Source organism: Bubalus kerabau, chromosome 3, assembly GCF_029407905.1.
Source record: "Bubalus kerabau isolate K-KA32 ecotype Philippines breed swamp buffalo chromosome 3, PCC_UOA_SB_1v2, whole genome shotgun sequence".
NCBI classification, from domain to species: Eukaryota; Metazoa; Chordata; class Mammalia; order Artiodactyla; family Bovidae; genus Bubalus; species Bubalus kerabau.
Genome location: NC_073626.1, coordinates 124,739,948 through 124,812,036, shown reverse-complemented (window position 1 = coordinate 124,812,036; position 72,089 = coordinate 124,739,948). Strand labels below are relative to the sequence as shown.

The 72,089-nt window shown below is 46.5% G+C and overlaps 1 long non-coding RNA gene across 1 annotated transcript; it reads left to right on the top strand.

Moving 5' to 3' along the window:
* Nucleotides 1-15,071: 15,071 nt before the first annotated feature.
* LOC129647764 (uncharacterized) lies at nucleotides 15,072-29,792 on the top strand. The gene is made up of 4 exons (XR_008712493.1): nucleotides 15,072-15,292; nucleotides 15,455-15,502; nucleotides 27,288-27,407; nucleotides 29,442-29,792. It is a non-coding gene; the product is annotated as an uncharacterized LOC129647764 (long non-coding RNA).
* Nucleotides 29,793-72,089: the final 42,297 nt, after the last annotated feature.

Here is a 72,089-nt window from a genome sequence, read left to right as displayed (position 1 = left end):
GTCATGGTGGAGAGATCTGACAGAATGTGGTCCACTGGAGAAGGGAATGGCAAACCACTTCAGTACTCTTGCCTTGAGAACCCCATGAACATGGGTGGTTGGGGGGATTAAATGAGATAACTCAGTATGGGGCACAGAGTGAGTGCTTGAAACCTGGGGATGGTAGGTGGTATTGTTGAAATAATTATTAGGGACTGCTCTGTTTTCTCCTGAGGCTGGCACATCTCAGGAAACATCAAACCAAGATTGCCTAGAATGAAAAACAGCAGGATTTCAGTGACAACAGCTGGCATTTACAAGCATGCCAGTGGTACAGGAGGCACCAAGAGCATTTCCCAACATATCTACAGTCCATTCAGGGAGTCTGTGAGGTAAGCATAATTGCACCCATTTCACAGATGAGGAGGTGAAATGGCCATTTTCAATGCTTGTGCATCAGAGCCAGAATTCAAACCAGTATTTTTTTCACTGTTCAGTCCTTGGCTTCCCTGAGAGCCAGAGCCCACGTAGTGAGCATGGCCCCACCTGGTCCCTGTTTGCTGATGTGGATGCAATCATCCTGTGCACATCCGGGGAGGAGGACTCCCTTGTTGACTCCAGGCTAATAAGCCCCTATATAATTGGGCCTGGAGCTCTGACTAAATCTCAGGGCTCTGTTGCATGAATATGCAAACTCCCATTGATGGCCCAGCTCTATCACAGCCTGATTTCAAACTGATGGGTACAACCCAGTGGCTTGAGCCCTCTTCCCATGCATAGTAAGAACATTGACTAATCCCTGTCAAACCTCCTGCAGCTGGGTGGGGGGGAGTGTGGGCTCAGCCCACGGGAGAGGGCACATTGAGGGCACGTTGTCCAGGATGTGGCCTCCTTCAAAGCCTGCTCTGCCTCTGTGAGATCCACATGGCCCTCACGAATCTATGGAAGGCTGGTTTCTTCTTTCATTTCCTGGCTCCAGGTGCATGCTAGGGAGACCCAGGCCCTGCTTGAGGGCACAGAGTCTGATGGGAGAAGCGTGCTGATCTCTGGACTCTGAAAACCAGCTTTACCATGTGTTGCATTCCAGATCTGCTACCTGGGTGTCCACCGTGCAACTAGCACTGCTGCAGGGGACCTGACTGCTACCCTCTTTTTTTAAAAACTTAAAAAAATTTTTTTTTAACTTAAAAAATTTTTTTTAATTAATTTTAATTGGAAGCTAATTACTTTACAATATTATGGTGGTTTTTGCTATACATTGACATGAATCAACCATGGATGTACACGTGTCCCCCATCCTGATCCCTCCTCCCACCTCCCTCCCCATCCCATCCCTCTGGGTTGTCCCAGTGCATCAGCTTTGAGTGCTGTTTCATGCATCGAACTTGGACTGGTCATCTATTTCACATACGGTAATATACATGTTTCAATGCTATTCTCTCAAATCATCCCACCCTTGCCTTCTCCCACAGAGTCCAAAAGTCTGTTCTTTGTGTCTCTTTTGCCGTCTCACATATAGGGTCATTGTTACCATCTTTCTAAATTCCATATATATGTGTTAATATACTGGTGACAGGAAAAAGAATTATCAGTGATAACAGCAATGGCATTTCCTTCCATTGTTGAGTACCTGCTGGAAGGCAGGCATGACCTCATTTTAAACTTTCTGCAGCCCTGCAAGATGGGCATTATTTTTTCCATCTCACAGCTGAGGGTGCTGAGATTTGAGAAATTAACTGAATTGTGCTACAACCCTGCATATGAGAAGTGGTGGATTTCCAATTCAAGCCCAGATCTGTCTGCCTCCAACCCCCAACACTGCCCCGCACAACAGAAGTGCTACAGGGTGTGGGAAGGCTGCCCAGGTGGCTTTTCTGGGCATAGGGATCTCCATCTGGAAGTGAGAGGGCCTGGGAAGGGCTGGAATGATCAGGAGGACTTCCTGGAATTGGTGATCTCTTAAATCAGAGTTTGCCCTATAAGGTTTAGTCCTCATCCTTATGGAGCTTGCAATGAGGTTGAGCAGGAAAGACTAACACACCGAACATTTGCTGGTTATTTGTTCATTTTCCCAAGGTATATTGAGTGCTACCCGACTTCCCTGGTGGCTCAGACAGTAAAGAATTTGCCTGCAATGCTGGAGACCTGGGTTCAACCCCTGGGTTGGGAAGGTCGCCTGGAGGAGGAAATGGAAACCCACTCCAGTATTCTTGCTAGGAAGATTCCATGGACAGAGAAGAGACTGGCAGGCTGTAGTCTATGGGGTCGCAAAGAGTTGGACGTGATGGAGTGACTGAGAACACATGAATGCACCCTATGTATATATGGAGCTGGGCCTGGGGTGCAGATGTCCTGAGATGTGTCCCAGTCCTGCAGGAACTTTCGGTGGATGGGAGGAGCCACACCAGGGCCCAGGGCGAGGCATGTATCACCTGCAGCAGGGAAGAGGCAGCACCAAAAGGGACTTGCTAAGCCTAGGGTGGGGCCAGGACACAGGCAAAAACGAAACATGAAACTTCTGTCTCTTGGAAACCTGGGTGGGGGACAGCAGGAGGTTATGGTGTCATTCTTGTGGGGAGGGACCAGCATAGGTAAAGGTGTGGGGTGGGGCTTGCCTCTGTGAGAGGGGTCTCCTGGAACCTGTCTACCTGTGTGTGTGCATGTGTGTGTGTGAAGGTTTATAATGACTAGGACATTTGTGTGTATGATGGATGTGTCTGTATGTGAGTGCTGGTATATACTGGGCGGTGGGAGGGGGTGTGACTGTATCAGTTTTAATGGTGCCATATCTTAAGTTTAAGCCCTTTTTACTCAACACTGGAAAGATGGAATGATTTTATGCTCTAAGTTCACTCCCTCTGCCCTCAACACATTCAGTACATTGTGGCTGACTCTCCTTGAAACTGTTTGGAGTTTTGTATTTGGGTGGGTTGGAGCGTGGGCTATGGTCCTGGGCTGAGGCTGGATGATGGAGGAGTGAGTGGCTGGAGGTTAGGAGGGTCCCTGAATTGCCTAAAGTACCCAAATCCAGATGCCTTGGGAACACATATGCAGATACCTGACATGTAGCAGCAGCAACTTAACATTTTTATTGATTGGATTGGATTTGATAGATACTTTCTAAAGTGCATTGGCAGCTGTTCGCTGTCTCATTTGTACTGACACTTCAGTACCCATGGTCCCCAGCAAGTTGAGATTACAGAGAGCTCCTTTCCATTTGATTTCTGGATGACCTTAATCACTGGGTGTGTTAGTGATTACTTATCCGTTTACTCATAGAGGAAATCTAGGCTAAAATAAGTGAAGTGATTGGTTTGAGGCCACACAGCTGGTTACCAGTCATGTTGGGAATGGCCTCCTAGTCAGATTTTAAGGGCATTTGTTTGCTCAAAGTGGGGTCTGGATGTGTAAACATGAGGAGGTGGGAGTGAGCAGATAGATTCCCACCCCTATTCTAGGCTATTTGGAGCAGCCACTCTCCTGCATGTATCCCAGCCCTCCAATAGCCCCCTGTATATGTCAACTAAAGCATCTGTCTATCTGTCATCCATCCATCCATCCATCCATTACATACCCATCATTCATGAATTCAATGCATACCTGTGCACCAGGCCCTGTGTAGGTGCTAGGAAGATAGTCTTCACACAAAAAATTCTTGGTCTGTTGACAAAGCTTCTGGAAGCCTCCATCCACCACTTTCTCACTTTCTTCAAATAGCTCCATAGTGAGAGAAATAGAAGTAAGGAGCTCACCTATCAGTGAGCTCATCCAGCAAGGAACATAACAGCTTCTGACAAGCCCACTCCTAAGTGACTGGCATCAGAGAACACGGAATTCCCTATGGAAAAGGCAAAAATCATGAGGCCAAGCTCAGGATGTGTCCAATAAATATGTGAGGTGGTTGGAGATCTGGAGCCTCTCATAAGACAAAGCCCGAGGTTTTCCTTGCCACTGAGCAGGAAAATGGGAGTCTGGGGCACTGCAGGCTTCTTGCCTTGAGTTTGGTAGTACCATGTGCCTGGTGTGGGATTTGTCTGAGCCCTTGCTTGGACCTTGGCCACAGGCTCCACCATCCATTCCATTGGCGACTATAACCCTAACCCAATCCTAACCCTAACCCTATCCCAACCCTAACCCTGACCCTAACCTTAACCCTGACCCTGCTGGGAGTGTGCAGATAGTACCTTGCACGCTTGTGTCCCCATATCTGGAGGGTCCTTCCCAGCTCCTATGCTCTCATCAGCATTGTGTTGTGTCTGGCTGCACAGGGTAAAACTTAGGCTTGTGTCTTACTTCTGCTGTTAAGATAGTGATTGGAGAGGAAGACTTCTTATGGAAATAAAGGAGCAAGCCCTCCACCTAGTCTGGTACACACGTGGCTGAGGGACAGGAGGAGGCGCTTCCACTACCGAGCTCCAGGAGTTGAAGACCATGAGAGCTTGGTTTTAAGACATGTGTTCTGGAGCTTCCCTGGTGGTGCAGTGGATAAGAATCTGCCTGCCAATGCAAGGGACATGGGTTTGATCCCTGGTCTGGGAAGATCCCACATTTTATGAAGCAACTAAACCTGTGTGCCACAACTATTGAACCCACATGCCCAGGACCCATGCTCCGCAACAAGAGAAGCCGCTGCAATGAGAAGCCCCTGCTCACCCCAACTGGAGAAAGCCTGCATATAGCAACGAAGAATGTTCGCAACAACAACAACAACAACAAAAAAAAAAAAAAAAGAGTGTGTTCTGGAGAGCTGGCTAACTAGCCCTCACCACCCACTGCCAGCTGCCCCCTTTCATACTGCTGGATGAATGGGGCTGCCAAGTTAGGGATCCCGTGGCCCCAGCCCTCAAACACCAAGTAATTGTTTCCACCGTGTGAGCTGACAATGATCCATGGGTGTTTGTGGGCAGCTGCTAGGGGCCAGGGGCTCAGCCAGAGTTTTCCTAATTAACTCTCCATTATTCCCATCCCAGGAGGACAGGGCAAAGGAAGTCTGGGCACCATCAAACGGCAGACATCACTCTCAGCTCCTGATCTCTCATAAACCTCTTATGACTCCCGGCACTTACAGGGTGCCCTTTAAGTTCCAAACAAAGCTAGTGGTCTGGGAGGCTGTGAACAGGCCCCACTGCCTCCCAGCCCACCTCTCTCTCTCTGTCTCACTCCCTAGCCAAATGTAACTTCTTGCTTCCCTACATGGAGGTTTTAAGCAGGGCTGGGACCAGGATGAGGCACAAAATTTAAGGGAGTGCCAAAACTTCTCGGTAATCAAGATGAATAATCTTGATGCTACATTTAACACCTCAAAATCAATGCCATCCATGATAAACAAAGCATCACATTTTTAAATAAAGATGCTATCAGTTCAGTGAGTTGAGCATATCTTTCTCCTTCAGGGTGGGTTCCTGATTCTCGTTTTATCCCAGATAAGCACCAGGTTGTATGAGAGGAGGAAATGATGAAGGAGAAAGGAGTGCTGAGAATTTAGGGAAGGAATGAGAAACTGCATTAATTTTAGCCAGAGTAACCCTCTTGTTACTGACCATCCATTGTTTATTGAGCACTTGGTGCCAGTACCATGCAGTCCACTTTACAGTCACAATCTCATTTTTTTCCTGCAGAAGTAGGTGTGATTACACTCAGTTCATGGACTTGGAATCTGAGGAACAGAAAGGTCGAGTAGCTTGCCAAGAGTGACACAGCTGGATGGGGGTGAGAGTGGGGAGCTGGTGTTGAAATTCAGGTCTGACTTCAAGGCCTGTCCTTCTCCAAGCTGTTGCATGGCCTCTGTCTTGCCTTTCTCCCTGTCCCAACAATGATGACTATACAATAAGTAAAATTCCCTAGGCCCTGGCTATATGCCAAGCACTTTTCTAAGGATTTTAAACATTGTTATCTCATTAAATCTTCCCAACAACCCCGTGAGGGGTCTCTACCCCTAAAGAGGTAGCATTATCCCCATTTTATATATGAGGAAACTGAGGCACAGAAAGGGTAAGTAACTCGCCCAATATCCCAGAGATTGTAAGTGGCAGAACCACCACAGGCTGGTACCAGAGCCTGAACTTGCCATCTTAAGGACGGTTGGGATGCTCCAGGTGAGCTGAGCCAGACCATATGCCAGAGGTGGGAAAGATGTCGTCAATCCCCCCAGGCCTGGCCCAGGCCAGGACCCCAAGAGTTCCCAGGTGGGTACCCAGGCTGGTGCCTTTCCCGTCCATTCTCAGGCTGGTGCCTCGCACGGCGGCCCCTTCCACGGTTCGCTGCCACCCTCAGCAGAAGCCGTCATCCTTGTGGAAACCTGCCAGGGGGACAATGAAGGCATTCAGGAGCTGTTATTTATTTATTTCTCAATAAAGAAACTTCATGAATAGATGGATATTTATTCACCTAATTCACTTTTGCAAATGCAGTGTCCTTCAAAGGATGATTTGTTTGCTGAGTGGGGCTGAGGCGGGAGGTTAAAAATAGCTCCCGGCAGTACCGTATTTCTCAGTAAATCAGTGTTGATAATTTAATAATAAAATTAGTCTTACATCAGGTACCAGATATCGCTCCTCTGACATGCAAATTGAATTCAGCTTCCTACCCAATGTGGGCCGTTTGTGAGGCTACAAATTCACCAGCGTCCGTTTGGGGGGCACTAAATTTAGAGCCTTTCTTACATGGGTCAATATGAGTGCCTCTGAAAATGTCTGTCTCACTAATGTGGTCATTTGTAATATTCACTAAGTTCAGAATGTAGACGGCTGGCCTTCCTTTCACTTCAGAGCTGCCACCTACAACAGGATAGAAAAGATGGCCAGGCACACACTTGTCCAATCTGAGCAGATCACTACAAATTGCATTGAGTTTCAGGGCAGAGGGACTGTGTCCCTTAAAGTACATTTCATCTCTCAGTAAAAGTTCTGTGGCCACCTGCTGTGTACCAGGTCCTATGGCAGGTGCTGGGTTGACAGAGATGAGCTAGGTGCTCTCTCCTAGAAGTGCATGCGGACAGGATGGACACATCGAGAGCATCATGGTATAAGGACAATGTGGTCTAGGGGTGCACAGCCGAAGAAAGGGCTGACATCATCTGTGGAGGAGAGAGCACATGATTAAGGAAAGCTTACCCTCCCAAGAGACTTCTGCATGGGGTTTGCAGGATGAATAGGAGTTCTCCAGGCAGTTGGGTAGGAATTGGCGGCACTTGAGAGGATGTTCCAGGCAAAGGAAATGGTATATATGAATGTGTGGATGCCTGAGCCCGGGTACTGTCTAGAGCAATTAAAATCAGTTCATTGCAGCCAAACATTGGCAAGAGGGAGGTTCAAGAGTTTCGTGGGGGCCAGATGGCCTTGTATGACATGAGGGAGAGCTGAGATATTTGCCCACCGGCCTGGGGAACCAGAGGAGTGTTGGAAGCAGGGCGAGGTAGGGTCAGATGTCGATGTTGAAAGACACAGTACAGAGGAAGGGTTAGTGGAGGAGGGGAGGATGGTTCTCTCTCCCCCTAAGGACTGAGCACCACATTTTCTATAGGACAAATGGGAGACGCCAAATGATGCAGGACACAGGGGTCAAGGAACTAACAGACACTGGAGAACACTGAGGGCAAGAACTGAACAGGACGAGCTGCCCTAGGAGGAGCTGAGGGGGCAGTGAGACCTTCTGCACTGGGAATCTCAGGGCTCCTTTGCCATCGAGTATTAAAAAAACCCCTCTATTTATTTGACAGGGCCTCCCTGGTGGCTCAGGTGGTAAAGAATCTGCCTGCAGTGCAGGAGACCTGGATTCAATTCCTGGGGTTGGGACAATCCCCTGGGAATGGAATGGCAAACCACTCCAGTATTCTTGCCTGGAGAATCCCATGGACAGAGGAGCCTGGTGGGCTACAGTCCATGGGGTTGTAGAGTTCAGCACGACTGAGCGATTAACACACACTTGTCTGACATATGAGATTTACAAGCCCTTCTCACATGGACCATGTAATTTGATTCAGACCATAACAGTCTGAGTTTGGCAGGGTCATGATTCTCACTTTACAGAAGAGAAAAGTTGAGGCTCAAAGAGGTGAAATGATCCTTTCACTTACAAAGCAGAAGTGGGACTCCTGATGAAGTCCTCTTAATTCCTAGGCTGGGCTTTTTGGGCAGCATAATTCTCATTTCAATGAGTTGGGCACCTATGATGATTCTCTTTCTAATGTGGTGGGTGGGAGTCAGAGGGCTAGAGTGGCCTGCTTAAGATCATATAGGTGACCCAAGGCCCATATTTAGATTCTGTTCTCTTGAGCCTCATTCATTCTTTCATTCATGCTGTTATCATTGTCATCCCACTGCCCCTCTGTGGTCCCCTGTTCTCATTCACTGTTCCTGGGATCACTGGTCTCCCTGGCATGTTGTAGTTTGCGAGCATTCTCCTATTGGTGACCTTTGCCCTTGCTGCTTCTCTGTCTGGACTACATTTCCCCGGGTATTATCACAGCTCCCTTCCTGACTTTGCTAAGATCTCCACTGAAATGTCACCTCTTTGGAAAGAACTTCCTAAGCTCCCCATCTACCGCAGCTCAGCCCATGGCCCCACTCCCTCTCCAGCCTGAGTTTTCTTGATAGCACTTGCCCCTTCACTACCATTTCGTCACTTGTTTATGGCTGCCTCTCTCTCTAAAAAATAAGTTCCAGGAGGGCAGCGACTTTGTTTGCTTCTGCTTCTTATTTGCTCTCTTGTTGCCAGGAGGCACTTGATAAATGTTTGTTGAGTGAATGCGTGTTGAGTGCTACCAATGCAAGGCACTGTCCTTGGATCCAAGGTGAGCCCTGCCCACAGCAACTAGTGCACAATGTGCCGGGAGATAGGTTCGCAGGCCTTACCCCAGCAGTGTGACAAAGGCTGTGTCAACATATGCGAGAGCTTTTCTCATAGATCATGAACTGTCTGGGCTCTTCTCGCTGAACAATAGTTGGAGTTGTTGTTGTTCAGTCATTAAGTCATATCTGACTCTTTGTGACCCCATGGATGGCAGCACACCACGCTTCCCTGTCCTTCACGATCTCCTGGAGTTTGCTCAAACTCATGTCCATTGAGTCAGTGATGCCATCCAGCTATCTCGTATTCTGTTGCCCCCTTCTCCTCCTGCCTTCAATCTTTCCCAGCATCAAGGTCTTTTCCAGTGAATCAGCTCTTCGCATCAGATGACCAAAGTACTGGAGCTTCAGTTTCAGCCTCAGTCCTTCCAATGAATATTCAGGGTTGATTTCCTTTAAGATCGACTGGTTTGATCTCCTTGCTGTCCAAGGGACTCTCAAGGGTCTTCTACAGAAGCACAATTTGGAAGCACCAATTCTTCCATGCTCAGCCTTCTTTAGGGTCCACTTCACATCTGTACATGACTACGGAAGGGTAGTGTGCGGAGAAACTGTCCTGAGGCAGGCTGACTTGTGCACGCTGAGGACTATTTTAGGATGAATGCAGGGCATAGACAAATGTAGAGAAGACATCAGATCGCACCTAAAATGGCCCAGAAGATGAATGTTCATTTTCAACACTTTGGTATTTAGTCATGTCCACATCTCAGTGTCATGTGTGTATGCTTAGTCATGTCAGACTCTTCATGACCCTGTGGACTGTAGCCCACCAGGCTTCTCTGTGCATGGGGTTTTCCATGCAAGAATACTGGAGTGGGTTGCCATTTCCACTTCCAGGGGATATTCCCCACCCAGGGCTCGAACACAAGTCTCCTGCACCTACTGCATTGCAGGTGGATTTTTTACCACTGAGTCATCAGGAAAGCCCAGGATCTCAGTTTACTTAGCAACACAGTGGGTGGAAACTTCCTTCTTTTACTTAGCTCACCAAGCTTGCCATTTCTGTCCCTCCTTCCAAGGGAATCAGCTGGAATTTCATTTCCTTTCTTTTGTCTGAATCTTTATCACCTGCTGAACATTCAGCTAGGTGCTGGAATGGAAGATGGTGGGAACCTCTCCCTCCCCTTACACCCAGAGTGACTGAAGCCTGCAGCCCCAAGGTCCCCTCCAGCCCTAGAGAGTCTCAGGGAGAGAACAAAGGAGTCAGCCCAGGAACAGATCTGCAGCCTTGTGAGCTGGCTCTGGCAAACATAGTTAGATGAAGGGTACATTTTATTCTGTAATAAGAGGGCTTTTAAGAAAAATACAGAAATGCTTAGGGAAAAGTTAAGGGGAAAAAAGAAGGTGATAGTATTGTTCACACTCCTTCAATGCCTAAGAAGAGCCAGTTTCAATGATGATTTCTTCCAGGTATTAGGATTGGGGTGGTCGGGATGCCAGCCCCTCCACTGTGCACACACACCCCTCCCTAGTTCTAGAAACCTCTGTTCCCAGACCCCTGCCCAATGGCCACATCAATTTCAACAAATTTGAAATGAACTCCTGAATGTCCCCACCCAGAGCAGAGAGCCTGGTGGTAGATACTAGATACCAGAAAGGCCATATTAGTGGGTTAAGCTATTTGCATATAAGCTTCAATACTTTGGCCACCTGATGTGAAGAGCTGACTCATTGGAAAAGACCCTGATGCTGGGAAAGATTGAAGGCAAAGGGTGAAGGGGGGTGACAGAGGATGAGATGGTTGAATGGTATCATCGACACAGTGAACATGAGTCTGAGCAAACTCCAGGAGATAGTGAAGGACAGGGAAGCATCATGTGCTGTAGTCCATGGGGTTGCAAAGAGTTGGACACGACTGAGTGAACAACATCTAAATATTTCCCTATTAGTTAATGAATAGCCACTGGACTAAGCCACCCCAGCTACCCTGACCTCTCCTCTAGGACCTCTGGACCTCCCCATGCTGCAGCAACTGAAGGGTTAACCACTGGCACAGCTGGAGTCTGTGAGGACTCTGCTCCAGCCCCAAGTTTCTTCTGACTGATCAGTGTCAATGCCACAGATTTCAAAGTATATCAGGTCAACATTTCAAAGTATGTTGAATATACTCTCTACACCCAGCCCATCACTAATACTTGCTCTTACTGTCTATGTGAACACCTTGACAGTCAACCCAGGTGCTCAGAGAAACATCTAGAGGTGGTCATGGGTATCTCCCAGCTCCACACACAAGGCAGACTCAAGGCTCTGCATCAGTGCCAAGATTCCACGGGGGCAGGTACTGTATTTGCCTGTCCACCACTGAGTCCCCAGCCTGGAGCCTGGCACTCAGGTGCTTGATAAATGGCACACTATAATAGAAGGAATAACGCATCAAAGATGTCTATGTCCTAGTCTCTGGAGATGTACAGCCTGTGAATTTTTTTAAAAACTTTTTTTGTATTGGGTGGCTTCCCTGGTAGCTCAGATGGTAAAGAACCTACCTGCCTGCAATGTAGGAGATGTGGGTTTGATCCCTGGGTCAGGAAGATTCCCCTGGAGAAGAAATAGCAACCTGTTCCAGTATTCTTGCCTGGAGAATTCCATAGGCAGAGGAGCCTGGTGGGCTACAGTCCATGATGTTGAAAAGAGTTGGACACGACTGAGTGACTAACATTTTACACTTTTTTTTTATACCTGATATACAGTGTTCTGATAGTTTCAGGTGAACAGAGAAGGGACTCAGTCATACATAAACATGTATCCATTCTCTCCCAAACATTGAGGAGAGTTTCCTGTGTTATACAGTAGGCAATTTTTGGTTATCCATTTTAAATATAGCAGTGTATACATGTCCATACCAAACTCCCTAACTATCTCTTCCCCCCATTCTTCCCCCTGGCAACCATAAGTTCATTCTCTTCAGTCTGTGAGTGTGTTTTTGTTTTGTAAGTAAGAGAACCTGTGAGTGTTACTTTATACTGAAAAGGGGACTAGGCCAATGAAATTAAGTTAAGGACTTTGAGAGGGAGGATTATCTTGGATTATCTGGGTTGGCCCCCCTGTAACCATAACTGTCCTTAAAAGAGAGGCAGAGGAGATGTGTCACAGAAGAGGAGGAGTCCATTTGACCATGGAAACAGAGAAGAGAGTGATGCAGCCATAAACCAAGGAATGCAGGCAGCTGCTGGAAACTGGGGAGGCAAAGAACAGATACTCCACTGGAACTTTTAGAAGAGTCAGCCATGTGGAAACCTTGATTTCAGTCCCACTCCTGTCAGAACTCAGTTTAGATATCTGGCCTCCAGAACTATAACAAAATGAGTTTCTGTTGTTTTAAGCCATTGACTTTGTGGTAAGTTGTCGAAGCAGCAATAGAAAGCTAGTCCACACACCAAACTCATCTTCAGCCTCCTGGTAAGTCCTGGTAGGTCATGACATGTGGCCTAGAATACTGCTCAGGGCTCCCCTGGTGGCTCAGTGGTAAAGAATCCACCTGCCAAGGCAGGAGACACAGGTTTGACCCCTGATCATGGAAGATCCCAGAGCCATGGAGCAACTAAGCCTCTGTGCCTCAACTATTGAGCCTGTGCTCTAGAGCCCATGATCTATAACAGAAGTCACCACAGTGAGAAGCCTGTGCACTTTAACTAGAGAGTAGACCCCACTTGCCTCAACTAGAGAAAAGCCCACTCAGCAAAAATACCCAGCACAGACCAAAATAAATACATAAAATTAAAAAAAAAAGAAAAGAAAACTTCTCAGGACTGTGGCCTCTCGGAAATGGAAAATGAACCATGTTAGTCCCACTCGCTCACTGCCCATCAATCAAGAGCTCCCTATTACCCTGGTAGCCCAAAGTCTCTTGCCAGCATACAAGTTCTTATGATGGCCCCTACTGACGCCTTTAGTCATTCTCTTCACACACCCTATGTTCCAGTCAAACCAAAGCACTGACGTTTTCATTCTCTTTAGTCTCATGTCACACGCTCTCATGCCTCAGCACCTTTGTGCCAAACCAGTCACCAGACCTTCCCTTGGTCACTGTGTACTTGTCATTCAAGGCAGCCCAGGAGTCTGCTCTTTCAGAAAGCCTCCTCCGCCAGCCTTGGGGTTGGTTCCCTTCCTGCTCCCACCGCCCCTGGTGTTGGCCTGGCCTCAGTGCTGCTTGCACTGCCCCTACGGCCTACTTCTCCCGCCCTGAGGGAGGGGAGCCCCTGATGGGGGGGCAGAGGAAGGCTGTGACTGCCTCCCTCACTAAGTCTGGCCACCTTTGCTTGGCCCAGCCCGGCTGGCCATGGCCGGGACTCATTACTCATGACTTTGCTCTGTGAAGCAGAGCTTGGTGGTTTTGTCCAGGGCAGCAGAGCAGGTGTGGCCACCTGAGGCCCATCTGATCCAGCTGGGGGGCCCACCATGGTGAAAGGGGAGGCCTGGACCCCCAACTCTCCTTTCCATCTTTTTCAGGTGTTTACACTTTAGTTACAAATTAGATAGAAGACATTTTCATCTTGCCTTTTCTTCCATAATCCTATGGGGACTTTTTTTTTTTTTTTGGTAAGAAACAGATGTCCTGTAGATAATATGTAAGTAAACAAAGGGTGAGGATGCTTTTACTTTTCTTTACTAGAAATGACTTTGTTGATTTTCTTTTTTTCTGCTCATAAAAATCCTATCTGTTCACTAGAGAAAATCTGGATACTATGGGACTGATACTGCTTTGGAGAAGGTCAGAGAAGGCAATGGCACCCCACTCCAGTACTCTTGCCTGGAAAATCCCATGGATGGAAGAGCCTGGTAGGCTGCAGTCCATGGGGTCGCTAAGAGTCGGACATGACTGAGTGACTTCACTTTCACTTTCATGCATTGGAGAGGGAAATAGCAACCCACTCCAGTGTTCTTGCCTGGAGAATCCCAGGGACAGGGGAGCTTGGTGGGCTTCCATATATGGGGTCGCACAGAGTTGGACACGACTGAAGCAATTTAGCAGCAGCAACAGGGAGCCCAGCAGTGCTTACTTCCTTCACCCTTCTGGGGCTCCCACTCCTCATCTCCGTGCCCCCAGTGCCCAGCCATTGTAGCATTGAGCCTTCCCCTCCAGGATCCTCAGTACTGGATCTGCTCAAAGACCCTGCACAGCTCCAGCCCCACAGCCACTGCTGCCTACCAGGCCCCATCATCTCTCACTCAGACATCTGAGGTGGCTCCCACTTTCCTTCCCCTCTGGTCTCTCCCTCTCCCCTCCTGCAGCCTCCCACCACCACCTCATACAGACATAGTGCACCATAGGCCCATCTCACACTAGCTCCCACCCCCACTGGCCTAGCTATCTGACCACCACCTTCTCTAACCTGCTGGCTTCCCTGGTGGCTGCCATTGGCCCACTTGGGCTCTGCTGCACCTAAGCTCTACTTCCATGGATGCCTTTTGGATTTAAGAAACAATATTCACCCTGGAGGCTCAGACGGTAAAGCGTCTGTCTGCAATGCAGGAGACCCGGGTTTGATCCCTGGGTTGGGAAGATCCCCTGGAGAAGGAAATGGCAGCCCACTCCATTATTCTTGCCTGGAAAATCCCATGGATGGTGGAGCCTGGTAGGCTACTGTCCATGTGGTTGCAAAGAGTCGGACATGACTGAGTGACTTCATTCACTTCACTTCACTTCGTTCACCCCAGCAAGGAGATCAAGCCAGTCAATCTTAAAAGAAATCAAACATAAATATTCATTGGAAGGACTGATGCTGAACCTGAAACTCCAATACTTTGGCCACCTGGTGTGAAGAACCGACTCACTGGAAAAGACCCTGAAAGATTGAAGGTGAAAGGAGAAGGGAATGACAGAGGATGAGATGGTTGGATAGCATCATCAACTCAATGGACATGGACACGAACTTAAGCAAACTCTGGGAGAGAGTGAAAGACAGGGAAGCCTGGCATGCTACAGACCATGGGGTCACAAAGAGTTAGACATGATTTAGCAACTGAATAACAATGTTCACCCCACTTTTAGAAGGGGGGAAGCCATTCTGTAATTGGGAAGCAGAAGAGGAATGGGGTCAAAGCCTTAGGGAAGGGCGGGGCAGGGGGCTGAGAAGTTGAGGAGGAAGGAGGGCCTGCAGTGAAGAGTAAAGTCCCTCCCCCATCTCCTGGTGATTTTTGAGGACCACACACACACAATGACAGAGAAGGAGCAGGGAGGAGCTGAGCCCGGCGGGCCAGAAGTTGACCTGTGAGGAGAGTGCAGGCTCTGTCAGGCTGCCAGAGGCCCAGGGAAGAGGTGATGCCCTCACAGACTGTCCCAGGGGCTCTGAAGAGCTGGAGGTCTCCTGGAAGCATCTGCCTGAAGCCTTCTGAAGGCTCCTCCTCCAGCCAGCCTTTCCCAGCCTGGTGGGCCACTCAGTGACACCTGCCATCTGCCAGAACCTGCGGAGGGCCTGTGGGCCACCTACAGGAGGCTGAGAAAAGAACTCACGTGATCTGAACACTCGGTATGTACCCGTCCTGGTGCTGAGGGTTTTACATGGATTACGTCATCTAATACCCATAATGGCCTTATGAAGGGAGTAGCTACTATCTCATTGTCCAGGGCACAAAGAAATAAGGGCAGAGCAGGGGTTCAAATGCACGTCTTTCTTTCTCTTCCCCCACAGAAAGGCCTAAGTCCCAGGGACTGTTGGAGATGATGGCCGACCAAGGAGGTAGGCTCTGGGTGCTCCCGTCGTGAATCCCACCTGGGTTTTAGCTGTCACCCTGGAGTCACCAGCAAAGGCTGCCTGAGCAGGGAGAAGCGCTGACTGTGAGGAGCTTACACCTGGATGTGTGGAAGATGGTGGCAGTTTCAGCCAGGACCACTAAGAAACTACTTTGGGTGGGTGGGAGGGTCAAGGATCATGGCGTGGTAGTGGGTGTCCCCAGGGGATAAAGACAGGGTCCCAGGTCATTGTTGTCTCTCTTTCTGTAGGGGTAGGGGAAGGGGTTCTGGCCTAGGCCGTGGGTGAGTGATCTCTAGTTATGGGACAACAGCTGGGAGTAGGGTTGGGGAGCAGCCCTGCTCCGTAACCTCTGTAAAGTGAAGGTTGAGCTGGGTCAGTGGAAGGTCTCACCCAGCTCTGGCAGCCAAGGTCCTGGGACGCTGAACCAGTGTGGTCACAGAACAGAGTTCCTAGATGGCAGGGCCATGCCTGTCCTGCTCATCACTGCCTTCTCGAGGCCCAGTGCCTCACAGTTGGGGCTGACAGAGAGGATTGCAAGGGACACCCCAAAGGCTGGAGGCTCCAGCTCTGGGCAGGAGGAGGGAGAGGTGAGAAAAGCTGTGGGTCACATGTGAGACCTCCGTGTTCCTGCCCAGAGGACCAAAGCCTGAGTCAACTCTTGGGCGAAAGAAAGGGAGGAGGCTCTGTTTCCCCCACAAGTCTTAATCCTGTAAACTCAGGCAGGGAGGTTTCAATTACTCATCTTTGAGTGGTTTCACATTTCAATCAAAGTCATCAAGTAAACATCCAGAAGTTAGTGCCCTTGTTAGGAATTAGCAGCACAGTGGAACCTCCTCAAAATGCTAAACTGAAGTTGCCCAGGGAGGGAGGGTGGTGAGGGTGACTGGCACCTGGTCTATCACCCCCACCCATGGGCTGAGTTAATGCTCTGGGCCCTAGCAATAGGACAGGAGCTGGGGGCCTCTGGGAGTAGGGCAGGTGAGCCCTGAAGCATTTTACTTCTTCAGCAGTAGAGTCAGTCCAGGCTCAGGTGGGCAGGGGTGTCAGCTCAGACCACATCCAGGGACCAAAAATGATGGCAATCATGGCAGGTCTGTGCATACAGCAGGTGCTCAATTAGCACTTGTTATATTGGAATGTGAGTAGAGAGGGGTACTCCAGGACTCGGGACCTGGGGTGAGGGCTGTGGTCTAGGTTCTGACTCAGGAAGGAGTGCTCTGGGGTGACTCTGGTTTGCCCATGCTGGTCTTCCCAGGGTCTAAGCTGGGACTGGGGTGGTGGGGAGGGGGAAGAAGGGAGCTAGAGATGCCAGTCTGGGCCACAGTGGGTGCTCTATAGACATGAAGGAACCTCTTCAGGGCAAGTCATAGTCAGAGAACCAACAGCCATATCTGGCTCCATAAAGGATAACTCAGGTCACTGGCTACCTCTGGAAAAAGATGTTGTCCTCCTGGAGACGGAGGAGTCCTCATGGTTCTATCATCAGTGCTATAGACTGAACTGTGACCCCTCAAAATTCATAACTTGAAGCCCTAACCCCAAAAGGACTGCATTTGGAGCAGAACCTATACAGAGGTGTGTGTGTAGATGAGTTATGCCTGATTCTTTTGTGACTCTATGGACTGTAGCCTGCCAGTCTCCTTTGTCCATGGAATTCTCCAGGCAAGAATACTGAAGTGGGTTGCCATGCCCTCCTCCAGGGGATTTTCCTATCCAGGGGTTGAACCTGAGTCTCTTATGTCTCCTGCATTGGCAGGCAAGTTCTTTACCTGGGAAGTCCTTATATAGAGATAATTGACATTACATGAAGTCATAAGTGCATTTTCTTGGCAAAATTCTTAGTCTTTGCCCTGCTTCACTCCATATTCCAAGGCCAAATTTGCCTGTTACTCCAGGTGTTTCTTGACTTCCTACTTTTGCATTCCAGTCCCCTATAATGAAAAGGACATCTTTTTTTGGTGTTAGTTCTAAAAGGTCTCGTAGGTCTTCATAGAACCGTTCAACTTCAGCTTCTTCAGCATTACTGGTTGGGGCATAGACTTGGATTACTGGGATATTGAATGGTTTGCCTTGGAAATGAACAGAGATCATTCTGTCATTTTTGAGATTGCCTCCAAGTACTGCATTTCAGACTCTTTTGTTGGCCATGATGGCTACTCCATTTCTTCTGAGGGATTCCTGCCCACAGTAGTAGATATAATGGTCATCTGAGTTAAATTCACCCATTCCAGTCCATTTTAGTTCGCTGATTCCTAGAATGTCGACGTTCACTCTTGCCATCTCCTGTTTGACTGCTTCCAATTTGCCTTGATTCATGGACCTGACATTCCAGGTTCCTATGCAATATTGCTCTTTACAGCATCGGACCTTGCTTCTATCACCAGTCACAGCCACAGCTGGGTATTCTTATTGCTTTGGCTCCATCCGTTCATTCTTTCTCGAGTTATTTCTCCACTGATCTCCAGTAGCATATTGGGCACCTACTGACCTGGGGAGTTCCTCTTTCAGTATCCTAACATTTTGCCTTTTCATACTGTTCATGGGGTTCTCAAGGCAAGAATAATGAAGTGGTTTGCCATTCCCTTCTCCAGTGGACCATATTCTGTCAGAACCCTCTTCCAACAAAACAAGAGAAGACTCTACACATGGACATCACCAGATGGTCAACACCAAAATCAGACTGATTATATCCTTTGCAGCCAAAGATGGAGAAGCTCTATACAGTCAACAACAACAAAAAGACCAGGAGCTGACTGTGGCTCAGATCATGAACTCCGTATTACCAAATTCTTAAATTGAAGAAAGTAGGGAAAACCACTAGACCATTCAGGTATGACCTAAATCAAATCCCTTATGATTATACAGTGGAAGTGAGAAATAGATTTAAGGGCCTAGATCTGATAGATAGAGTGCCTGATGAACTATGGACTGGGGTTTGTGACATTGTACAGGAGACAGGGATCAAGACCATCCCCATGGAAAAGAAATGCAAAAAGGCAAAATGGCTGTCTGGGGAGGCCTTACAAATAGCTGTGAAAAGAAGAGAAGCAAAAAGCAGAGGAGAAAAGGAAAGAATGCAGAGTTCCAAAGATTAGCAAGAAGAGATAAGAAAGCCGTCCTCAGCGATCAATGCAAAGAAATAGAGGAAAACAACAGAATGGGAAAGACTAGAGATCTCTTCAAGAAAATTAGAGATACCAAAGGAACATTTCCTGCAAAGATGGGCTCGATAAAGGACAGAAATGGTATGGACCTAACAGAAGCAGAAGATATCAAGAAGAGGTGCCAAGAATACACAGAAGAACTGTACAAAAAAGATCTTCACGACCTAGATAATCACGATGGTGTGATCACTCATCTAGAGCCAGACATCCTGGAATGTGAAGTCAAGTGGGCCTTAGAAAGCATCACTAGGAACAAAGCTAGTGGAGGTGATGGAATTCCAGTGGAGCTATTTCAGATCCTGAAAGATGATGCTGTGAAAGTGCTGCACTCAATACGCCAGCCAATTTGGAAAACTCAGCAGTGGCCACAGGACTGGAAAAGGTCAGTTTTCATTCCAATCCCAAAGAAAGGCAATGCCAAAGAATGCTCAAACTACCACACAGTTGTACTCATCTCACACCCTCGTAAAGTAATGCTCAAAATTCTCCAAGCTGGGCTTCAGCAATATGTGAATCGTGAACTTCCTGATGTTCAAGCTGGTTTTAGAAAAGGCAGAGGAACCAGAGATCAAATTGCAAACATCCACTGGATCGTGGAAAAATCAAGAGAGTTCCAGAAAAACATCTATTTCTGCTTTATTGACTATGCCAAAGCCTTTGACTGTGTGGATCACAAAAAACTGTGGGAAATTCTGAAAGAGATAGGAATACCAGACCGCCTGACCTGCCTCTTGAGAAATATTTATGCAGGTCAGGAGGCAACAGTTAGAACTGGACATGGAACAACAGACTGGTTCCAAATAGGAAAAGGAGTACGTCAAGGCTGTATATTGTCACCCTGCTTTTTTAACTTATATGCAGAGTACATCATGAGAAACGCTGGACTGGAAGAAACACAAGCTGGAATCAAGATTGCTGGGAGAAATATCAGTAACCTCAGATATGCAGATGACACCACCCTCATGGCAGAAAGTGAAGAGGAACTCAAAAGCCTCTTGATGAAAGTGAAAGAGGAGAGTGAAAAAGTTGGCTTAAAGCTCAACATTCAGAAAACGAAGATCATGGCATCTGGTCCCATCACTTCATGGGAAATAGATGTGGAAATAGTGGAAACAGTGTCAGATTTTATTTTTGGGGGCTCCAAAATCACTGCAGATGGTGACTGCAGCCATGAAATTAAAAGACACTTACTCCTTGGAAGGAAATTTATGACCAACCTAGATAGCATATTCAAAAGCAGAGACATTACTTTGCCAACAAAGGTCCGTCTAGTCAAGGCTATGGTTTTTCCAGTGGTCATCTATGGATGTGAGAGTTGGACTGTGAAGAAGGCTGAGCACCGAAGAATTGATGCTTTTGAACTGTGGTGTTGGAGAAGACTCTTGAGAGTCCCTTGGACTGCAAGGAGATCCAACCAGTCCATTCTGAAGGAGATCAGCCCTGGGATTTCTTTAGAAGGAATGATGCTAAAGCTGAAACTCCAGTACTTTGGCCACCTCATGCGAAGAGTTGACTCATTGGAAAAGACTCTGATGCTGGGAGGGATTGGGGGTAGGAGGAGAAGGGGATGACAGAGGATGAGATGGCTGGATGGCATCACTGACTCGATGGATGTGAGTCTCAGTGAACTCTGGGAGTTGGTGATGGACAGGGAGGCCTGGCGTGCTGCAATTTATGGGGTCACAAAGAGTCGGACACAACTGAGCGACTGAACTGAGCTGAACTGTAGTCATAAGGGTGGGGCCCTGATCCTGTATGATTAGTATCCTTACAAGAAGAGACACAAGGAAACTCATTATCTTTCTCCCTGCCATGTGAGCACATGGTGGCCATCCACAAGCCAGGAGGAGAATTGTCACCAGAAACTCAGTTTGCTGACCCCTTCTTCTTGGACTTCTAGTCTTCACAACAGTGAGAAATGAATTTCTGTTGCTTAAGTTACCTGGTCTATGGTATTTTGTTCCGGTAGGCTGAGATGACTAATACAATCACTGACATTTTGTACAGTACTCTAGCTTCCAACAGCCCTGGGAAGAGGCTGAGCAATAAAGTGAAAGGGTCAAGGGTGCAGTCGGGCAGTGGTGGTCAGGGCCAGACCAGAACTTGCAGCTTCTAAGACCAGTGGCTTTAATGACTGGGCTGAAGATGCTGATGATAGTGACGATGGCAGCACAATTCATGTGGAACACAATAGAACAAATAAATAGAGCTAGTTATCGAATAAGGAGGTGACCAAGGGTCGAAACCAAAACAGGCCCAAAAGGGTTTAGGGGCGTTGGAGGATGGCAGCATCTCATAGGTTCCAGGGAACTAGTCCAACCTTTCCAACCGGGACTGACCTGGGGACCCACTCTGCTTCTTTATGCCCTTTAGGGCCTGGGCATTTAGAATCAGTGTTTGTGCTTGGATCCTGGAGGAAGAGGATCCAAACTCAAAGTGCCTCAACTAAGCCCAGCGCAGCCAAATAAATAAATATTTAAAAACAGACAAACAGGGCTTCCCTGGTGGCTCAGTGGTAGAGTCGGTCTGCCAATGCAGGAGTCACGGGTTCAATCTCTGATCCAGGAAGATCCCACAGGCCGCAGAACAACTAAGCCCACGTGCAACAACTGCTGAGCCTGTGCCCTAGAGCCCAGGAGCCGCAATTACTGAATCCCACGTGCCCTACAGCCAGTGCTCCACAACAAGAGAAGCCACTGCAATGAGAATCCATGTACTGCAACTGGAGAGTAGGTCTCCACTCGCTGCAACTAGAGAAAAGCTGACGCAGCAATGAAGACCCAGCATAGCCAAAAATAAAATAAATATTTAAAAACCTCCAAAAAATGAACCAAACAAAAAACACGAAGTGGGGACACCAAGATACTACCTATTCTAGACTCTGCTTCAGTTGATGATCTGAGCTGTCCTGCAGATACTTTGTTCTCCCAGTACTCAAAACACCCACACCACGTGGGCCATCTCTGCCCAGGCTGGCTGGTCTTCTTGTGGACAGAGCATCCACATGGCCCCTTCCATTATTGTACAGATACCAGCTGTGACTACCCGATACGCTAGCTATGGGAGGGAGGTGGGAGGAAGCCAAGGTGAACAGAAATATGTCCACAAGGTCCTGGGGCTCCTGCCAATATGTAAATAGTGCAATGCTAGGATAAATTTTTTTTTGAAAGTTCAGTTCAGTTCAATCACTCAGTCGTGTCCAACTCTTTGTGACCCCATGAATTGCAGCACGCCAGGCCTCCCTGTCCATCACCAACTCCCGGAGTTCACTCAGACTCACGTCCATCGAGTCAGTGATGTCATCCAGCCATCTCATCCTCTGTCGTCCCCTTCTCCTCCTGCCCCCAATCCCTCCCAGCATCAGAGTCTTTTCCAATGAGTCAACTCTTCGCATGAGGTGGCCAAAGTACTGGAGTTTCAGCTTTAGCATCATTCCTTCTAAAGAAATCCCAGGGCTGATCTCCTTCAGAATGGACTGGTTGGATCTCCTTGCAGTCCAAGGGACTCTCAAGAGTCTTCTCTAACACCACAGTTCAAAAGCATCAATTCTTCGGTGCTCAGCCTTCTTCACAGTCCAACTCTCACATCCATAGATGACCACTGGAAAAACCATAGCCTTGACTAGATGAACCTTTGTTGGCAAAGTAATGTCTCTGCTTTTGAATATGCTATCTAGGTTGGACATAACTTTCCTTCCAAGGAGTAAGTGTCTTTTAATTTCATGGCTGCAGTTACCATCTGCAGTGATTTTGGAGCCCCCAAAAATAAAGTCTGACACTGTTTCCACTGTTTCCCCATCTATTTCCCATGAAGTGGTGGGACCGGATGCCATGATCTTCGTTTTCTGAATGTTGAGCTTTAAGCCAACTTTTTCACTCTCCTCTTTCACTTTCATCAAGAGGCTTTTGAGTTCCTCTTCACTTTCTGCCATAAGGGTGGTGTCATCTGCATATCTGAGGTTACTGATATTTCTCCCAGCAATCTTGATTCCAGCTTGTGTTTCTTCCAGTCCAGCGTTTCTCATGATGTACTCTGCATATAAGTTAAACAAGCAGGGTGACAATATACAGCCTTGACGTACTCCTTTTCCTATTTGGAACCAGTCTGTTGTTCCATGTCCAGTTCTAACTGTTGCTTCCTGACCTGCATACAGATTTCTCAAGAGGCTGGTCAGGCGGTCTGGTATTCCCATCTCTTTCAGAATTTCCCACAGTTTTTTGTGATCCACACAGTCAAAGGCCTTGGCATAGTCAATAAAGCAGAAATAGATGTTTTTCTGGAACTCTTTTGCTTTTTCCACGATCCAGTGGATGTTGGCAATTTGATCTCTGGTTCCTCTGCCTAGGCCTTCCCTGGTGGCTCAGACGGTAAAGCGTCTGCCTGCAATGTGGGAGACCAGGGTTCAATCCCTGGGTCGGGAAGATCTTCTGGAGAAGGAAATGGCAACCCACTCCAATATTCTTGCCTGGGAAATCCCATGGACGGAGGAGCTTGGTTGGCTACTGTCCGTGGGGTCCCAAAGAGTAGGACATGACTGAGCAACTTCACTATCACTATCACTATCCTCTGCCTTTTCTAAAACCAGCTTGAACATCAGGAAGTTCACGGTTCACATATTGCTGAAGCCTGGCTTGGAGAATTTTGAGCATTACTTTACTAGCGTGTGAGATGAGTTCAACTGTGCGGTAGTTTGAGCATTCTTTGGCATTGCCTTTCTTTGGGATTGGAATGAAAACTGACCTTTTCCAGTCCTGTGGCCACTGCTGAGTTTTCCAAATTGGCTGGCATATTGAGTGCAGCACTTTCACAGCATCATCTTTCAGGATCTGAAATAGCTCAACTGGAATTCCATCACTTCCACTAGCTTTGTTCCTAGTGATGCTTTCTAAGGCCCACTTGACTTCACATTCCAGGATGTCTGGCTCTAGGTCAGGGATCACACCATTGTGATTATCTGGGACATGAAGATCTTTTTTGTACAGTTCTTCTGTGTATTCTTGGCACCTCTTCTTGATATCTTCTGCTTCTGTTAGGTCCATACATTTTCTGTCCTTTATTGAGCCCATCTTTGCATGAAATGTTCCCTTGGTATCTCTAATTTTCTTGAAGAGATCTCTAGTCTTTCCCATTCTGTTGTTTTCCTCTATTTCTTTGCATTGATCACTGAGGAAGGCTTTCTTATCTCTTCTTGCTATTCTTTGAAACTCTGCATTCAGATGCTTATATCTTTCCTTTTCTCCTTTGCTTTTCGCTTCTCTTCTTTTCACAGCTATTTGTAAGGCCTCCCCAGACAGTCACTTTGCCTTTTTGCATTTCTTTTCCATGGGGATAGTCTTTTTTGAAAGACATCACCTGAAAAAGTTTACATTAATGCAACATGTCATCCTTTCTGGGAACCACCTTTGAGATCAGAAGCTGCAGCTGGGCACCCACTCAACACCATGAGGATGATTAAGTAAAATGTCAAGCACTAAAATGATGTTATTAGGCCAGCGGGGACTCCAAAGTTGGGCTAATGAGGGGAAATTGGGGCATGTGAAGAGAGGGGGTCCCCTACTGCTTCCAGGCAGTCTGGTGGTGCGCCACATCCGTCAGAGGTCTGGAGGCTGGGTTCTGGTGCTAGATCTGCTACTGATTTGCTGTGTGGCTTGAATTAAACAGTTGCCCTCTCTGAGCCCAATCTCCTCACCTACAAAGAGGTGGTTGTCTCTAAGGTGTCTTTGAGGTTTGTGCTTCTCTGAATAATATTTAACATGATTATGCTGTATGGAGATTCGTTGCATGCTTCTTCTCAGATCATGTGTTTTGAAGTACGTATCTCTGCTTTCCACACATGCTCATGACCAATTATTTGCTGGTCTTTGGGGAAGATTTGGGACTTTGCTCTTGTTGTTTTAATTTTCCACTGACAAGTGTGATGCATCTCGCGGTGGGGACAGCCCTCGCCTTCTAGGCTGTGTGTACTGACCTGCTCCTAGTTAAGGGTCTAAAATAATCTTTGTAAAGAGATTGGGTTCTGGATTCCCACAGAGCTGTTCTGAATTCAGGTTGCTCTGTGTGACCATGGGCAGGGGTTCAAACTTACCAAGCCCCAAATTCCTTGTGTATAAAATAGAACAAATAGCAGTTACCTCGAGGGATTGTTAGAGGAGTAAAGGACACGCCGCAAGAGAAGCACCTGAGAGGGGACCCAGGTAAGTGATGACCAGAGTACTGAAGTGCACCTGTCACTTTTTTTTAAATTGTTTTACAATGTTGTGTTGGGCTGTTTTTTTTTTTTTCTTTTGATCTTTTATTTTGCTTTGGGATATAGCAGATTAACAATGCGATAATTTCAGTTGAATGGCGAACAGACTCAGCCATAAATACACATGGACCCATTCTCCCTCAAACCCCACTCCCATCCAGGCTGCCATACAGCACTGAGCAGAGTTCCCTGTGCTATACAGTAGGTCCTTGTTCCCTTGTCACTCTTGTCGCTCTGAGTCTTCTATTAGTAATGCACCTTTCTTTGTCTTGGCCTCCCAAATCGATTCTCAGTTCTAGGTGGACATGGGCTTCTTGTAGCCTCCCAGAGCCCAGCACAACTTGCAGGTAATGTTCCCTGGACCTTTGCCTATAAAATGGCACAAGGGGACCCTTTTGACATACCTGCCTACCTGTGAGCCATCATTCCCTTCATCCCTTCAGGGTTCATGGGACCCCCTCTCAGCAGCCACCTTTGTACTGGTGAATACTATATATCCTGAGTTCTAAGACTCATTTAAAAAAAATAAACAATGAGTACCTACTTGTACTTTTTGTCCATTGTTTGTTTACTTAATGAGAATAATACCAGGCTAATATAAATAGTTCAGATTGAGATGTATGTAGAATAAAATATGAAAGTCCTTCTTTACCCCTCCCAGTCCTTTTCTAGCCCCAGAAGTAGTCATAGTCAATAAAAAGGGCTTTAATTTCACCTGACCTTTCTTTTCTATATCACAAACTATCTGCATAACATATGTGAACTTATGCAACATAAAAGCTTTCAAAAAACATAAATGGGTCATTCCTGAGACTTTTTTTTTTTTACCTTTTTGTGTCAAGCATACTGCTCTTTTGAAAATTAGCCATATTCTTTAAATTATAATACAGTAAACTTGACTTTTGGGTATACAGCCTGTGAATTTTAACATATCCACAGATTGTGTAATCACCATCACAACCAGAATGCAAAACAGCTCCATGACCCCCTAAATTTCCTTGGTGCTGTTCTTTCATAATCAATCCCTACTTCCATCCCTAACTTCTGGAAATCACTGATCTGTTTCTCCATCACACACTTTTGTCTTTTCAAAGATGTTACATAAATAGACTCATACAGTTTGCAATCTATTGAGACTGGTTTCTTTCACTTGCCTAATGCCTTTGAGAGCCATCTAAGTTGTTGTATCAGTTTTTATTGTTGAGCAGTATTTCATTATGTGGATAGACCACATATTATTTATCCAATCATCAGTTGACAGACATTTGGGTTGTTTCCAGTTTTTGGTGATTATAAATAAAGCTACTATGAACATTCATGTGCAGATCTCTGTGTGGAGCATAGGTTTTCATTTCTTTGGGATAAATTCTTTAGTTAATCAATATGTACTTTTAATTTGCTGTTATTAATTAAGGCTGAGCCCAGTACTCTGTGGGAATAAGAAACTGAGGTGCTGTTGGTCTCCAGCCTTGGGCTGGTCCTTCTTGTACAGAGCAGGAACTGAGGTTTGGCCATGAAGATACCATGAACTGAGAGAGAGAGTCTCATGATAGTCAGTTCTCATTCCTGTTCTCTTCTTACTTTCTCAACAATAATAATAAAAAAAAAACCACAAATAAAAATAAGATAAAAACAGAAATATTTTCAGTTGTTTGATATTTGGAAATGGGTTGACCAACATCCAGATACTTGACTCCATGGCTGTTTTTATGTGTCCAATCTGATGTCACTTAGACAAAGGCTTGGGCTTCCCTGGTGGCTCAGATGGTAAAGAATCTGCCTTCAGTGCAGGAGACCCCGGTTTGATCTTTCGGTTGGGAAGATCCCCTGTAGAAGGGAATGGCAACCCACTCTAGTATTCTTTCCTGGAGAATTTCATAGACAGAGGAACCTGGTGGGCTAGAGTCCATGGGGTCACAAAGAGTGAGACATGACTGAGCAATTAACACACACACACACACACACACAGCTTAAACCACTCAGATCTTCTTTATTTAAGTATTAAGCATAATTGTCAGCACAGATTGATCAATTCCTCAATCTGAATGAGCTTTCAGGGATCATTCTCCATCCTGATTCAGACAATTGCTCTTCAACTTCCTCTGTCAGCATTATCTATCTGGTCTAGGTCGTAGGGAACTCAGTATAGTACATCCCCAGGTGACTTAATTTTTAGAATTTATTTTTTTTCTTGAGCTGAGAATTACCTTCTGACTTCTTCTGTTGGTCTCTGGTTTGTCCCCAGGAGCCAACAGAGCTTCTAAGTTTCCTGCACTCCCCCTTCCTTTTCACAACTCTTGATACAGTTTAAAAGAGCCATCGCATCTTCCCCTTGCTTCCTTAACTTTCTCATCCCCAGGCCAACAGCCCCAGTATCCTTTCGGTGTTCCACAGTTTAGAGCTTCCATCCCTGCTCCTCTCCTCTGGACGTGAGTCACTGACCTGCCTGCAGAAGAAGTCCTTTGTCCTTATCGCTCAGGTTTGTTCACTTTCTATGGGTGAGTTAGGAAATGAGAGCCGTCGATGCTAATGGTGGCTCCCTTCCTGCTCCAGGCAGGTAGTAGGAGGTGGTGGATGCGAAGCCAGGACCTGAGTTGGAAGCCAAATTTGACCCTTACTAGTTGTGTGACCTTGGGCAAGTTTCAACCTCTCTGTGCCTCAGTTTTTACATCCATCAAAGGAGTGTAACTTCCTTCTAGCAGGCCAGAGGTGGTCATCTACCCAAAGGCACATGATGGTTTATAGCCAGGGGTGGGAGGCATGTCCTAGGTGTACCCTCTACAGAAGGTGGAAACTTCCTTGGAACCCCTGCGGTCATCATACAGGAGAGCCTCAGAAGGACAAGCTGAGGGTGTGTGTGTTGGGGTCAGAGGCAAAGCACTTGCCTGGGCTGTCAGGAGGCATGGGTTTCAGTCTCACCCTGACCCTGAACAATTCATAGTGTCTGTAGGTCTCAGCTTCCTCTCATTGGGAAAGTTAACACCACCCATAGCCCTCGCCTCATTTTCTGGGGCAGCCCTGAGTCTCAAATGCTGAGTCATCCTGCTTTGGGGCCATACAGATCTTGACTTGAACTCTGTCTCTGGCACATAGAAGTTGAAAGACAAGGGCCAATGTCTGACCCCTTTGAGACCCTGGTTTTTTTTTGGACAATGGACATGGCGTTATGTGGTAAGTTTAGACATACTGCATGCCAAGTGCTTAGCATAGAACCTGGCACACAGTGGGGACTTAACTATGGTGTACATTGTTGTGAAATCTGAGCAGAGTGTTTGGTGCACAGCAAAATCTCAGGAAATGGTAATAACATTGGAGAGAGTGGAGGTAGCTGGAGTTGCCCCTGGAGCCTGAGACCTAGGGATGCTGGGGGTAGAACCCTGACCCGTGTTTCCCAGAGAGCCCTGAATTTGGCCCTCCCTATCTAGTGAACTCAAACATGGATTAAGGTCAAGACCTAGGACAGCTGGAGCCAAGGGACCTGGATGCAGAGACCTTGGTGTCTGTCTTTCTCACCCTTTGACCATTGCCAGGCAGTGTCCCAGGGCTCTGATGTTGGAATATGAGACTTCTACGGCTTTCTGATCACAACTGACTGTACCCTCTGAGCAGGCTAGTGGCTAAAACATTCCCCCTTCTGAGCAGCAGGTTGCCTAGCTTTTGGGGCATGGTGGCAGGTGTGGCCTCTTAAACATTGAATCACCCTTCCCTGTCCCCATTCCTGCTGATTTGACTAAAGGCTCCAAGCCTTAAGTTTGTTTAATAACCTCCTGACACTAAACAAACAACCTTGCAAAAGAAGTAATTTGCCAGTCAGAAAGAAAACAAGTCGCAAGGACATAGCACAGCCTCGGCCAGGCTGATTACATTCCAGGGGCCACCTACATCCGACATCAACTGAGAGCATATAGATCTTGGCTCTTTTCCACTCTGGGAAGTCTTCAAAAACATGGGCAGGGGAAACTTTGCATTAGGCCTCTGAAGACGGCACGTCATTAGAATTCTGGGGGCATATTAAATGCCATCTAGTTGCTAACACGATGCATCATTTTCTGCTAAATAATTGATCACGGTGCAGAGATTGTGTTTGTGAAGTTTAAAAAAGTGATTAGAGTAGGGAACATTTCTGGGAGGGAAGTTGCATCTGTAACCCGGAGCCTGCTCTGCACACCTTCCCAGGGGGCCACTGGGCTTCAGGGGATTCTTGCCACACAGGACCTGGGGTGCAGCACAGGAGCGCTGACTCAGCGGGACGAGGTGGTGGTGTGTGGCATGGACGGTGTCTTATAAGACTGACAAGGCAGGGGTGGTGGTGGTGGTAGCTGAGACTTTGCAACAGCCTCAGAGGCTGTGCCAACCCCTGACCTTGTCCAGGGAGAAAGCAATTGTTGCACTCCATGCCCCACCCAGACTCACTTTGAAATGGCATTGCCCAAGGCCATGAAGGCAGGTCTGGTCCTGAAAAGGTCTGGTCCCCTCCCCCAAAGACAATCTCTTTCTCCTTCTCTCCTCCTAGGAAAGAATTCAGGACCCTCCATCTTTACCTCTTACTAAGGGGTGTGTTGTTAGATTGAGGATGTGCAGGAAAGACTTTGGTTTTGGTAGACGGAGAGGCATTTCAGAATGTGTTGGTGGGGCAAAGCTTTCCTGATGATCCAGTGGTTGAGAATCCACCTTGCAACGCAGGGGACACAGGTTCAATTCCTGATCTGGGAAGGTCCCATATGCCTCCGGTCAACAGAGCCTGGGTGCCACAACTGCTGAGGCCAAGTGCAGCAACTTCTGAGCTTGTGCTCCACAACAAGAGAAAACAGCGGAATGAGAAGCCTGTGCCTGCAACTAGAGAGTAGCTCCCGCTTGCCGTGACTAGAGAAAGCCCGCACACAGCAACAAAGACTCAGTGTAGCCCCAAAATAAATAAAATAAATAAATGTTAAAGAAAAATAATGTGGTGGGGGAGAGAGACTGTGGGCTGCAGGTATATTTGGGAGGTGGTGAGATTTCGGCAGGTATTAAAATAGCTAAAAGGTAGAAGAATCTGGTGTACAGTAAAGTACAATGATATTTTTTTTTAAATGAAGGACACAGCCCTAAACAAGGAGTCAAAGTCTGCAGATTCCTGACTGTCTGTGTACACTTGAACAAACCACTGAGCCTCAGTTTCCCTATCTGAAAAACACACACATGCCTGTATATGTGTGTGTGCATGCAGTGATCTTTAAGGGCCCTCCGATACTGACACTCTGTGCTTCGAAATCAGCTGTTTTTCTCCCTGGCTTCACTCTGGAATCTCCTGGGGACCTTTAAAAATTACTGATGCTAAGTCCCAAGCCCCAGAGATTCTGATAGAACTGATCTAGATCAGAGCGTGGGGAGACCCCAGGAGTGGTTCTGACGTGCAGCCAGGGACAAAAACTCTTACCTCTGGAGGGTAAGAGTTCCCAGACTAGCTGCAGGGGTTCCTGGAAAGAAGGGCATCAACTGCAGATTCAGACAGACTTAGAATCTTGGCTCTGCTGCAGTCTAACTGTGTGACTTTGTGACCTTAGGAGCAGTAGGCGATGTGGGTAAAGCCGGCACAGGTCTGGGCCAGCTTGCTCTGGCCAGGTGCAAAAGTCCCCATTTCTGGAGCAAGAAGGAGAGGTTGAGTATTATAGAAATCGTTTCAGATATCCAGCAGCTATGGAGAACTGGGCAAATGTCATAGCTTGGAGCTCACCGGGCACTGCTCCAGGGAGGGTCGAGGGTCTTCAGAAAGAAAGCCTTCCATGCTCTTTGCAAAGGAAAAGCTTTCTTCATGGAGAGGCTTGGTTGAGGCTCTGGGAAGAAATCATTTTTTGTGCCTCAGTCCTACACGTTCTTAGAAGGAGTCTTTCTCTGTCTTGATGGCCCAGGGTAGAGGCTGAGGGCACTGAGATGGCCCCACAGGTGTTTGTCCCGGCTCTGCTACATTCTCTCCAAGTGGCCCCTCCTCTCTTGGACTGCTCAGGATTGCCCCAGCTCTTGGGTCCTAGTACCCACCAAGCTGAGTGCTCAGTCCTGGGAGGTGGGACTATGCACACACTCCCTCTCTCCAGCTGGAGAGCTCATTCCCTGAGGGTCCAGACCACTTCTCCCACCTTCCTGGTGAAGTAAAGCATTAGATGCTCCTGTTAGTTCATTCAGACTCACATTGCACTAACTAAACAGGCCATCACCCCTGCTCTGTATCCCCACCAAGTCCCCTTTCCTATTCTGGACCCCTATTTCCTGACCCGAAAAGAGTGAGTCAGGTACCTACAAACTGGTGGCAGTGGTTCTGTGGCTCTGAGGGGTAGACGGAGAGGGCCGCTACTCCTTCCATTTTATAGATGGAATATCTGAGGCTCAGGGATGACCTGACTTCACCAACGTCATTCAGCTAGAAGGAGGGAGAGCCAGAAACAGAACCCAGGGCTTCTGGATCCCTGTCCAAGACTGCTGGCAACTGAAGAACAGAGAACACAGTCCATAGTTGTGGGGACCCCCTCAAACCCCAAGTCTGAGGAGAAAACTAGTTTCTCTTAGGTGTCAAGCATCTTCTTTGAAATGACCCTTCTCACTTTGTCTCTCTGGGCAGGACCTAACTGATTCATTCCCTGCCTCCATCCGAGTACCTCTGGGCCTTTAGTTGTCTGCTGCCTACTCTTCCTTAGGGGCAGTGGCCTGGGCCACACCTCCAGGCCCACTTTGTCCTGTCAGTCTGCTGCCCTTGTCAGCCATGCTAGGCGACCCACGGAGTATCTGAGGGAGACTGGCAATCTTAAAGGCAAATTGTGGCAGGAATCCCTGGGGAGACTTCCTGGGGATGCTCATGCCAGCCCGGGCCAGCAGGGGGCGTGCAAGACCCTGCATCCCAAGGCACAAGGTAAGGATGGGAAACGGAGATTGGAGGCTGGATTGTGGGGTTGGGGGCGGGGGTGGGATAGAGGCAGGGTCAGAGTCCAAGCCCAGGTGGCCCGCTGAGCGTGCATATGATAATTTCCAGCTGCTGCCCCAATTGCTCCCATAGACTGGGGTGTTGGATAACCATTAAACCATCAGGCTCCCAGGTCCCACAGAGCACATCTGGGTGACTTTGGAGATTATTCTCTGAGTTGTTTCAGTTTGAGATACAGAATTGGGAACTGAATTTCATTCCTTCTCCCCACAGGAGCTGAAATGGTCTAACCTGGTCTTTTCTACATCGCTCATATTTCTATTCTTTTCCTCAAACACAACGTGGTCCAGCCCAGCACTCCTCCAGCTTCAGTGAGCATCAGCGTCACCAGCGACTTGCCAAAACACAAAATCCTGCCAAAATCAGGATTTTGATCTGGGAGATCTGGGGTCCAGCCTTCCACCTCAGTTCCCAAACTAGTTACAGGATTTATTGGAAGTAAGGGCTGTAGATTCAGACAGACGTTAGAATCTTGGCTGTGCTGCATTCTAGCTGTGTGACCCCAGGCAAGTCTCTCACCCTCTCTGAACCAAGTTTTCCTGAAATGTAGGGAAGGCAATGTCCACCTCACAGGCTCCAGGTGAGGTCTGAATGGGATGACTAAACATCTGTGAAGCCTCTTGTGTATCACAGGCAGGCACTCTAGAATATTCCTTTCTAGAAGGGGCGTTATGGCAGAGGTGGGGAAGGCAGAGGCCATGCAGCCAACCCTCCTCCTTGTGCCAGTAGAGAAAGTAAGGGTAGGAGCCCAGCCCAGGTCCCACTTGGGGGCCTGGCAGAGCTGGTGCAGGGTGGGCAATTCTGCTTGTTTGCTCTCCCTCCAGCTGAGAGGCTGTAGCTCACAAGCCCAGCAGGCAGCGTGTCTTCTTAGCTGTCTGAGCAAACATCAGTATTAGAAGCAGCCTAACCTCCAACCCTGCACCCTACGCAAGTCTGCTGAGTCACTACTTCACTGAGTTGCTGCCTCCTCCCTCCTTCCTCCAGCACCTCCCAGCCTCCATGGGCTCTGCCAGAGCTGGGAGCAGGTGAGTGAGGAGCTGGACTCCTCCCACCCCCACCCCCGCTTCCTCCAGGGCAGGAGGTACTGGGCAAGGAAGCTGTGCCAGGATGGACCCTCCTGGGTCTCTGCTCCCATACTCTACAGCACTCTCTTGCCTGTGTTTCATTAAATTGGAGTCTTCCCCTCCTGCTCCCCCTTATCCTCCAGCACCTAAAGTAGCACTGTTTGGGCTCATCTCAGGGTGCCCAGGACCAGGCCACCAGCAGCTTCTCTGTCTTTAGTTCCCATAGCTCTTTGTCAGGCGTTGGGCTCAAGCTGAGTTCTGGTCCCTTAGAAAGAGAAACCGTTGTCTGTCTCCTAACCTCAGTTTGCTCATCTGGGAAATGGGAGCCCACAGCAGCACTTACCTATTTCTCTTCTACAGAAATCTTGTCCCAAAGCTGCCCACATGTGCAGGAATAGGGCTTGAAGCCTAGGGCACGCCCCCCACCCCTCGACTTGGAGAGAAGGGAAATGGTTTCTTTTCTCAAAAATAATTGTATTCATTTATTTTGAGTGTGCTGGCTCTTTGTTGCTGCGCAGGCGTTTCTCTAGTTCTGACAAGCGGGGCTACTTCCTAGCTGTGGTGTGCAGGCTCCTTATTGCAGTAGCTTCTCTTGTAGCAGAGCATGGGCTCTAGGGTGTACAGTCTTTAGTAGTTGTGGCACAAGGGCTTAGTTACTTCTCAGCATGTGGGATCTTCCCAGATCATGGATTGAACCCATGTCTCCTGCACTGGCAGGCGGAATCATTACCACTGAGCCACCAGGGAAGCCCAGGAAGTGGCTTCTTGCAGGGCCATTTTAATCCCTATGGCACAGGGCAAGCAGACAGTGAGTCTGGAGCTGCCTTTTCTCTTTCTAGGGCTGTCCGTCTCAAAGATATGTCAGTGGGGTTTCTATGTGGGCTCAGTGGAGTGCAGTCTCTGTCCCAGGGTCCTCTTGCCTCTTTACCTTTCGTATTACTTGTTAAGGTGGAGAGAGGCTGGGGGTCCACTGGCCTCCAGATATAACTTTTGAAAGTAGAGGTTCCTGTTTGAGGAGTAAGCCAACGTGGAGAGATGATTTCTTATCCTCCCAGTGCTCCCCACCCATCCACCCACCCCCCCTCCCCTTCCCCCACGCACACCCTATATGTGAAAGGGGCTTCCCTGGTGGCTCAGACATTAAAGAATGCCTGCAATGTTGGAGACCCAGATTTGATCCCTGGGTTGGGAAGAGCCCCTGGAGAAGAGAATGGCTACCCACTGCAGTATTCTTGCCTGGAGAATTCTTTGGACAGAGGATATTGAGACCCTGGGCGTTCTCCATTTGTCCCTTAGGGGAAAGAGGCCTCGGGGCCCTGCGAGTTTCTTTGCCAGTTGCAGCCATCTCTATTCCAGACATGTGGAGCTCCTCCAGCTCTTTCGAATCCTCCAAAGACCCTCCGGTGTTTAGCTCAAAGGAACACTTTGATGTCCTAAATGACAAAGCCGGGCATCACGGAGACTGCGTGGAGATAGCTCCCTGCAGACATGCCGGGAGGGGCAGCTGCCTGGCTGTCAGCACTTCTGGCCATCTGAAGTGTTTTGTTTCAGCTCTATGTGGGCGTCTTTGTTGTCAGAGCCGCCCCTGCATGGCTTCTCTTGGGTTTCCTTGGAAAGTATGGAGTTGCTGGGCCAGCCTAGTACCTGTGGCAAGACAGGGCCTGGATCTGCCCCAGGAAGCGGGAGCCCTGTTTTGTCACCTGCCTGAGTCCTCTCCCCAACCCAGGCTACTCTGGACACCAAGGGGGTGGGGCTTTTGCATCCAGGAGCTTTACACACTCTGGTTCTAATCCCAGTTTTGGGGTAAGTATCAGTTTCCTCATCTGTTAAATAGGGATGATAATGATAATACCTACCCTAGAAGATGGGCTGGCACACATACACCCTGGAGAGTCCCTGACACAGGCCAGCTTTCAATAGTACCAGCTCCCATCCCCTTTCTTTCCCTTCTTCTTTATAACTTGATAGTCCTCGTTTGGGCCTGTTCATTAAAATTCCCTAAGGGCCATTTATGGTGTACCAATGCCCAGACTTCAGCCAGACTGATGACAGAGGAGCTCGGAGGGTGAGGTTTACTTCTGTGCTATTTTAAGGCTCCCCAGATGATGCTAAGATGCGGTTGAGAGACAGAACTCCTGATCCCGCTTTAACTGTGTCCCACGCAGCATGACTTGTGCTGTCCAAAATGGACGTCACTAGCACAGTAACTATTTAAGATTAAATTCACTTAAAACATTTATGTATTTATTTAGCTGCATTGGGTCTTCGTTGCAGCATGCAGGATTTGCATTGCATCACATGGGATTTTTCATTGCAGAGCATGGACTCTAGTAGCGGATCTTGGGCTTAGTTGCTCTGAGACTGGTGGGATCTTAGTTCCCCGACTAGGGATAGAACCCCTGTCCCCTGCATTGCAAGGTGGATTCTTAACCACTGGACCACCAGGGACGTCCCCTAAATTCACTTTAAATAAAATAAATTGAAACTTCCTGTTTGCGATCACAATACAACTTTTTAAGTGCTCAGTAGCCACGGCTGGTGGCTGCCGTATTGGACTGCGCAGCTCTCAAGCATTTCCAGTAGTTCAGAAAGCTCTTTTGGAGTGCACTTCAAGACCAGAGTTGTCCACGGGAAATATGACGCAGGCCATGTATGTAATTCATGTAATTAGAATTTTTCTAGGAGTCACATTAAGTAAAAAGCAGGTGAAATTAATTTGAATAATATATTTTATGTAATCCTATCCATACAAAAATGTGGGAATTCCCAGGTGGCTCAGTGGTAAAGAATCTGCTCAGCGGTAAAGGAGATGTGAGTTCAACCCCTGGGTCAGGAAGACCCCTGCAAGGAGGAAATGGCAACACACTCCAGTATTCCTGTCTGGAGAATCCCATGGACAGAGGAGTCTGGTGGGCTACAGTCCATGGGGGTCACAACGAGTCAGACATGACTGAGTGACTGGCCACCACCATGCATCCAAAAGATGATATTAGAGCATGTGATCCATTTTAGAGAAAGTAATGAACTATCTTGCATCTTTGGTGTATTCAGTCTTCAAAGGATGCATTTTTACACTTTGAGTACATCTCAGTTCGGACAGGCACCTTTCAAGGACTTGGCACAACGTGCCCTGCACAGCGTGGTTACAAGCAAGTGCCTGGTGACATGGAAGCCATTTTCTGTGAACATCCTCTTCTTGACAGAATGACATGGCTTTAGAGCTTTAGGACATATGAAGTGTTTTGTTACACACATCTGCTGCTGCCCCCAAGGGCCTCCTGCCCAGGTACTATAATCTTCAGGCCCGGAACACAGAGCTGGTGCAGCAGGGAGACAACACTAGAAAGCAGGTGTACATCCTGTGGGCTGTTGTTGTCCCCAAATTACCGAGTGTCCAGTTCTGGGCAAGTGCCATTTGTGTTGGCCAAAGAGACTAGTCATCCCTTGGGAATGGAGAGCCTTTCCTCTATTCTTCTTTTTCTCATCCTGCCTCTGGCATTCCCTCCACCAGCCCATGGGTCGTTGAGGAAAACGTTACTGGAGTGACCTGAGTATTGCTGGAAGGTAGTCCCCACCACCATTCACCATTTCTTGCTGCGTCTGCGGTACTATCGTCCATAGATGGTAAATGTGTCACCAGGGAGAGTTCATGCCGCCATCTACCAACATATATTGATTAGCCATATTGCTTCATAGTAGAGGGTGGCCAGGCACGAATGGGATGCTGTGACAAAAGAATATGGAATATAAAAACCAAAGTACAGAGCTCTTCCTAGGATGAGAGAAGGAGTCAGAGCTGGGGCAGGCAAGGAAGTCAGGGGCGATGAGAAGATGTGGGGCCAAGGGTTGGGCAGAGAAGAGAGACCTGGCAGAGTGCGGGAAGAGTGAGGGCAGAAAGCCTTGTCCTTGGAAAGATGAGACCTGCCTTTGCCCAGGCACGTGGGGCCCTGGTGGCTGGTGCTGGAGGCAGATAAATATATGTGACATCAGAGGCTTGGGGAAGAATCCTACCCAGTCTTTTTAGATTTGATCCCACTGCTTCCTTTAGAAGCCCAGCTGACAGTGGAGCCTTCAGGGATTTAGAGTTCAGCTCTTGGCCTTGGGGCTGGTGGGCTTTTGGGGACATTACTATTGCTGGGCTCCTGTATGCCGTAACATCACCCCCCTAGGTATACAGCTGACACCATATTAGAGGTGCCCTGATACTCTCACACTTTTCTCTATCTTTATTCTGACTTACTCTCCCAACTACTCTCCCCAATCTGTCCCTGCTTGTTCCAGGGTCTGTGGAACTTATTTCTAAATTCCCTCCACATCTGGGGACCCATGGGGGAGGTATAGCCTGATATCTCTTTGGTTTCTAGCCTTTTCTTCCTTTGTGACTTAAACTCAGTTCTCTCTCTTTCTAAGCATCCCCACTCCCAGTGCAGATCTTGGTTCATCCCACATGGTGTCACCCCCTCCAGGCCCTCCCAGACTCCACTGGTAGGACATGGAGACCTGACTCCAGGTCTCTTCCCTAATTACTTTAGCCAGAGTAATACTGGCATGGAAAGTGATATATTGCAGGCATACGACAGCTATTCAAATCTAGAGACCGCTGGCCTGGGCCAAACTGTTCTTTCTTATCCATCTGACAAATGCTCGCTGAGTACCAAATCCACACCCTGTCCCACCCCAGGGCCTCTGATCCGACTGGCCATGCCTGCACGGATTGGTTTTGGATAATGGGCTAATGAATCAGGATCATCCAAATGGCTTGCTTTTGCACTGAAGTGTCCAAACGTCAGGCAGCTCTGTTCATGGACTCGGCGTGTAATGATCCCTCTCAGAAAATCATAATCCATCAATCTCCCCTTCCAAGACCATCAATCAGTGTTCCAGAGCCCACAGCTGCGTTCTCATTCCAGGAGTTTTCAATCACTTCCCTTTTCCCTCATGCTTGCAGAACAATGCAGTGACACTCGGAAATTGTGTTTTGACATGAAATCATTATGTGTTTTAAAACCTCTCCTTCAGGGTTGGTCTTTTCCTGCCTTTTGCTCTCCCCTGACACATCTCCTGCTGTGAACTTCAGTGTAAGCCCCGTTCCTTTGTTAAATTCCCAGGCACAGGTGAGGGATGCACAGTCCAAAGAGAAGAAATATAGGAAAAATAAGCTGCCCATTTTATTCTGGTACTATCACTACTCTAATTAATTTATCTCCTCTAATCAGAGTTCTCCTAGTATACTTCCGGCATGGATGTTTGATGAACTGGTGTATGTGTAGCGGAGGTTGGGTGGGCACAATGAGCTGGGGCAGGTGTGTGCTGTGAAGGAGTATTATAATCAGGTGCTTTTGATGTGAAATATCTATATGCATTCAGCAATCAGTCAGTAGGTGCAGGGGAGATTAAGCTAGGCATTCACAGTATGGCCCCCCTGCACATGAGCCCAGAGTGAGGGTGAGATGCATGCTGCTCCCTAAGCATGTCCTGGTCCCTGCACGCTTCTGTAAGTAGGAGCATCTCTCTTTGCTGATGCTGAGTTTCATGTTTAGAGATAAGTCTTTTTTGCACAGTGAGCCCTTAAAGACCCACCAATGACTGATCTGGTGCTCAGAGGAGTGCTGGGGGAGCAATGGACAGAGTGGGACTTCCAGGCAAGTACGCTGCATCTATCCTATCTCTTTCCCAGGGTCTTTTCATGAGAGACTTTGGTTCTAAGCAATTCCTGCTCATTGTAGAGCTAAGCCCCCTGAGGATGGGCCTGAGCCACATTTGGGAGACTCAGCACAGCAGAATCATGGCAGACCAAGGGGAGACAGGCTAAGTGTGGATCCTACTAGCTGTGTCTTCTTGGGCAAGTCACTTAACCTCTCTGAGCCTCGTTCTTTTCATCTAGAAATGGGGGCGAGTAATACCTTCTTTGTAGGGTTTGATATGAGGGCTAAAGCTAAACTGTGCTTCTGTGGGCCCTAGTGGATGTGCAGCAAATGGTGGGTCGTGTTATCATTGTGGATAAATGAGCTCTCACCTAGGAATGCTGAGCGGCCAATGTCACCGAGGTGCTTCGTTTAAAAAAGAAAAGATGCTCTTAAGTTAGTTTCTGCCGAACAACAATAACTTACACTGTAAATAATTGATGCTATGAGCAGACTCCCAGTGTTCACATCCAGGTAAGGTTTAGGAATGGTGTCTCCACATTCTAAATCGCCTCATCTTTTCTTTCTTAAATAGATGGAGTCTGTGCTGGAGGTCACAGTGAAAGTTACACCAGTGTGACTGCCAAAGAAAGTGCCACTGGGGAGACTGCAGTCTGCTCCCTGGCTCCTGGGGTAGGGGAAGCAACCTGGCTCCCCTCTATGCAATTAGGAGGCTCGCACCCAAAGACTCTCCTTTGGGGGCCCCTCCCCTCCTTTTGGCATCCACTGTTTCAAGGGTTTGCAAACTGCTTCTCAGTTTCACTAAGAGGTTCAGTTCTAGTCTGTTATTCCTTGGCAGTGTCCTCCCTTAGGGCTTCCCATGTGGCACTAGTGGTAAAGAAAGAAACCTGTTTACCAATGCAGGAGACATGAGACACGAGTACGATCCCTGGGTCGGGAAGATTCCCTGGAGGAGGGTGCGGCAACCCACTCCAGTATTCCTGCCTGGAAAATCCCATGGACAGAGGAGCCTGGTGAGCTACAGTGCATAGGGTCGCAAACAGTCAGACGTGACTGAGCAGGCGTGCACGCCCTCCCTTAACTCCTACCCATCCCCTGTCCTGGTGCCATGGGACCTGATTTTGTCTAGGACAATTATGACAATCTTTCATCAGTTTTTGGAGTAGTTAGTAATGCATTCTGTTAGAGCTGGAAGGCACCTTCCTAGAGGCTACCTTATCCCATTTTCCAGCTGAACCTTCCAGATGAGACTCCCTGGTTGGGAAGTGGCTTGCGAAAGTCGTAAAGCAACTCTGACCCTAATTCTGCAACCTCAAATCTGAGATACGCAGGTGTCAGGAGGTGAGATGCTGGGGATCAGGAACTGGCTATGGGAGTGGCCAATGCATAAACGTGACATAAACCAAGATTCACATATCTACCGAAAGAGGAGAGTGTGGTCTGGCTTCTCTGGCCTGGGTGGTGATCTCTCTCTGTAGGGGTCTGGTCTGGATTGCCAGAGGTGGAAGGTGAAGTCAAGTGGGAGGTCTGTTCATGATCTGGGTGCTCAGCAGCAAAAGAGGTAGGGTCAGGGCTGGTCCTGGCAGGAGCTGGCTGACTCCCTCTCCACTTACTGGTTACTACAGTGTGCCAGGCATTGTTCTAAGGATTTGCCCATGTTAACTCCTTAGATCCCACCACAGCTCTTGGAGGCTGGTGCTGATGCACGTAGATGAGTGATCCAGAGGTGTAAAATCACTTATCTAGAATGGGGAGCCAGGACTCAAAACTGTCCCATCATGCTCTCAAATCCCATGCTCTTTGCCTGGCTCCTCACAGCCTCGCCAGTGCTCACTGCATGGCTCCAGGTCAACAGGAAGAGAGAAGATGAGGAAACTGAGGCAGAAGCTCAGGTCAAGGCCTGATCTTGGTGGGGAGGCAGGAGATGGCCATAGCCTGACATGGCCCAGGGATCCTGGATACGGCTCTTATGCAGGTGTGGAGGCCAGCCTGCTCCCACCTGGACAGGTGAACTCAAGGGCACTCCCTAGGCCCAGCCCTGGCTTCCAGGCCTGCACTTAAACAGGACCTCCTGGAGGCGCAGGGAGGGGGGCTCATGGAAGGGGGCTCTGGGTGGAGGGAGTGTTTTCCCTGTGGGGTCCCATGAATTGCCCCTCCGAGGAGACCCCCCTCCTCCGATCCCCGCAACTGGCAGACATGAAAGAGCAGCCTGCGGGGGCCTGAGGGAGGCCCTGCCAACTCTCTGTTATAGGAACTTGCCTGCCCCAGCGGTTTTTTAGTCAAACTGCCGGTAGGGCCACCTGCTTTTTAGTTCAATGAGGCTCCCTGGGGAAGGAACTTTAAAAAGATTTAAAATCATAACAATGCTCTCCTCTGCTCAAATCGACAAATGTTTTCTTCCCCTCCATCACAGCAAGGGCACATACAGAGGAGGATAACATTGAGAAAATGCCGTTTTTGGCTGTCAGACCAAGCAGGGACAATTAACCCTTACTTAGTCAATTTCTTCCTGCTGGAGGAGGCATCCTTTGATGAGTGCATTTTTTTCCTCCCCAGCAATACCAGGCTCACCATCATAGATTTGTTTTCTGCCCAACGTTGCTGTTATGTCCATCCCCTGCTTTGCAGCCCCAGGACCATGACCTTGGCTGTTCATTCATCTTCCCTCTGGACTTCCACAGTGGCCTTGTAATAGGATTCCCCTTCCCCCCTCCACTTCCATGGTGCCATCCTGTGTGCCCCAGTCCCCCGTCTTTCCAATGACGCTCAGTGCTATGAAGGCTGTGGGTCTCTGCCAGACACCTTTCACTCCTGGCAGAGCTGTTAATGACCATGGCCTCCCTTGAGGGTAGGCACTAGGACCCACCCAGTCACAGCACCCACGTCTTCTAGCCCTGGTGCTGGACCCAAGGGGTGGCTGGTGAGAGCCTTCCTGTAGTATTGCAGTCATGTGCAGGGAGAATCTTCTAAGAAGCAGACCAGCAAAGGCATCTGCTCTTTTGTGTGGGTATGGCAGGGCTTCCGGCCTGTGATCCCAGTGTCACGGGTGCTGCGTGACAAACAGCCACAGGGGCGTGTCCCAGAACAGTGGTGTGGCTGGGGGTTTGCCTGACCCCTTTGTTCTCAGCTGAGCAGAGTCCAAGTTCCATTCTGAGATTCTCTCCAAGATGCCAAGACATACCCAATGAGTTTCAGTGAACCCCTTTATACCTAATACAGCAAAGGGGAGTCTGCTCACCACAACTTAGAATCCTGACCAACACAGAAAGTGACAAAGAGGAACCCTGATGGCAGCATTTGGCCTCTGGATGCAACTGTGTTTGACCCCAGATATCCCACCATCCTTCCCAGCTATATGAGCTGATAAGTCCCTTCATTTTCTTATGTGGTAGAGTAAGGTGTATTTTTGAAATTTGTAATCAAGTGAAACCCGAATAATATTACAGTCTTAATTACATCACATTATGTCTCTGCTCAGGCATCTCCAGAGACTCCCATGGCTCCAGGTTCAAGTGTCTTACAAAGGCTGCTGTCTTCCTAACTACCCTCTCTGAGTCGTTACTTGTTTCCACATGCTTCATCATCTCTTTACTGTCTCCCCCTGCTCCCCCCACCTCCCCACCCTCACCTCTCATTCATATCCTCTTCTCAGCACCCCCTGCTGGAAGGCACTCCCTCTTCACTCAGCTCATAGCCAGCCTGCAGGTTATTTCAGGGGACTGCAGGGACATCTCTGCAGCCCTAAAATTTATGCAATGTAAGCTCGTTCATTCATTTCCTTCTCAACATTCAGGGAAATATTATGGATGTGGGAGTTTGACAAGTTATAAATGAAGGGGTGGGTGTCTCATGGGTCCTGTGTGCCTGGTACCTCCAAGCTGAGTGCTTTATGTACACCTCATTAATTCATGCGCATCACAAAAAGGAGACTAGTATTGTCATTTGATGACTGTGGGAACTGAGGTTCTTGGACTTTAAGTAATTTACCCAAAGTCACAGAGCTCTTGAGTGTAGAATCAGCTCCTCAGGGGTTCCTAGGTGGTTCTGTCCATGAGGCATGGTCCTCAGTCTGAAAGGGGCAACATTCACAGTGGGACCCAGGATATTTTTCTAAACAAGAAAATGGTTACCATAGTCAATTTAGCCACATCACTGAGTGTCTACTGTGTGCAAATTGTTGGGCTATTTTTTCAGGAGCAAAATAATGATTCAGTCCCTGACCTCAGTGCAGAAGGGAAAATAGAAAGGCCTTCAAGGTAATCCAGGTTGGAGAGAACAGGAGCCAGCAGAGCGAAAGACAATGACTTTGAATTGGAGAGCCCTTGAGCTGGGGCTGGGACCCAAGGACAGGTAAATAGTGAAGGCCATCCAAGTTACAGGGGCTCAGATGGGCAGGTACAATAGCCTTAGCCTCAGTAGCCAGGTATAAATTTCCTGAGGAAAGAGGGCCTTACTCTGAGCCTCCAATGGACAGAGGAGCCTGGTGGGCTGCAGTCCATGGGGTCGCCAAGAGTCAGACACGACTGAGCAACTGCACTTTCACTTTTCACTTTCATGCATTGGAGAAGGAAATGGCAACCCACTCCAGTGTTCTTGTCTGGAGAATCCCAGGGATGGGGGTGGGGGTGGGGGTGGGGTGGGGCCTGGTGGGCTGCCATCTATGGGGTCGCATAGAGTCGGACATGACTGAAGTGACTTAGCAGCAGTAGCAGCAGCAGCAGTAATTAGGTATGTCACTGATTTCCTCTTCCTTATAAGTATAAAATCCTCTTAATAAGAAATTGATAAACTTGAAAAAATTCTGTATGAAAACTCACTTGCATTCAATGAGTTCCTTCCATCTGCCAAACACTGTGCCTGGTATTTCCTTCCATGTCCAAGTTTTTTTGTCTGTAAAATGAGACTGATTCTCAGCACCCCTGTAAATATCTGAGCATTTGCCTTAGTATGCTAAGGTAAATGTTTACATTGATGATGATTGTTGCTTTAATAAAGGATATATTACTATGTTTACAATCTTGAGTTTTTGAAGTATGTAACTGTTATCTTTTATAATTCTACACATTTAATTTATGCATTAAAAAACTAATTTCACTTTTCTAGACTGCTGAAGGATCCATGGCACAATTAAGAGCCTCTGCTTTTCAAAGATTATTCAGCATAATAGATGCTTTTGAGTCTGTTCCCATGTTAAAAAAAAAAGAGTGATTCTAAGAGCTTGATTGTTGTGGGAGATTAACAAGAAGGTATAGGAACTGTTTGGCATTCAGCAGTGCTCAGCAGATGGGAGATACTGTGGCTGATCATTACAAAAACCCCATGTGGAGGGAAGAGGGGGAACTTTCAACTACAAGTGGATAAAACTGGGGCTCAGGGAAATTACATGACTTCCTGGGGCCCCTTGGCTTCTCGCAAGCAGAAGAGGACTCTTGGGCCAGAACACCCTACACTTCTCTCCCCAGATAGGGCTCTCTGGCCTCAGCAGTTGGTCTCGGAGCCAAGAGGGTGCCTGTTGAGGCCAGTGTCCTGGTGGTGGAGAATATACCCTGTTGTGCTTAGTTGCTCAGTTGTGTCCAACTCTTCATGACCCCATGGGCTGTAGCCCACCAGGCTCCTCTGTCCATGGGATTCTCCAGGTAAGAATACTGGAGTGGGTTGCCATGACTTCCTCCAGGGGATCTTCACAACCCAGGGATTGAACCCCGGTGTCCCGTGTTGCAGGAGGATTCTTTACCATCTGAGCCACCAGGGAAGCCCCTTCCAATAAGGTACTCAGCCCAGCAACCTCCACACAGGCTTAGTTGGTTGTGACTTTGTGGGAGTCATTCATCCGGAAACTCAAGGCTTGAGCCTGACATCTGAGGCTGGCACCCTTAGGATGTCGATGTGGATGGCAGAGGTCCTGCCGTAGGGGATGGGGAGGCTGGGGGCAGTAGTCCTTCATCTCATCCCTGGGCCCTTGTTTAACTCCTGTGGGCAGAACAATGTAGGCTGGTCTCCATACTCAAGTCTTCAAGGAGGGGTGATATTTGCCCAAAAGTGGCAGTGTCTTATGAACTCGGCAAGGCCACTTCTTCCTGAGGAGCATGGTATGGTGCCCTGGGGGGCAGCAGAAGTGCTAGAGCAGAGCTATCTTTGCCCTTCTTTTTGAACTTCTTGTCCAAAGGAAGCTGAACTGGGAGTGGTCTCTGCAACCAGTGATGGGCCACAGGGCAACTAAGAGGACTCATGGGGGCAATCTTGCAAATCCTTTCATGATTTTCAGAAATAATCAACGAGACATAAGGTCCTGGTGTGCTTGCTTGTGCGTTGCCATTTCCTGCTCCAGGGGAATCTTCCTGACCTAGACCTGTATCTCCCATGCCTCCTGCATTGGTAGGCAGATTCTTTACCACTGAGCCACCTGTGAATCCTATAAGATCCTGGGGTAGTGGGTAAAATCAGTCCAAGAAAAGCCTTATCACAAAGCCTGTGCTTAGCATGACGCTGGGCACACAGGATGTCCCCGATATCACTTCCTAGTTAAGGCATTAATCAGGGTTATCTCATTAGCTGGGATGCACTTGCTGACTGTTCTCTGTGTCCCAGTCAGATGGAAACCTGTGTGGAATGAGAATCTCTGTTTCCGAGGAGGCGATGCAGGTGGTGGTGGCTCGGGGCTCCTTGGGGAACTGGTCTGCCTGCTTCCCCACCTACCTGGGGCAGGGGCGGCTCCCTCCAGTGGCCCCTGGGTTTCTTTGCACTGGGAAGGCTCTGCTCCAGGTGGCTGCGGGCTCCTAGCAAGAATGCTTGGGTCTCAAGGGGATATACTAAGTCTCCTGTAGTATCTGAGGGCTCTTTTGAGTAAGTCTCTTGTTCGGTCTCCCAGAATGAAAAATTAGAGCCATCTTAGACCAGCCTCCTCTTCCCATGTACCTTGTCCATCCATGGCCCGGCCTGGAGATGGGGGAGTGGGTGAGAAGGGCAGGGGGCCTGGAGCAGCAGTGGGCAGTGATGGGTGGACAGGCCCTTTCTCTTTGGCTGGGCAGGACTGCTTTCCCATCACTCAATTCCAGTACATTTGATTCTGAGCCACAAGTGGCTTGTTCCTCTCCAAAGAAGCATTTGAATTTTAAAAGAGGACCCTGGAGAGGAAACACTTAACCCAAAGGAATGAATATTTAATGCTGGCATTTCAGGTTCTGTCGGGGAGAGGTCTTAGAGGGGTCTTTCCCAGTGTGCCACAGTGCACCCCGCAGCTGCTCACTTCTTCTGCCTGGGAGGAAGGCCAACCTGGCAGAGACCCTCAGGGGAGGCTGTGGGGGAGGACGAGGCACTGGCTGGTCTAAGTTTCCAGCTAACTCTGTGCTTCCCTAAGCAGGCTGTGGGGGTGGCTGGCAGGCCTCTGTTGGTTCCAATGTGAGGGCTCTTAAAGAGGTGGCTCAAGGCTCAAGTCGGGCCTTGATTTTTAAAAATTGGGCCATAAGGCCCTTCAGGGGAGGCTGCAGTGTGGGAAGTACCTTGGGATGTGTGGTATGGCCAGATATAAGCTCCCCAAGGGACAGAGAAGGTAAAGATGGGGCCTTGATTTTTCTTCACCTTCAGTAGGGAATTTGCAGCCCAGGACTGTGTGCTCCAAGGGTTTCTGGGAAGTGGGGCCATTCAATGTGCTCCTTGGGTCCTTCCTGCTGAGGGGCTTGAAAGAGAAATTTGGGGTGATCTGTGCCTGTTTCTGTCTTCTGAGATGACAGGACCCCTTTACAAATGTCCAGCTTGCTCATACATCACCATAGTAGCTGTGGCCACATCAGGACTAGCCTGCTGGCAGGACTGCCCCTCAGGTATAAGCGCACACACAGGTATCAGCTTCTCCCCACTCTACCTCAAGGAAGTGACAACCACAGGATCAGCAGGCAGTGGTCCTGTGAGGTCTGTTCCTTCTCTCTGTCTGGCATCAGGTCCCCTGCCCTTTCTTCAGGATCCTGGCTCTGGCCTTCAAGCTGACCTCCTCGCCTTATACCCCAGTGCCCACAACCCCCCAGTCTTTGAGGCCAGCCTGGGCTGCAGAACCATTGCAGGCTTTGCCATCAGACCTGTGTGGGGTTGAATCCAGCACTCCAGTTTACATGGTGAAATTGGGAAGGTTCCTTCATCTTTCTGAGATGTTTCCTTATCTGCAAAATGGGATAATGATGCTTTACATTGTGTTTAGGCAAATTAAGTGTATATAGAAATATATTTAATTAATTTTTCCTTACTTTTCCTTTTATTAAGATACAATTGACATAACACCATATTAGCTTCAGATGTACAACTTAAGGATTTGATATTTGTATACATAAAGATAGATTTTAAATGATTGTTCTACAATTGGCAATTGTTCTGCACCTAGTTTTTTCCCACCTTAAAACTATGTCTTGAACTATTCTATATTAGTACATAAAGAACCTCATCAATATTTTTATGTTTGCCTGGTGTTCCTTTGTACAAATGGACCATAATTTATTTAGCAGTCCTTTTCTGATGGACATTTAGGTTGTTTACAGTATTTTGCTATTATAAATACTGCTGGGATAACAGCTTTGTATATTCATCATTTTGTACATATGCCTTTGGTTATGAATAGGCTGTCCCTTTTCTTAGGAATTTTCTCTCCTTGTTCTATCTAGCTGGTGAGGGCATCCTGCTTGTTCTTTGGGTGTATCTTCAATGCTGTGTGCCTAGGAAGTCCTTCCAAACTTTTCCAGAGAGTCCCATTGTCCTCTCCTAGTGCCTGTCCTCCTTTATATCCCGGATAGATTCCTCTTCTCACATTTCATTTACTTGTATGTCTGTTTTTCCTTCTAAAATGTGAACTTCTTGATGACAAGAACTGTATCTCTGTAACAGCAGAAGCTGCAAACATGTATCCAGTGCCCAGCCTGGTTCTTTTCACATAGTAGGAGCTTAATAACTTTTTGTTGCATAAATGACTAAATAAATAAACTTTATGCATTCAGGAAATTCATAGCCCAATGGAGCAGGTAAAGATATGCACAAAGATAATGCAAGCAGAAAGCATTAAATGCCACCAAAGATACAGATTAACTATTCTATTCCTTGGTTCTCAGCCATGACTACAATGAGAGCCACCTGGGAGCTTTCTAAAAGTACTACTATGCCTGGGCCTGATCCTCAGAGAGTCTGGTTTATCTGGTCTGGTGTGGAGCCCAGCCATTGGTTACTTAGAAATTTTTCCAAAGGATTCAATTGGCAGCCAGAGTAGAGAACCACTGCCATGCTGCTCTAGGCAGCAAATCTGTGGGGATCTTGTTAAGATACAAATTCTGATTCAGCAGATGTGGTTGGGGCCTGAGGCTCTACATTTCTATCAAGAGCCTAAATGTTGTCCATGCTGCTGGTCCCAGGACTATACTTTGAGCAGCAGAGCTTTTCTAGAGCAGTTGTTGTCAACCCTGGCTTTCATCAGCATCCCACTCCCAAGCTGATCTCCAGACCAACTAAGTCGAGGTCTCAGTCAGTTCTGGATGCTGTCACAGCATAGCAGGGACAATGTAGCTTCAACAAATGCTCATTTCTGACAGTTCTAGAGGCTGCAATTGGAGATCAAGGTGCCAGGATGGTCAGGTTCTTGGTGAGAGCCCTTTTCCTGGTTATGTCCTCAGATGGTCTTCCTTGATGCATGCAGAAATAAAGAGAGAGGGAGAGAGAGGGGGGTTCTGGTATCTCTGCTTATAAAGACACTAATCCCATCTTCAGGGCCCCACCCTTCAGTTCAGTTTAGTTCAGTTGCTCAGTCATGTCCGACTCTTTGCGACCCCATGAATCACAGCGCGCCAGGCCTCCCTGTCCATCACCAACTCCGGGAGTTCACTCAGACTCACGTCCATCGAGTCAGTGATGTCATCCAGCCATCTCATCCTCTGTCGTCCCCTTCTCCTCCTGCCCCCAATCCCTCCCAGCATCAGAGTCTTTTCCAATGAGTCAACTCTTCGCATGAGGTGGCCAGAGTACTGGAGTTTCAGCTTTAGCATCATTCCTTCCAAAGAAATCCCAGGGCTGATCTCCTTCAGAATGGACTGGTTGGACCTCCTTGCAGTCCAAGGGACTCTAAAGAGCCTTCTCCAACACCACAGTTCAAAAGCATCAATTCTTCGGTGCTCAGCTTTCTTCACAGTCCAACTCTCACATCCATAGATGACCACTGGAAAAACCATAGCCTTGACTAGACGGACCTTTGTTGGCAAAGTAATGTCTCTGCTTTTCAATATGCTATCTAGGTTGGTCATAAATTTCCTTCCAAGGAGTAAGTGTCTTTTAATTTCATGGCTGCAGTCACCATCTGCAGTGATTTTGGAGCCCCCCAAAATAAAGCCGGACACTGTTTCCACTGTTTCCTTATCTATTTCCCATGAAGTGATGGGATCAGATGCCATGATCTTCGTTTTCTGAATGTTGAGCTTTAAGCCAACTCTTTCACTCTCCTCTTTCACTTTCATCAAGAGGCTTTTTAGTTCCTCTTCACTTTCTGCCATAAGGGTGCTATCATCTGCATATCTGAGGTTATTGATATTTCTCCCGGCAATCTTGATTCCAGGTTGTGTTTCTTCCAGTCCAGCGTTTCTCATGATGTACTCTGCATAGAAGTTAAACAAGCAGGGTGACAATATACAGCCTTGACGAACTCCTTTTCCTATTTGGAACCAGTCTGTTGTTCCATGTCCAGTTCTAACTGTTGCTTCCTGACCTGCATATAGATTTCTCAAGAGGCAGGTCAGGTGGTCTGGTATTCCTATCTCTTTCAGAATTTTCCACAGTTTATTGTGATCCACACAGTCAAAGGCCTTGGCATAGTCAATAAAGCAGAAATAGATGTTTTTCTGGAACTCTCTTGCTTTTTCCATGATCCAGTGGATGTTGGCAATTTAATCTTTGGTTTCTCTGCCTTTTCTAAAACCAGCTTGAACATCAGGAAGTTCATGGTTCGCGTATTGCTGAAGCCTGGCTTGGAGAATTTTGAGCATTACTTTACTAGCGTGTGAGATGAGTGCAATTGTGTGGTAGTCTGAGCATTCTTTGGCATTGCCTTTCTTTGGGATTGGAATGAAAACTGACCTTTTCCAGTCCTGTGGCCACTGCCGAGTTTTCCAAATTTGCTGGCATATTGAGTGCAGCACTTTCACAGCATCATCTTTCAGGATTTGAAATAGTTCAACTGGAATTCCATCACCTCCACTAGCCCACCCTTACAAACTCATTTAAACCTAGTTACCTCCTCAAGGCCCCATCTTCAAATGCCATCACATTAGTAGTTAGGGCTTCAATATATGAATTTGGGGAGCTTACAAATATTCAGAATATCTGTGTTGGGAACATAGGTATTCATATTTTTTAAAGTTTCCGAGTGATTCCAATGTGGATGTAGCAGTTCTTTCTAGCTGTGTGGAAGGAGTCCACTTTTCCTGGAAGAAATGACACTGTTAAATGGTGAGGAGAAAATTTCATGGGAGGGAACCTGCTTAAATGACCTCTAATTGCTCTCCTAGTTCTAATATTCTTTGATAACCCTGGTTAGATTGGAGGATAGGAGACCTAGGATCTTTGTCTGTATGCCCTTAGGCAATTCATTCATTCATTAATTCACTTGTACACATATTTGTTGAATGCCAGGTATTGTATTAGGTTCTGAGGAAATATTGATAGCAATGAACAAGACAGATCTGAAGGTCTGATCCCTACTCTCGTGGAACTTATTGGAGAGCAGTGAATTCAGACAATTAACCTAGGAATTATCATGGAGTAAAATCAACATTATTATAAGGAAAGCAGAGAATAAAGTTCCAGGTTCCTAGCTGATCAGATGGATGAATATAATGAGGCCTTTCCTTTCTACATCACAAGGTGTGATGAATGTCACAAGGAACAATGGGTTTGAGAAAGCTGTGCAGCTGTGTATAAGGTCTGAAAGCATGTGAGATACGGACACTCAGAATATGTGTCTAATGGGACAGAAAGCATCTAATTGACAGTCAGACAAACCTACAGGGCCCCAGCCACCAGCACATGTTTTTCTGGATGGCTTTGGATTTTTTCCAGACGACTTGAATTTAACTCCAGTGCTTTCTGTACCACCAACACCCACACAGGCACTTAGTAGAGTGTGATTTTCAATGGGGTTGATTTTATATAGAATCTCCATTGATCATAGCCATGGAGATGACACAGTTCTTCAAGAAAGGATGTGCATAGTGGCCCTGGCAGAATAGCAGAGAGAAGGGTGGGTCACCCACCTTCTAGCTGCTCGGAACCCTCCAACCACCTTCAGCACTATCTCTGAGGCAGCCGGCACTGCAGGGCCCAGGATTTACAGCTGAAATCACAGGCAGTCCTGGACCCAAGCTGCTGTGTGAGATGACATGCAGATGACTGCATTAATGTACAGGTGAAAGGATAAGCGCTTCCAATTCACTTTATCTTTCATTGCTCACAGCTGGAATGCCCCACTGGCGACCAGAGAGTACTATGGGAAATGGGGCGAGGAGAATGCAGCCCTCCTGGGGGACTTACGGCTGCTTGTTCTTTGTTATTTCGGATTCACCCCTATTGAACTGGGACTATGGCATCTAGCTGCCCACTGTGGGTGCTTCTTGTCTCTTCTCTGCTGCCACCTTCTGAAACTCAGACCCTACCTCCTCAACACTGACTCCTACAGTCACCTTCTGACTTGTGTACCTGCCCCCAGGATTGGCCCTCCCGTTAACCCTATAAGATGCTGACAGGCTGTTGATGACACTCAGATCCTGACACTCTAACTCCAAGCATTTTGTAGTTCTCTATTTCCCATCATGTCAAGTCCAAATTGCTCTGTCTACTTCCAAAGCCCTCCATCATCTGGAGGGTTAAGTTAAATACTTAACTCCAAATATCTGACAAAAAGTAACACCATTTCAGACTGCCAGTGCCTTCATTTCTTCCCTTTACTCTTTCTGCTTCAACCATACATAAACACACAATCACACACAACAAACACACACTTGGAGGTGGAGGATACTTTTATCTTACCTGGAGCATTTTATATTCCCATCTCCTTGTAAAAAAATCTTGTTCATTCTTTAAGGTTTACCTTCCCTTCCCCATAACACACATTTACTATGCTTGTACTGCCCTTACACAGTATGGCATCACTTGCTCACTATCCATGTCACATATGTTAATTGTGTTTTCCCAGCAGACAGCACAAGCCTTGAATGCAGGAGCCATGCTAGTCATATTTGAATCTTCATCCATTAGCATTGAGCTGGGCATACAGGAGTCTCAATGAATTAATTTATTAGTAAATCCTTATTAAAAGACAAATGGAATCGATCAGAGGGGCCAGTGTTCCAAGTGGCATGCAGGATGACAGAGGCCCAGATGAGGGAATGGGAACATTTATGGATGTCAGGCAATAGCAGGATGAGAGAAGCCCCTAGAATATCTTTAAAAGAAGAAGACAAATTACTCCATTTAACAAGCATTTAATGAGCACCTACTATATTGTCAGCATAGATTATAGCTATCCCCCACCCAAAAGCATTCATGGGTTAGTTCAAGAGAGAAGTGCACATGCAGCCAACTAAAACACACTGAGATATCCTGATAATATGACCTAGGCTATAGGAACAACAAACAATAAGCACATAGCAGTGATACGTACCTGGTTGGCTTTTGTTGATTGGATCTGACAGGTCATTAGCAGGAGTAGGTGACTGATCAGAAATTAAGAAGTCAGAAGCGGGATGAGAACACAGAAAACAGCATGACATTGTAAGAAACAGCATAGTGTCATAGAAAGAGCATGAAAGTCAGCAGAACTTGGGTTTAAAATTCAGCTCCAACACAGCATGTCGTTTTCCTTATATGTACAATGAAGATAACAATATTTATCTTTCACTTAGTAAAGAAAGGTGAGATAATGTAAGAAATGCACTTAGCACAGTCCTTGACATACATGGGGAGCTCGTGGAGATTCCTTGACATACATGGGGAGCTCGTGGATTTGAATCTCCATTTTTGGAGACAGACTCCTGGGCCAGAAACCCCATGCGCAGACCTTCAGCACCACGGACAGCTCCACAGAGGGCCAAGTAGGCTGTTGGTGAATTTGGGCTTTTAGCTTCTGGGTCTGAAAAATAACAGTAGCTAAAGTTTATACAGAATTCCTATCTCCAAAACCTTACATATATTAATCCATTAATCCTCACAAGAAATCTAGGACAAAAAAATACTGCTTTAGCCTGTATTTTAACACATGAAAAAAACTAAGGCAAAATCACTCAGATAGTAGGTGGTAGAGCCAAGACTGGACCCCAGAGAGATTGGCCCGATAGCTCATGCTCTTTGACACTAGGCTACAGGCTACATACACTGTGTCAGGACTTCAGGGTGCCTGTGTTTTCTGAATTGGGGCAGTGTGTGGGGGAACTGGCAGGACTGTTCTTTCAACGCCTTACAGTTCATTGTCCAGGATGCCCCTTTCTTTTGGCTTGGTCCTGGGGGCAGGATCTCAGCCAACAAGTCTTATTTCTATGATTACCATCCCAGCATACTTGTACCTAGTTCTCTTTTTCCTCACATATCTCCCTTCCCTCACCCAGTCTCCCACCTCTCCTGCATAGTTGAAAGTGAGGGGAGAAAAGAAAGAAAAGAGATATAAGTAGAGGAGAAAGGAAGGTTAAGTTTAGAAAGGGTAGAAGAGAATTATAGAGGAGGGGTGCAGGAGAGAAAGAGAGCAAGAGAAGAATCTGAGCAAGATGGTGAGGGCTCAGGAGATGGGGGAAAACAATATACTAGGAGTGAGTGGGAGAGAGGACAGGGAAGTGAGTTGGAAGGAAGCAAATACAGAAAGTGGAAGAGACAAAAAGGAGAGGAACCAGTGGAAAGGAGTAAAAAAAATATATGGGTACAAGAAGAGAATGTGAAAACTTAGGAAGAAACATGTTGTGATGGGTGAGGGGGAGAGAGAGGAAGGTAAATTGGAGAAACAAGCAGGAAGGTATCATAGAAGGCACAAGGTCTATGTAAAAGTGACTGATGACATTCCTTTCCCAAATGGAGCTGAGATATTGCCCCATCTTGCCTTGTCCTCCCCTGAGGTCTTGGGGTCCAGCAAGGTTAGAGGGAGAGGTGAGACATAATGTCAGCCTATTACAGAATTATGAATTCCCACAAGCTCAAAGGAGCTCTCAGTCCTCCTTTCCATGGTTTGACACCCTCATTCTCCACTCAGCATACCCACACTTTTCCATCCTCCTTTTGGTCAGCTCATAACTTGGTATAGGCAAGCCTGTCCTTTGGAGGAGGAAAGGTAAAACATTGATGCCTCTTTAAAGTTTGTCTTTGCAGGTCATGAGGAGAGAAATGTGTGTATCACTCAAATCTTCACTTCTTTTAAGTCAGCTGCAACTTATTTTGTTGCTATCAAGGATCAGGAAGCATTTATACACGCTTGACATTGTGCCAAGTGCTTTTACATACAGAGTCTTGTGTAATCCTCATGGAGACCCCAAGAAGTAGGCATTATTAATCTCCAACTTTGCAGGTAAGAAGCTATGGCCAAAAGAGGTTAAATAATTTATGCAAGACCATGCAGCTAGTAAGTAGTAGAGCAAGCAACTCATTTATTTAGTCTCCAATGCCTTCATTCTTTCTATAAGGAGCTAAAATCATGTCATAATATTGTCTTCAGAAGGGAGGACACCTTTTGCCATGAAGTTGGGAAGCTTGAAAGTGAAGTGGTTGAGATCAGGAAAGCCTTGCCTGTAAGAAATGCTTCATTGCCTCAATAGAGGCAGAAATATCCCTGGGCCTGATTTATTTATTTATGTTTTTATTTATCTGGCCTTTTGGGGTTCTGGACAAGTCCCTTTGTTCTGTGCCTTGGTCCTCTTCCCACCCCCACACTCTTCATCAGTAAAGTAAGTTCAAAAGCTTTACAGAACACAGAAGTCTAATCTATGATGAACTCAATGGGGGTTCAAGTTTCCCAGGCTGTTTTTAGCTTTGCTCCTTCCTACCTTCAGTTTCTCTTTCATAACTTACTCATTGGGGAACCTTCCCAAAACCGCCAGAATAATATTTCCAATTTGGCAAAGTCACCTGCACTGTACATTCATGACTTATAATAATAATCTGTCACCCAGAGAAAAAGTCAGAGTTAAGTGTCTTTTCATAGACTACTTGCCTTGGGCAAAGCACCATAGTCAGGAATGTTCTTCCCTCAGGGCTGCTGACTGCTCTTGTATAGGTTGTGAACTACAGAAACGTACTAAAGTCAGGACTGAATGAGTGCCGAAAACTATGCAGGACTCCCTTTACCAATCCACGTGTTCTGGCATGAAGTGTCAGTCCAGAAAATGAGGAACCTATTGCTAATTGCTCTGCCCAGAGGAGGATCCCTTTCATGTTTCACTAGGCAGGGAAGAACACTGTAATTTTCACAGAGGTGCAAGAACTGCAGCCCTGTTCTTCCTCTTCATTTAAAAAATTCACTCCCCAGATTGTGCTTCCAGAAATTGTTCTAGTCATGTTGAAGTAACTGGCTTTAGATTTACCTAACCACAAAAGCAAGAAATTATAAAACAGAATAAAATATATAAAGAAACTGTTTTCAGACATTGGACAAGAGGAAGCATAGGATTTTGATTCCTGAGAGAAAGAAAACATGTGGATGTGTGCCAAGGTCTGCCTTGATTTTCTGTCTCAGATCATGTTTCTGATTTTAGTTCGGGGGTGGGGCGGGGGAGGGCAGGGGATGGGGTCGGGGAGGGCGGGGGGTGGGGTGGTGGTGGGTGGAACCCATAATAAAAGTAAAAGTGGTGTTCTCATTGAGTTGAGGAGGCAGAGATTGGAGCCTCTGAAATTTGCAAGGAAATGTACCAGCGGGGAGGAAGCTGCATGGGAGAATACCTGGGCAGGAGTCTACATGGGAGTTTCCCTTAGTTTTTTTCTTTTTTAAATTTTAATCGAAATATAGTAGATTTACAATGTTGTGTAGAGCAAAGTGATTCAGTTATATATACACACTATAGTTTATTACATGATATTGAATATAGTTCCGTGTGCTTTACAGTAGCAGGTCCTAGTTGTTGATCTATTTTATACCAAGAAGGCAATGGCACCCCACTCCAGTACTCTTGCCTGGAAAATCCCATGGATGGAGGAGCTTGGTAGGCTGCAGTCCATGGGGTCGCTGAGGGTCGGACACGACTGAGCGACTTCACTTTCCCTTTTCACTTTCATGCATTGGAGAAGGAAATGGCAACCCACTCCAGTATTCTTGCCTGGAGAATCCCAGGGATGGGGGAGCCTGGTGGGCTGCCCTCTATGGGGTCGCACAGAGTCGGACACGACTGAAGCGACCTAGCAGCAGCAGCAGTGTTTATCTATTAATCCTAAACTTCTAATTTATCCCTCCCCAACTTTTCCCTTTGGTATCCATAATTTTGCTTTCTGTGTCTGTGAGTCTGTTTCTGTTTTATAAATAAGTTTATCTGTATCTTTTATTTTAGATTCCACAAATAAGTGAAATTATATGATATTTGTCTTTCTCTGTCTGACTTACTTTACTTACTATGATAATCTCTAGGTCCATCCATGCTACTGCAAATGGCATTATTTCATTCTTTTTTTGTGACTGAGTGGTAGTCCAATAGTCTATCTATCTAACTATAGAACATCGTCTTTATCCATTTATTTATTGATGGACATTTAAGTTGCTCCCATGTCTTGGCTATTATGAATAGTGCTGCTGTGAACATTGGGGGTTTGTGTATCTTTTTGAATTAGAGTTTATGTCTTTTCTAGATGTATGTCCAGGAGTGAGATTGCTAGGTCATATGGTAACTGTATAAAATAAAATTTTTTTAAAATATTTGATTAACATAAAGAAGGCAAGAAAAAATAATAGAGGACTAAAAATATGATAAAATGAAGAAAACAATAGGGAGATAGTAGACTTAAATTCAAGTATATAAGTAATTACATTAAATATAGTTTTACCTCCAATAGAAATGCAGGATATTTTTATTTTTAAAAAATGTTTATTATTTATTTACTTGGTTGTGCCAGGTCTTAGTTGTGTCATGAGAACTCTGTTGTGGCATGTAGGATCTAATTCCCTGACCAGAGACTGAACCTGGGCCCCCTGCACTGGCCCGAGGAGTCTAAGCCACTGGACCACCAGAGAAGTCCTTGTAGAGGTTTTTAGACCAGTTTAAAAGAGACCCAACTATGTGATAGCTACAAAAACCTCTACAAAGAGGCAAAGACACAGATATACTGAAAGCAAAAGGATGTAAAAATGCACAATGGAAATGGTAACCATAAGAGAGCTGCTGTGTGGCTATTTTAATATCAGACAGAGTAAATTACAAGATAAGGATTGTTAGCTAGAGATGAAGACTTTTCTAATGATGAAAACAAAAAGACTAGTTCATCAGATAAACGTTGTGTTTTCACTGAATAACGGGGCTATAATACATACAAAACAAAAACTGGTATAAATAAAAGAACTCTTCAAGCCAACAATAATATTAGATTTTAATGCTCTCCTCTCAGTAATTGATGGAAAATGCAGACAAATCAGCAAGGATATGGGAGATTCGAACAACACTAACTACCAACTTGACCTAAACAACTGCAGCATACATATTCTTTTCACGTGCATAGAGAACACTGACCTAGAATTCACATTGGCTATAAAATAAATATCAGTAAATTTTAGAACAGTGAAAGTTTATATATGTTTTCTTATACTAAAAAGGGGTAAATTTAAATTTACTAAAAATAAAATATCTTGAAATATCCCAAATATTTGGAAATTATACAACATATTTCTAAATGATCTACAGGCGAAAGAGGAAATTATAAAAAAATTAGAAAATATTTCAAATGGAATGATAAGAAAGAACACAGAAGTTCAAAATGTGTAGGATATAGCTAAAGAGGTTCTTAGAGAGAAATTTATACCTTTAAGTACTTATTCTAGAAATGAAGAAAGGTTTTAGGTTAAGAATAAAATTTCTACCTTAAGAAAAAAAGTCATAAAGGAAAGTGAATAAATATAGATGTGAAAAACAATGAAATATGCAACAAACAATAGAGAATACTAATAAAACCAAACACTAGTTCTTTGAAAAGATTAATAAAATTGATAATCCCTCAGAGATGCTGATCAAGAAAAAGGAGAAAAACCATTGAATATGATAGAAAAGAAGCAGATTTATAGGTACAGAGAACAAACTAGTGGTTAGCAGTGGGAGGAGGGAAGCGGGAGGGGCAATATAAGGGTAGGGGTAATAACAGGTACAAACTGCTCATATTATGTATAAAATAAGCTGCAAGGATATATTGTACAACATGGGGAACATAGCCAATATTTTATTATATCTATAATATAAGCTTTAAAACTGTGAATCATTCTATCATACACCTGAACCTTACGTAATATTGTATATCAACTATACTTCAATAAATAAGAAAAAGGAGACAATACAAGTTATCAACATCAGGACTGCAAACGGAGATACCACTATAGATCTTACAGACATTAAAAGACTATTATTAGCAACTTTCTGCCAATATATTCAACATATATAAAACAGACAACTAAAAAATTGACACAAGATGAAACAGCATATCTGAATAGCCCTCTATGTATCATATAAGAGCAGTTTGTTTTCAAAAACCTTCTCAAGATAAAACTTCAGGCCTGGGTAAATTCATAATTCAGTTCAATCAAAGGTTAAGAAATAGTACCAATCTTACACAAACTCTTTCAGAATATAGAGGAATAGACTTTACTTTCCAATTCACTTTATGAGACCAACATTACTCTGCAGTACCAAAAGAAGTCAAGGACATTAGAATTAAAAAAAAAGAAAAAACAACCCTGCAGATCAGCATCTCTCATAAGGTGGATCATAGAATAAAGCATCAAAGCCAACATAAAAAATTTCTAGAAAAAAAACAAAAAACTTAGACAAAAAAAGCTTTGACACCTGAGTAGGCAGTGATTTCTTAGGACATAAGAAGTACTGATTTATAAAAGAAAAAAGTTGATGAAATAAATTTCATCAAAATTAATAACTTCTGCTGATCAAAAATACTGTTAAGAAAATATAGAACAAACTATAGTTTGAGAGAAGAATAAAAGCAATATATATTATGACAAATATATCCAGAATACGTAAAGAATGTTTGCACATCCAGAATAAGAACATAAGCATTTCAATAAAGATGGAGAAATATTTGGATAAACACTTTTCAAAATTGTAGGATGTACAGGTCTTTTTTTTTTTCTTACCCCAAAGTGCATGTTCTTAAACATTTCATTCTATTTTAGGGATTGAGCTGAGGTTTGAACAAAGTCTGGTACCCATTATCCCACCCAGCCATTCTCCTACCCATATCATACTCAATCAACAAGTAGCTCACAGTCTGAAGCAGGAGTGGAGGGATGAGCTGATAGAACCTCATGTTATGCTGCAGCATAAACGAAGGCCCAGGGGCTCTGAGGGCCAAGAGGAGGGGCCCCAACCTAGAGAGCCATTCCAGGGAGGCTTTCAGAAGAAGGAAGAAGGGCATACCCCTTCTTGAGAAGATTGAGATTATCCCCCTCCATCCTTGTGCACCTTGGGTCCACATCACTTCAGGGTGGTGTACAACAATCTCCCTAGGGCAGGGAACGGTTATATAATTCCTGACTGGTAAGATGGACAAGACAGGACAAAATCTTGGCTGCTACCCTTCTCCTTTTCCTTCAATTTTCCATTCCCTTATCTTGGACTAGTCAATGTGCATCCATAAGAAGACATTGCCCTTTCCTTCCACTGAACTATGACGGGAAGAACTGAGAAAAATAATGTCAGATTTGCTGTTGTTCAGTTGCTCAGTCTTGTCCAACTCTTTGCAACCCCATGGACTGCAGGATGCCAGGCCTCCCTGTCCCTCACTATCTACTGGAGTTTGCCCAAACTCATGTCCATTGAGTCAGTGATGCCATCCAATCATCTCATCTTCTGTCATCCCCTTCTCTTCCTGCCTTCAATCTTTCCCAGCATCAAGTGGGAAGGATCTTTCCAGGGTCTTTTCCAATGAGTCAGTTCTTCAAGTGGCATCAGGTGACCAAAGTATTGGAGCGTCAGCTTCAGCATCAGTCCTTACAATGAATATTCAGGGTTGATTTCCTTTAGGATTGACTGGTTTGATCTTCTTGTTGTCCAAGGGACTCTCAAGAGTCTTCTCCAGTACCACAGCTCAAAAGCATCAATGCTTCAGCACTCAGCCTTTTTTATTGTCCAGCTCTCACATCTGTACATGATTATGGAAAAACCATAGCTTTGACCAGACGGACCTTTTTTGGCAAGGGAATGTCTCTGCTTTTTAATATGCTGTCTAGGTTTGTCATTGCTTTTCTTCCAAGGAGTGAGCATCTTTTAATTTCATGGCTGCAGTCACCATCCGCAGTGATTTTGGAGCCCAAGAAAATAAAGCCTGTCACTGTTTCCATTGTTTCCCCATTTACTTGCCACGAAGTGATGGGACCGGATGCCATGATCTTTGTTTTTGAATGTTGTTTTAAGCCAACTTTTCCACTCTCCCCTTTCATCTTCATCCAGAGGCTCCTTAGTTCCTCTTCACTTTCTGCCATAAGGATGGTGTCATCTGCATATCTGAGGTTATTGATATTTCTCCCACAATCTTGATATACCCTAGGAAAAAAATCCATCCTCTCCTTTATCTCTCTTGACCACTCTGTCTCAGGTAGGCTGTGTGGGAGGGACGGAGGGCTGGGACCTACCCTCAGACATCCTCTGCTCCAGCACAGGAGCTAAGGCATATGCCCCAGGAGGGGCAATGTTGGATGAGAATCAATGAAAGCAAACATGCAGGAAGGAAGGTCGAGGAAGGCAGATGCAGATTGGAGGGCTTCCTGGAGGAGGTGGGAGGAATTTTTTTTTTTGCTTGTCTCCTGATTTTTTTTTTTTCCCGTAGTTGGGTCTTCAGTGTTGCATGCAGGCTTTCTCTAGTCTTGGTGAGCAAGGGCTACTCTTTGGTTGTGGTGCACAGGCTTCTCATCTCGGTGGCTTCTCTTGTTGCAGGGCATGGGCTCTAGGGCACAGGCTCAGTAGTTGCGGCACATGGACCTAGTTGATCTGAGGCATGTGGGATCTTCCTGGACCAGGGATCAAGCTAGTGTTACTCTGCATTACAAGGCAGATTCTTAACCACTGGACCAACTAGGAAGCCCCCTTTATTATTATTTATTGTGTAAATGTAGGCATAACTGTAGAGAACACAAACATTTACTTGCAGTAAATAACATTTTAAAAAAGACAAATTCTTACAATCTCATTGTAGTAAAACTGTTGAATCAAGAGTGGGAAGTATTTTTTTAATTGAATTTTAATTGGAGGATAATTGCTTTACAATGTTGTGTTGGTTTCTGCCATACAACAATGTGAATCAGTCACTAGTATACATAAATCCCCTCCCCCTTGAATTTCCCTCCCACCCCGCCACTGCCCCCCTGCACATCCCACCCCTCTATGTCTACACAGAGCACCAGGCTGGGCTCCCTGTCCTATACAGCAGCCTCGAGAGTGGGAGGGATTTGGATGGGAGGAGGGTCACGGGGGGGCATTGCACATGCCTGCTCAGTTGCTAAATCTTGTCTGACTCTTTGAGACCCCATGGACTGTATCCTGCCAGGCTTCTCTGTCCATGGGGTTCTCCCAGCAAGAATACTGAAGCAGGTTGCCATTTCCTTCTCCAGGGGATCTTCCCGACCCAGGGATCCAAGCTATGTCTCTTGTGTCTCCATCATTGGCAGGCAGATTCTTTACCAATGAGTCACCTGGGAAGTCCGGGGGGCATTGTGGGTAGCACTAATTATGTAGCAAAGTATTACATTTAATTACTAATAACAATTATTCCTGTTTATGGAGTATTTATGTTCCTTTCGACCCCACCCCCAGTCTTTGACCAAGGTAAGCACTTTATTGGAGAAGGAAATGGCAACCCACTTCAGTACTCTTGCCTGGAGAATTCCATGGACAGAGGAGCCTGGTGGGCTGCTGTCCATGGGGTCTCACAGAGTCGGACACAACTGAAGTGACTTAGCACGCATGCATGCATTAGAGAAGGAAATGGAGAATCCCAGGGCCAGAGGAGCCTGGTGGGCTGCTGTCTATGTGGTTGCACAGAACTGAACACAACTGAAGCGATTTAGCAGCAGCAGCAGCAAGCGCTTTATATGAATACATATTTTCATTTCAAGAGGGGCAGTGGAATCAAGATGAGCGAAGGCACTTTCCTCTTTGTGGTAGCCCGGGGCAGTCCCCAGCATGTCCGCACCCCTTGCAGGCACACATGCAGGTGGGCACACAGAATCCAGACTGAGATGCTCAGGGGCAGAGTTCAGGAGCCGAGTCTCACACATTTCCTTAGCGCTGATCTTGTTCATTGATATAAATTGGTATAAGCACATTGGCCTTTGGGCAGCATATAATTGTTTGAACTTGCAGAGGAAAAGGGCACAGGGTGGGCAAGCTGGGGGACAGTGCCTGTCACCTCTCTGGCGGTAGCCCATGGAGGGCCACACATGTCCAGCTTAGACTCTCCATCAGTTAGATGGCCCACTCTCACCCAGTGTCTGCTGGGCCCAGCACTGCACTTGAAAGCAACCTGTAAGGCTTGATGTATGGCCCATCGCCTTGCTGGGGAGGCACCACTCACACAGAAGAACTGATTGAACAGCTGACCTGGATCACAGTAGAATATTGGAGATGTGATGTGATGCTGAATGCAGGGCAAGGGCCTTGTGTTCCCAGTCTGTGTGCTGGGAGCCTAGGGGGATGTAGTGGGATAGCCCCTTTCCCTGCTTCCCCTTGATTTATTTCATGCCTACTGGACTTGAGGAAAGAGTTCATTCAAACCTGTTCTTTTTGAGAAAACATTGCTAGCGGAGTCCTTTAGAGGTGCTAGGTTGATGCAATTGGTTGCAGGGCTCCCGAAGATCCTGAAGGAATTGGGACACTGCACACGGAACTGAGGAGGGGGGAGGTGTCAGTGCCGGTGTCCCCAAGTGGGGGGCTTGAGCAAAGTGAGCCCTCAACCTCCTCATGCCCAGCACAAGGAATTCCATTTCCCACAAGCATGCAACATGCTCAAACTCTTAATAATAATAATAATAATAAAAAACTCTTAGTTTTCCCAGGTAGGGGCTTCCACAGGCTTCCCAGGTGGTACTAATGGTAAAGAACTCACCTGCCAATGCAGGTAGATATAAGAGACACAGGTTCAATCCCTGGGTCGGGAAGATCCTCTGGGAGGGCAAGGCATCCCACTCCAGTACTCTTGTCTGGAGAATCCCATGGACAGAGGAGCCTGGCAGGCTGCAATCCATGGGGTTGCAAAGAGTTGGACATGACTGAAATGACTTAGCACGCAAGCCCACAAGGGGGCTTCCACTGTGGTGGTCCTGGGGGCTGGGGCCAATGCTTAGGGGGAAGGCTGGAGATGTTCACTGAACCACCAAGGGGGATCTCGCCTGATCTTCAAGAAGGGAACCAAGGTAACAGGGCCTGGGCCAAGGGTCAGCTGTTATCAAGATCACAGTCTCCCTGCTCTGGGCGGTGAGGGCCCCAGAGTCAGAGGCACCCCCTCCATCCCACCTGCCAGGAGCACTGTTGGAAGCACCTGCTTCCTCACTCCCTGTCACTCATCAGCTTTGGAGCAATCAGTCTGCTACTTAACACTTAACTAGGCAAAGCACTCCAGCGGCCGCCTCCCATTTGTCTTTGTTAGCGCTCACAGGGGATGGGTGTGGGGATTTCTGGGCCACCTCCCTGCCATTCTGCACCTGGGCCCGCTGTGCAATCACTCAGCCTCCACAATCACCGGCAGGGTACTTAGGAGAGGCTCACCTGGCTGCTAAGTCAGTGCCACAGGGCCCAGGGGGCATGGCCAGCGTGCCAGGGGAGCTCTGGGGAGGGGCCCCAGGCAGAAACCCACCCTGCTGTCTGTCTCCTCATGTGCAGATGCGTGGGCACATGTGTAGTGTGGCGAGTTCACTTAGTAAACACTGGCTGTGCTAAAGGCTGGGGCACCACCACCCTCCACTCAGAGCCCACAGCCTGGCAGATGAAGCAGACCCGTCCACAGATGCTTTCCAGTGATGTAGTCAGTGTCAGAACAGAAGTGGGTACTCAGCCTTGTTACAGTGGAGGTCTCCTCTCACTCTGCCAGGCAAGGGCAGAAAAGGCCTCCGGGACCGGGATGTATGGGAGAAACCTAGGCCATCAAAGGCTAGGCAGTGGGGCACTGAGGCTGCCAAAGGAACATGTGCTACAGAAGCAGCCTTTGCAAAGGCCCAGGGATCAGAAAGATCAGATTGAGCTGGGGGAATCGCAGGTGGATAGGCCTGGCTGGAGTATGATTAAACTTTTGTGTATCTATTATTTAGGTGTCAACAATCCATCCCTATCTCTTCTCTTGTTCTCTTTTAAAAAAAAAAAACTTATTTATTTTTAATTGGAGGGCAATTGCTTTACAATGCTGTGTTGGTTTCTGCCGTACATCAGCATGAATCAGCCGTAGGTATATATATGTCCCCTCCCTCTTAGGTCTCCCTCCTATCACCCACACCATCCCACCCCTCTAGGTTGTCGCAGAGCACCCTCTTGTTCTCTCTTTATGGATCTACCTACACTTTCATTGCCATCCTTCCAATTAGCTGTTATTTGTCTATCTTTCATCCATTCACTCATGCATGCACGCATCCATTTCTTCATGTCATGTTCCAAAGCAGATCTGTCTGCAAAGAACTCTCTCAACTGACACAGTGCCTGACACTTCACTGTTAGGGATGAATTTCTGCCTTAAGTACTAATGTCTTTCAGCACTTTTAACAAGTACATGACCCAAGGAGAGGCAACAGAAATCACAGACACTGCAGCCTGTGTGATGTTGATTAAATCACACATCTCTTTCATGATCAGGTCCTGGGACCTGCAGATAAGTATCAAATAAGCTAGCAGGTGCAGGGAGGCCCAAGCACAGAGGGCTAGGCCCACTATTGAGGATTTGCTGTTGATATGATCCTGTCCCTGGGACCAGCCTTCCCCTCACGATAAGCTCCATGGAGGCAACAGGAGGGGGATTCTATCTGTCTATTTATTATAGTGATGGTATGTAGTACAGACTCAATGAATAATCTGAATGAATGAAAAAGGAACCCTTGTGCAAGCTACTGTGTACCCCCTGCCAAAGCTGCTACTACCCTGGCATACTGGTGCTGGCCTTAGAAACGATGTAGGGCCCAGACCTCATAGGTTTGGGTTCATAAATGTCTGGCCTTGAGTGACAATTTAGCCACTTACCAGCTGTGCAATTTGAATAGGATATATAACCTCTCTGGAGTTCAGTTTTTTCAGTTATAAAATGAGACCATTTGTATTTGTGGGATCAAATAATATTGTGATTTTTCCAGAACTACAAAACATTGTACACAATAGCAATTGTTAGTCTGCTTTGCTTGTGAATAGAAGGCAAGACTCATCAGAAGACCTTTTGCTTCTCCCAAGGAGGATGAAAAATTACAGAAAATATCAGACACTTCTAGATTTGTGGTCTACCGCTTTTCAGAGTTGTCCTCTTATCATACTGGAAAGTTCTATGTCCTTTATTTAAAGAGCAATTCCTTTATAACCCTCAGTGCAAAACATTTCCAATGCAGTGACTGGAATTTCGTTATTAAAGATTCAAATTTTTAGGCAAGACCCTTAAGAGACATTTTGTTAGTCTGATACAAGTGTCCTTCTTGGAGGGCTGTATCTTGGGTTTTTACGCTAACACCTGGAAGTGTGTATGTGTTATACGTGATATCCCCTCCCCAGTACACACACTTCTCAGGTGGTGCGGTGGAAAAGAATCCGCTTGTAATGCAGGAGACTCAGGTTCAATCCCTGAGTTGGGAAGACCCCCGGAGTAGGAATTGGCAATCCACTCCAGTATTCTTGCCTGAACAACTCCAGGGGCAGAGGAGCCTGGTGGGCTATAGTCCATAGGGTTACAAAGAGCTGGACATGACTGAGCCCACAAACACATAACACACACACACACACACACACACACACACACACAGACATTCTGCTGCTTACAATCAAAGCTACAGACATACGCGGTGGTTGGCTGGAATTTCTGTTTCTCTCTGTTGACTCCTTAAATCTGGGAAGTGCTTGATTTTTACATCTGTTGTCTTATTTGGCCCCCGCAAGTGAGCTAGGATGTAGATGCATTTTCACGGTGGAGTGGGCCCATCCTCAAAGGACCTTGCTCTTTCAGGATCATCTTTTAGAATCTTCCCCTCTTGACTCCCCTTGGCCCTGGTGAACCCTGGGGAAAACCCAAGAGGCTCTGCCCCTCCACCTTGCCCCAAGTCCCCCTACTGACAGTTCAAATTGGGTGACTCACGCTGCTGCCAAACTTCAAGGTATCTTTGTACTGAGCTCATCAAAAAGCAAACACTCAGGCACTTGAATAAGATAAGCAATTTGTGGCTTTGTAAAAAGTCAATGCAATTCAATTTAGACCTCTTAAGGAGTGCTGCTGCCTCTCACATTTATTGTTTCCTTGTATAACCTGCTCCATCGAAGGGACTGCAGATTTGTCTTCTGTTTTCGAAGTGGGATGAAGTCCCTGGAATGAGTGACCTTCAAGAGAAGCACAAAACTTACAAATGAAGCTGTCGCTGAGAAACCTCACTCTTGCCTCAGCTCACAGCTTTCTTTCTTTGTATAGATTTGATTTTCCAAATGGCAGATTACAAAACTAGCTATTTTTTCCTCCCAAACACAAACACTTTAATTTCTTGTCTTTTTTCTCCCCTTTTAACCAAGAATGATGTTTTTAAAATGCAGTCCTCACTCTAATCTTTACCACCTCTGAAAGGCTCCATTTTTTTTCACCCATGAAGACACCTCTGGTGCCAAGTGGAGCCCCTCAGAACATGAGCTTTTGTTCTCTTAGCCTTCTTGGAGGTGGATTTTTTTCCTGGTTTTTGTTTTTCTTTTTGTCATAGAACAAATTGCTCATGGTTTCTTTTGATTCTTTGTTGGTTTATTTAGAGAATAGGATCAGTTTAGTCCCACTTTGTCAAATAAATCCAAGGCACATGAGAATAATAGTATTAATAATGATAGTAGTAGTAATACTGTTCATGATTTTCTGTTCCGTGCCAAGCACTACACGTGGTGTTTCACATGTGCTTTTTTGATTAATTCTTGCAACAACCCATGAGGTAGGTATTGCCACCTCACTGTGTTGATGAGGCTCAGAGAGGTTATGGAAATTTCCCAAGGTCACACAGCTAGTAAATGCCAAAGCTGAAGGTCAAACCCATGGCTGGCTGAATCTTAAGCACAGCTCCTGGGCCCCCAGTATTTTACAGATAGTGCTTCCTGCTTCTTGCTTCCATTCCTTAAGCCTCAACTATGCGAGCTTCTCATGGTACATTTTCTCATATAGACTCTCTTTCTTTCTTTTTATTGGAGTATAGTTGATTTACAATATTGTGTTAGTTTCTGGTGTACAGCAAAATGATTCAGTTATATTTATGTATTCTTTTTAGGATTCTTTTCCCTTATAGGTTATTACAAGACATTGAATATAGTTCCCTGTGCTATACAGTAAGTAGGTCCTTATTGATCCTATTTTACATATAGTAGTGTGTATATGGGTGAACTCCGGGAGTTGGTGATGGACAGGGAGGCCTGGCATGCTGCGATCCATGGGGTCACAAAGAGTCGGACACGACTGAGCGACTGAACTGAAGTGTGTATATAGGGCTTCCCTAGTGGCTCAGTAGTAAAGAATCTACCTGCAACACAGGAACCGCAGGAGATGCTAGGTTCAACCCCTGGGTCAGGAAGACCCCCTGGAGGAGGACATGGCAACCCACTCCAGAATTCTTGCCTAGAGAATCCCATGGACAAAGAAGCATGGCAGACTGCAGTCCATGGGGTTGCAGAGTCAGACATGACTGAAGTGACTTAGCACGTACCCACACAGCATGTATATACTAATTCCAAATTCCTAATTTATCCCTCCCTTCTCGTTCCTCTTTGGCAACCATAAGTTTGTTTTCTACGTCTGTGGGTCTTTTTCTCTTTTGAATATAAATTCACTTGTATCACTTTTTTAGTTTTTTTTTTTTAATATATAAGATGTATCATGTGATATTTGTCTTTGTCTGGCTTACTTTACTTAGTATGATAATCTGTAGGCCCATCCATGTTGTTGAAAATGGCGTTATTTCATTCTTTTTTTATGGCTGAAGAATATTTCATTGTGTATATGTACCACATCTTCCTTAGCCATTCATCTGTTGATGGACACTTAGGTAGCTCCCAGGTCTTGGCTATTGTAAAAAGTGCTGCTATAAATATTGGGGTGCATGTATTTTTTTCAAATTGTGGTTTTCTCTGGATAGATGTCAGGAATGGGATTGCAGGATCACATGGTAGCCCCATTTTTTGGTTTTTAAGGAACTTCCATACTGTTCTCCCTAGGGGTGTAACAATTTACATTCCTACCAATAGTGAAGGAGAGTTGCTTTTTCTCTACTTTCTCTCCAGCATTTATTACTTGTACACTTTTTGATGATGGCCATTCTGATTGATGTGGGGTGATACCTCATTGTAGTTTTGATTTGTCTAATAATTGGCCTTCTCTGGTGGCTCAGATGGTAAAGGGTCTGCCTGCAGTGCAGGAGACCCGAGTTCAATTCCTGGGTCAGGAAGATCACCTGGAGAAGGAAATGGCAATCCACTCCAGTATTCTTGCCTGGAAAATCCCATTGACTGAGGAGCCTGGCAGGTTGCAGTCCATGGTGTTGCAAAGAGTTGGACATGACTGAGCGATTTCACTTTCAGTAATTGGGCTTCCCTGGTAGCTCAGTTGGTAAAGAGTTTGCATGCAATGTAGGAGACCTGGGTTCAATCCCTGGGTGGAGAGGATCCCCTGGAGAAGGGAACAGCTACCCACTCTAGTATTCTTGCCTGGAGAATTCCATGGACAGAGGAGCTTGGCAGGCTATAGTTCATGGAGTCACAAAGAGTCAGACAAGACGAGCAACTAAGCATTCATTCATTCAATAATTAGCAATGCTTAGCACCAGTACTCTTGCCGGGAAAATCCCATGGGCGGAGGAGCCTGGTAGGCTGCAGTCCATGGGGTCGCTGAGGGTCGGACACGACTGAGCGACTTCACTTTCACTTTTCACTTTCCTGCATTGGAGAAGGAAATGGCAACCCACTCCAGTGTTCTTGCCTGGAGAATCCCAGGGACGGGGAAGCCTGGTGGGCTGCCGTCTATGGGGTCGCACAGAGTTGGACACGACTGAAGTGACTTAGCAGCAGCAGCATCATTTCATGTACCTGTCTTGTTTGGAGAAATGTCTACTTAGATCTTCTACCCATCTTTTGATTGGGTTATTTTTTATATTGAGCTATATGAGCTGCTCATATATTTTGGAGGTTAATCCCTTGTTGGCTGCCTTGTTTGCACCATATAAAATTTCTCCTTGGCCCATATTCCCTGGCATTAAAAGCACCCTGCCTTGAAGGGCTTAAGGGAGCAAAAGGTGACGTTTATGAAGCTTCATTTGATTTCATTGTCATTTGTTTCAGTTAAAGGCTTCTGCATAACTTTTAGTATTGAAACTGTTGCTGACATGTTTTCACCTAGCTTTAGAAGCTTCCTTTCCTCCCTTTCATCACCTTTGTGGAAAACCCATCAACTACCCTCTCTCCCCCAGTCACCCCTGGCTTCCCCTTGGCCTTGGGAAAACCATGGGGCTTGTAGTGTATCCCAATACATGGGTGCAGCCCCTGGGAAAAGGAGAATGTTGTGGCCATACTTTTGGCCCAAGAATCCTGACTCCAAGTTGAACGTGGAAAAGCAGGTCTTCCTGCCTGGGTTCAGAAGGTCCCCTATTCTCATCCCCCACCTTCCCAGAACACCAGGAGATTCAAAGATGGAAGTACCAGGCCTCCCAGGGAGTCCAAAACGTTAGAGCAGAACTCTAGCTGGAGGGGAGGGGAAACAGAAAATGCTGGATTGTAAACTTTGATCCCTCTCTGGCTACCTTCTATTTGAGCCAAACACAAACCAGGCACCTCTAACAGAGCTGCATAACTGAATCGCAGTCTTGCCCCTCCTCACAGGTGCCATTGCTCATTGCCCTGTGAGAGGCTGATAACTTCTTTTTTTTTTTTTTTTCTTTTTTTCAATTTTTTAAAAATTTAATTTAATTTAATTTTTTAACTTTACAATATTGTATTGGTTTTGCCATATATCAACATGCATCCACCACAGGTATACATGTGTTCCCCATTCTGAACCCTCCTCCCTCCTCCCTCCCTGTACCATCCTGGATGTTTGGGTCTGGTGCACTGGGACGACCCAGAGGCTGATAACTTCTAATTGTCCTAATACTCTGCTGCTTTCCCACTGATTCTACCCAAATACTGTGTATCATGCAGCATCCGATTGCCATTGTTTTATTTTCATTGCATTTGTTTTTATAGTTACTTTCTATTTAGGGAAGATGATGTTTGTTTTCCATGAAGGACAGTGATCTGATGTTTTATGCTTTTTGATATATTTAAGCAAGAATGGACAGTCCATTCAAAAATATGATGCGATATTGTAATACAGATGTTAGGAGGGAATTAAAATAGTAGTGCAGGTGTAGAAATGACTGAAGGTGGGGACAGTGACCTGTGTAATTCTGAGGAGTAAAATTGAAGATAGCAGAATCAATTTGAAACAAAATGCTACACAGTTATAGAACTAAGGTAGTGGCGGTGGGGCGGGGGACTTTTGGGGCGTGCTTGGATCAAATGAGCAGTGAGTTGTAGGGAGTAAGCCTGGTAATGCATTCTCTCTCCAGGAGCTGGCTGACTGCCTCTCTCTCTCCTGGCTGACTGCCACGTGGTTCCAGCCCAGCCCTGGGCACACATGCGGGAAACTTTAATGTATGAAGCACCTCTGAACTCTGGAACCAGAAGCAGGAGGGCTCCTGGCCACGTGGATGGCTCCTCCTCATGACGAGGTCATCCACCTCCGCCCCTTACCTGGTGGTTTCCATCAGGGCCCTGAGTAGGAATTCTGTGGACTCTAGGAAGCCTCAGCAATCTCTGTCCAGTTATCTGTCTTGGCTGGATTGGTATGGAGACTGTGATGACTGTCACACAGGGAACAGGCCCATGGGGAGAAGGAAGACAAGGCCAGGCTGTCTTCCTATATCTCACATTTGAAGGACTCACACATGTAGCTGATGGACTGAAAGGAGAATTTTAAAGGAGGAAACGTAAACAAGTGTCAGCGTTTGAAGCAGGGCCAGGCAGGATAAAAGCAGAGAGACACAGAGGCTGTGTTTGTCAACATGTGGGGCTATAACAACCTGTCAGTTTTTGATTAATCAAAATACTAGTCATACTAGGAAAATCAGTTTGACTGATGTTGATAAAGCAGTTATTTTCTGCACAGGCCAAGGGAAAGGATGAGGCAGTTCCCACAGTCGCTGAGAGGAGCATTTGAGCAGAAAGCTGGAGGAGGCAATAGGGAGCAGGCAGGAGGGCTTAGAGAAGCCCATGGTCTGCGAATATTTGGAGGGGCCTTGCCATACTCCCTGGGTCAGACACTGCTCATTGTCTCCCTAATGGCTGTTGCTGCCTCTTCCTAACTAACAGAATTCTAATTTAATTCTGGGCAGTAATTTGCTTAGCTATGGAACATGATTATCAAAGCCAGTCATGACGATTCTGTTTGCCACTTCCCCAGATGTTCTTCTGGCTGGGTGGGGGACACAGTTAATAAAATCTAAGGTATTTTCAGAAGACTCTGAAGGAGCTATAATTTCTTTGTAAAAAGTTCAGATGAAGCTGGTGCTGTCTTTCAAGCTTCTGCTTGTTTTTTGCCTTGAGCACAGCTGTGGTTGCTAGAAGGACATTAAGTGCCCCTAAGGTGGCAAGACAACACATCCATGATGGCAGAGCAATGGTAGAGTTTGGAACTTTTGATGATATCATTAGGCTGCTGCACCATTTCCCTACCCAAAGTAGCTTTCCTCTGGATTTCTCCTTATGTGATAAGTGAAAGTGAAAGTCGCTCAGTCATGTCTGACTCTTTGCAACCCCATGGACTATACAGTCAATGGAATTCTCCAGACCAGAATACTGGAGGGGGTAGCCTTTCCCTTCTCTAGGGGATCTTCCCAACCCAGGGATTGAACCCAGGTCTACATGCATTGAAGGTGGATTTTTTACCAGCTGAACCACAAGGGAAGCTATTTTATAAGCTTAAGCCACTGCTCATCAAGTATTTTATTACTAACTGATGAGCACTTGATTTTACAGAAGAGGACACTGCTGCTGCTGCTGCAGCTGCTAAGTCGCTTCAGTCGTGTCCAA